Source organism: Alosa pseudoharengus, unplaced genomic scaffold (genome assembly GCF_046254945.1).
Source record: "Alosa pseudoharengus isolate Yale_2024_CS ecotype anadromous, Long Island Sound unplaced genomic scaffold, YU_APseudo_1.1 YU_APseudo_1.1_scf_3, whole genome shotgun sequence".
In the NCBI taxonomy this organism is placed as follows: domain Eukaryota; kingdom Metazoa; phylum Chordata; class Actinopteri; order Clupeiformes; family Clupeidae; genus Alosa; species Alosa pseudoharengus.
In genome coordinates, this window is record NW_027468718.1 from 28,802,520 (window position 1) to 28,874,608 (window position 72,089).

At 43.8% G+C, this 72,089-nt stretch overlaps 2 protein-coding genes across 4 annotated transcripts; both read right to left on the bottom strand.

Annotated features, from left to right (window-relative positions):
- Positions 1-5,389: 5,389 nt before the first annotated feature.
- fhip1b (FHF complex subunit HOOK interacting protein 1B) lies at positions 5,390-31,887 on the bottom strand. 2 transcript variants are annotated; one of them, XM_076263893.1, is made up of 14 exons: positions 31,627-31,887; positions 25,287-25,431; positions 21,759-22,341; positions 19,907-20,350; positions 19,280-19,510; positions 16,490-16,648; positions 15,099-15,185; positions 14,574-14,741; positions 14,320-14,399; positions 13,339-13,508; positions 11,524-13,032; positions 11,101-11,279; positions 9,953-10,115; positions 5,390-9,127 (listed from the first exon to the last, which is right to left on the bottom strand). In XM_076263893.1, the coding sequence occupies exons 3-14, from the start codon at positions 21,885-21,887 to the stop codon at positions 8,814-8,816; spliced, it is 3,633 nt and encodes a 1,210-aa protein (XP_076120008.1). In that variant the 5' UTR covers positions 21,888-22,341; positions 25,287-25,431; positions 31,627-31,887; the 3' UTR covers positions 5,390-8,813. The 2 variants fall into 2 exon arrangements, with proteins under 2 accessions (XP_076120008.1, XP_076120007.1); XM_076263892.1 differs by having other exon boundaries at positions 9,947-10,115.
- A 1,619-nt stretch (positions 31,888-33,506) lies between these two features.
- sona (SON DNA and RNA binding protein a) lies at positions 33,507-44,503 on the bottom strand. Of its 2 annotated transcripts, none has more exons than XM_076263894.1 (8): positions 44,391-44,503; positions 42,592-42,713; positions 40,895-41,087; positions 40,706-40,791; positions 36,245-38,956; positions 35,703-36,136; positions 35,489-35,570; positions 33,507-35,291 (listed from the first exon to the last, which is right to left on the bottom strand). In XM_076263894.1, the coding sequence occupies exons 2-7, from the start codon at positions 42,617-42,619 to the stop codon at positions 35,499-35,501; spliced, it is 3,525 nt and encodes a 1,174-aa protein (XP_076120009.1). In that variant the 5' UTR covers positions 42,620-42,713; positions 44,391-44,503; the 3' UTR covers positions 33,507-35,291; positions 35,489-35,498. The 2 variants fall into 2 exon arrangements, with proteins under 2 accessions (XP_076120009.1, XP_076120010.1); XM_076263895.1 differs by lacking the exon at positions 44,391-44,503 and adding an exon at positions 44,099-44,331.
- Between the last annotated feature and the right edge of the window lie 27,586 nt (positions 44,504-72,089).

The window sequence follows — 72,089 nt, forward strand, 5'->3', positions numbered from 1 at the left end:
ATCTGAATACCAGTAATCAAGGCTATGTAGAAAGTGAGATCATCACCTGATATTACCGAATGACTCATAACCGGCACTGATACTTTGACCTCATCTGAAATTGCTTAATAAACCAGTTGGTTGGTTAGACAAGAGAGCACAGAAAGGTTGTTTCTGGTGTCCTCTCTGCTATGGCAGCTCTCCAGATGAGATAGAGAACAGCCTGAACACCGGACACTCCTGGTGTAGTCTGACTGCTTTACAGCTGACACTCCTGGTGTAGTCTGACTGCTTTACTATGGAAGAGGAGCAGCCATGTGTGGCAGATAAAATAAAATAAGATACAGTGTGTGCATGGCGAACTTCTGCCAGAGATGGTATTTTTTGCTGAATAAAAATAGAATATGTGATCGTGACTCATTATAAATAAGCCTTGTGTGCGTCTATGTGTTTATTCATCCTGACAGTGGAGCATGCGTCTACTGCTTTCTCTCTCTCTCTCCTTTCTCAACTGAAACCAGCATCTCAAATTACCTTCTGCATTATCAATGAGGAGAGTGTTTCTATTGAGCATGGTGGATGTATCAAATGAACACTGGAGAGAAGTGAACTTTCATCATATCTCATATGGTATCTTTTCTTCCAAATGGCTATAAATATACAGTACACAATGTGATGGGACTAACATGTATACAAGAATGGCATGACAAAATAGTCAATTTATTTAAATGGTAATGCAGTTGCCTTTTTCTAACTCAGTAGAACATTCACAAAACAAATGAAGAGATGCACTTGCGAAAATGATCAATTTACCCTTTAAACATACTAAAAGGTCAATATGTAACACTTTAAAAGCAATGCAAAAACATCAAATCTTAATGCAAATTTGACAAACTGTCAGAGTATCTCCCAATCACATATTTCTACCCAAGTGCAAAAAAGAGATTGAATAAAAACAAGACTAAGCATTTTTAAAAGTAAATATGTTTATAGTCTTACCTGTGCTAAGGTAGGCTGCACCTGTGTCCAGTCTGTAGAATGCCCTCTAACTCATCATGATTCTCTCTCTCTCCGTATCACTCTCTCCCTGTCACTCAAACATGGGAGGGCTTTTGCTTTTCATCTGTTAGCTTGCTGGTATTCTTCCTGTTGCTAGGACACAGTCAAGCCAAGTTTGGTTTCCTTGGGACCCTGTTAAACCAAACAAATCATGAATTTGTCTCTTTAATTCGATTTGGAAGTGCAATAGGTGAAAGCTGATGTCTGAATCAATAAACTTGTGCCTGGGGTAACAAGTTGAAGTATTGTTCCAAAAGCATATCGTAAAGGGTCCTCTGGTAGAGAAATGGATCAACCCCATCAATATAATATCTGTTACTGCAATACTGCAAAGCCTATAAAATATGAAAGAAGCAGAAGAATTGAAAGGACAGACTAACTGATTTTTGGGAGAAATACAAATAAGTAGGCAGATAGACCAATTAGATTAAATTTCTTCAGACCAAAAATTTAGTTTGTTAACATTATAGGATGACACTTGACATTTATTGTGTACTTTGACAAAATACATGTGTACAGAAGGCTCTTGTCAGATGAACATTAGGAAAAGAGTTTAAGAGACATTTCTGAAAAAAAAACTGGATTTCTGAATCTTGGAATGGAATGAAATAGAATACATAGGATGTTTATGACATCATTAAAATGACAGTGGCCCTTTACCAAGAGGAGAACATCCAGTGTTCTGAGCTCTGACATGATGCTGACATTTCCCACCTCCTGCATTGATGGATAGATAGCGGGGCTTTCTACAACTGTTCCAGTATACCTCCTCAAGAGGGGCACATCATGGCCGGACCAAGCATTGCTGGCCCTGGCATGAGCCTGGAGGAGGCGAATGACATTTGGCAGTGTATAAAGCACAAGGTGAGAAAGATCCAAAATATCTAACACATCAATCAACATATATAGACACATACAGGTACATCTAAACATTGCTTTTTTGCTATCAGAAAAATTGACCCGACTGTATAGAAAATACAATCTCACTTGCTAACTCACACCCAAAAACAATTAAACAAATCAAAGGTGGAGGACTAATGCATTAGATCTATTTACGCCATAAAACTAACTTAGCATCTTGCATACTTGTAGAGATATCAGAGATGGCAAAAGTATGCTTTCCATTCTCAAGTTAAAGTTCAGATACTTGTGTAAGAAAACTCTGATTCACTTTCTTGCTTGTTGCCTTGTACAAAGCCAAGGATGAACTTGCAGAGAAACAAACATTCTGTTTGAGGTAAGCTTGCTGGCAGACTAGGCCTAGTAAACCAGCTTTCCATTATCATGTAACCATTGCTTTTAGTGCTCCACTCTCTGTGGTGCCCCTGCATAAGGCTACCCCCTTTTGGCACCTCTCTCTCCATCCAATAGGTTACAATCGGCTTTGGAGTTGGGAGGTACGCAATGATGTGAAATAAAAATAATTGATAACTCTCCTCCAATGCATAAACACAAAAGTACAAAGCCTATTTTGAAAATGTAAGGGGAGGATAATATACTACAGATATTTCTACTCAAATGAGTGAAAGCAAAACGTTGTCTGAAAAATTAGTTCTCAAGTAACATAAAGATACGTATTTGCACTTTGTTTGTCCCCACCTCTGCTTGTACTTATGATGTGTACAGGTAATGGAAACTTGTTGTACTCCATACGTAGGAGCTGGCTGATATGCCGGCCTGACCTCGTTTCAGGATAGATGTTTGGTTCTCAGGTGACTTCACACCAACTTAGCAGTCTAGCAGCAGCCTGTTCAAACCTGTTGGGCAGGACTGTGTCTGACACACTAACCCATTTTTAAGCATAAAAATAACACAAGTCAGGTACCTATCAACCTTTATTTTGTTCAGTTTTTTTGGAAAGAAGCATTTCGGTCGTTCGGTTTAATACCAGCCCATTACCTTTCCTCAGGTAATACCTGTGCTTAATATCTAGAATGTTAAATGTGTCAGCTTGTCTCTTATTTTCATACTTCAAGGGTAGTAGTTTTCATTTCTCAAGTTTTCATTTCTCAAGTTCTACTAATCTACTGATCAGCAGCTTCTATCAGAAGATGCTATTCAGTTCTGTGGAGGGATAAAAGGCATCTGCAAGTAAATGTAACTTGCATCTTGTGAGAGAAATGTTACTTAAGACATCTTCCACCAGCAGAAGAAAATCACCAGAGGTGCATGTCAAGGAAAGCAAAACTAGATTCCAATGTACCTGAAGCTCAGACGCTTCACCTGTGTAATAGTTTGTGATTGTGTGTGCAGGTGGTCACAAAGATGTGTGGCACCGGCTGGACCCCGACTCCTCACCTGCAGGACGCCCACATGTTCCACCCTCTCTCCGTCATCGGAAAGCGGGTGGAGCGCTCGCTCCGTCTGCGGAAGGTGCGCAGTCTCTTCCCCCTGGGGCCCCTCTCCGAACTCCTAGACCGTCCCGGCGACACTGACTCCGACCTGCGGCCCCTGGGCACTGTGATTCGGGAAGGCCCGGTCCACTGCGACGTGTTCCACGAAGAGTTCCTGGACGGCGTGGGCCGCGTGAGGATCCACGTGGTGGACTACTGGACGGAGTCCGGCGTGCAGCCCATTGCCCCCCACACAAAGCTGACCCTGCGGGAGAGCCTGCCCTGGCTGGACTCGGTGCATCGGCTCTACCTGGTCAGCCAGACGGTGTGCTCGTCCAGCTGCCGCGTGCGCCTGCTGGGCGGCGAGCCGGGCCACCATCTGAAGTTGGGGCCCGAGACCCCGCTGGGCTTCAACTGCCTGCGGCTCTCGGCGCTGCCTTCGGGGCTGGTGGAGGTGCGGCGTGGCTGGGAGAGCGGCTACCTCCACCCCAAGGCCCGCTGGGCCCGCTTCGACTCGCCCGAGTACGAGAGGCTCAGGGGAGGGACGGCCACCGAGCCCAGAGTGATGGGCATGCTGTCTCAGCTCGGTGAGCAATTAGATGATGCTGGAGGGTTCTGACCAGCACTCTATTACTTATTAAAAGGAATTACATCACACTAGTTTGATAGAATTGTAGTGACAGTTATATTAGTACTCTATATTATGTGATATAACTAATAATAAATAATAATACATTGTTTGACCAGATCTAGCTGTTGTATAATATAGCAAAGATCCTTTAGAACACCTTCTCAACCGTCTCTGAATATAGCTTCACAAAAGGCTCCTACTGCTCCATTCCTAGGGCCTACAGATCCACATAAAGCTCTCACATGAAGGCTCTCTTTTCCCCGCTCAGCGTTCTCCTTTGCACACCCTTCCACCATGTCCCTACCTGGGCCCATCTCACTGAGCCAGGACACCCTGAGCCCAGGACCTGAGCAGCCAGAAGAGAACCCTGAGGAGGCCCTGCTTCCTCTGGACGACGAAGATGATGAGGAGTGAGGCAGAGCTAGAGGAGATGAAGAATGGATTGTAAGAGAGAGAGAACACAAGGCCTCTTGGAGGGGTTGAATAATAGTGTGTGTGTGTGTGTGTGTGTGTGGGGGGGGTGGTTGTGGGTAGGAGGATGAAGGCAGATGACAAAACAAAAGGAATGTGCGAGAAAAGGTATGACTAGAAGTGGAAGGTTTCCTCTGTCAACTGATTAAAGCTAAATCGCAGACAAGTAGAGACAACCCTCATCTTTTTGCAGTATAACAAGTCCTCTCTAGATGAAAGGAATTGAGCTTCCATCACAAAGTACAAGTAACAGAACAGAATATGTATGTGATACTAGCTGCCTTTTAGGTGTCTAGAAAGGAGCGTGAAAAGACCTCGGATGGCTCTCAAACGTAGGCTACATTTATGCTGCCTCGGATGCTGGGTGGGAAAATGAAGGCAGATACAGAGCACTGAGCCTCTTCTCCTTTTAGTCTGTGGAGAGGGCCAGACGGGAGGCCAATGTGCCCTGTGTGGATCCTTAGTCTACCCACACGCATACACACACAAGCTTTCAGGTTTGTTGTTTCTATACCTTGTGACTCATTTACGATTGAGTCCCTAGGCAGCATGCTCTCTCACACACACACACACATTCCAAACCCGGTTTCAAATCAAGGCAATACTTGTACCCAAGGCACCTATTGTTGAAGTAGAATTTTTTTCAACTGCTCATGCATTGAGAATTGCGTAAACTACACACACTAACACTTTTGAATGGCTCTTTATTTGGAAGTCTGTAAGTTTAAACTGAAATGTAAACAAGAAGTGGAAATGATGAATCTATTCTGGATGTACTCTATTCTCATACTTTCAATGGCAGTGTACCAACCTGTTACTTGTTCTCAATTAATTAATTGCTGTTATGTCTGTAGTGATACAACATTCTGCGTGAAAATAAGCAAACAGACAGAGAAAGACCAGGACAAAACAACTATTGCCAGTTAAAACATTTATAAATTAATAAAAACATTCCCTTTGTAGTGTTTCTTACAGCTTTTCCCAAAGTTGTTGTGTCAGCTTGCTGCCTAGCTTTTCCTCTTGATTTTTTTTAATATAGAAAAATAATTCTGACAACATTCATTATTTTGCATGTGTTCCATTCAGTCCTATTGATTACTTAAGTTGTCTCTGGTTTCCGATGTTCCGCCCCAGTGTCTCTTTATACATTATTTACAGAGGACCCAGTCCTTCTCAGATCGCAGTGGTGTTGGAGAAAACCAGGAGGATGATTTGCATAGATTTTGAGAGACCGACACCCCTTATTTCCTTAAAAACACACATCCATACAGGAACAAGCAAAACAGGAAACAAAAGAACCACTGAATACTGTGAAATTAAAATATTAAAATGAACATTTCTGTTGGCATATTCCCATACATGCATACAAATTTCAAAACAATTGCTATGATCAGTCAATTGATAACACAAAAATCAATTAAAAGAATCTGGTTAAAATTAAAAGCACCCAAATAAGATTTAAAGATTGGATCCACTTTGGACTGAAATGAACATTTCTTTTTTTATTGAGAGATGTAATCCCTTTTTTTCTTTGGGACAGCTTTAGTGCACAGAAGTGTATCAAAATATTCTCATGAGTTCTGAATCAATGCATGAATCACACACACAAACACACACACAATCATTCACTCACTCTCATTCTCTCCCGCTCTCACACACACACACACACACCCACACATATACATACACTCTCACACACCTGTCCACACATTATACTTGTACCGATTCAGAGGGTTGGAGACCACAGTCTGGCAAACCCTGGGAATATGGCTTAAGACCATTATCTTCATCTATAGACTGGAAAAAAAAACCCACTTGGCACTACTGTTCCTCAATGCATAAGACACGCAATCACTCTTTCCATAAAAAAATAAGATAAACCATGCTTTGAGACATACTGCAATCATAACACTAAATAAAAATAACACTAAAACAATAGAAATATAAAAGCCCTAGTCTAGAGAGTTCTGAGTGAATCAATCAAGCCTGGTTCCCCTGAGCAGACTTCCTTTATCGTCTCAGAGACAGCCTGGACGGACCGGCTAGATGGATGGACGCCCTCTCCCCTGCTCCTTCCCTCACGAGGGCCGAGAGCGCTCAGAGGAGGAGGCGGAGGAGATCTGCCGCGAGCTAAATCTGTTAAGAACTGCGCTTCTCTCGTTCTCGCAGTGTTCCAGATCATCTGGTGACCCCCGTGAAGACATGTGAATCTTACTTGGCTTCTGGCTCCAAAAGACTAACATTCAATGACATGCAACAAACAAACAAAAGAAAAGGAAAAAATGATAAAATGGAATCGATGGCTTGAGTGGACTTGTTGGAAGGAGTTCATTGATTTTTAAAGGAAATATTCTAAAAGCTTGCCATCAGCAACAAGACAACCCAAATTACATAGGGAACATGCACCCACATACTTCAAATCTGCTGAGAGTCTCAAATTAGCACGCACGCACACACACACACCCCAAAGTGACAAGAGCGTTGGCAATCTGAATTGGTACAAAAAACACTGTGCGGTGGAAGCAGGTTAGCCACAGCTAAATCTCAGATCACAACTGGACACACATGACAGACAGACAGACAGACAGTCCCAAGGCTGCACGTTCTAGCTGGTCTCACAACACCAGCGGCCATCTCCAACAAGGCAGCCAGCAAACAAGCATTCAAGCCAAGGGCTTTGTCTTCTACACTCAAACACCTGGACAGACAATTAAAGGCCCTTTGTTCACACAGACGCACACTTAAAAAAAAAAAAATCAAACCTAAAAAAAACACAAAGAGTAGGAGAATGCTGCTGGACACCTACTCTCAAGCACGCCCAGTCCGAAGTGGTCTCTCTCGGCTGACCACAGGGCCTAAATGTAGCGCTTTGTAGCCCTATCACTTTCAAAGAAAGAGATACGTAGTGGAGAACCAGGGACGGAAGGAGAATGCGTGCATGAAATGAACGAGGACAACTGAACAAATAATGGACACAACGGAAACACTGCTTTCAAAATCATAATGCACACGTCCCAATGACACAGAAGGATGCAACAACATGGCAGCTCACGATTCTGGCTCCTTCTTCAACTGCTGGCAGTCCAACAGAGAACATGCAAACACTCTCTCCATCACTTACAAACACTTACACACACATACACACACACACAAACACTTAGCACCGACGCAGAAGCCTTCATACAAGTGTGCAGCTCCCACACATGGCTGATATGTGTTAAAATATTAAGAGACAAATCTGATCATTCACACAAGCTCATGTAGTGTTTGCTTTTGTCCAGAACTACAGATCCCACACAGATGAGAGATGGCCGCTGGACAGGAGGAGGTAGCAGGTCTGGCAGCTGATCTCCTACTCCTCATCACTGGGGTTGTATTTGGCCTCCTACCCCCTCCATTACCCCTCTCTCCATCCGACAGAGGTGATGCGTCAATTACATATCCAAAAAAATAAAAAAAAATAAACAATAATAATAATAAAAAATAAAGTGGAGGTGTGTCCTTGAGATGGTGGTCAGAGACGATTGGCCGGCGTGCTCCTGGCTCTCCACCGCAGAGCGAGAGCAGCAGCACGGGGCCAGAGGTCGAGTCTGAGATGCCGACGACGGGTTGGCCTCCTCTGATGATGTGCAGCTGTGAGGAGGGTCCCAAACAGAGGCGCAGCGTTGTTTGTCCCCATGTTGTTCCTTTTTGACAACAACAAAACAAAAACAAAAAATGTCTTCCACGAATGCATTCATTGGACGCTTGTCTAACACACGGAGACAAACAGGGTTTTAAAAATGTGTAGAAAACGAATGAGGATCTGACTTCAGGGAGCCCTCTCCTGTCCCGTATCAGACTGGACTGAGGGAGGGCGGTCAGTCACACAGAGCTGAGAGGAGATCGCCGTGCACTACAGGTGGACAACTACTTCATTCAGCTGAGCCGCTAGAATACAGTTCTACAGTGGCAGAGCTCTGCACACAGTGTGTATGTGTGTGTTTGTGTACACAGGTGTGAATACCATTTCCAGGAAATAGCAGTTCAGCGTTCACAGTCTCTGTGCATATAAAACCCATCATACACATAAATATTCTATATATCTTATATATTTATACTCTTTCTATGTATAGGTATGTACACAACTATGCACAGGCCACTTGTGCAATTTCCACAAACAATTAAAAAAACAAAAAAAAACAAATCCCAACTGGCTTCTCTCTCAGTTCGATTAAACTTATTACTGCCCTCATGTGGCAAGAAAAAGAAAAAAAAGCCAGTTTGTGGGTCATTGTGGTGTGTGTGCGCATGTGTGTGTGTGTGTGCATGTGTGTGTGCGCATGTGTGTGTGTGCGTGGTCATTCCTCGGCACCAGGGCCGCTGCGGGGGAAGGGCAAGGCGACGGCATGCTCCTGGGCGAGCGCCGCCAGCTCCTTGAGGAACTCGGCGAAGACCACAGCGCAGTAGACGGCGTTCTTGACCCGGAGCGCCTCGGCCTGCCGCTCCAGACTGGAGGCGGTGGAGGAGGTGGTGGCGCGGAACAGGGCGCTGTGTAGAGACTGGCCGCCGTCGCGCACGTGCGCCAGGGCCATCTGAGCGGCATTGCGCGCACGGGTCGGGCTGTTGGTGTGCCGCAAGATCAGGTCGCCCAGAGACGGCTTACGGCTCTTCACTGCAGGAGGGACAGAGAGAGGGGGAGAGAGAGAGAGAGAGAGAGAGAGAGAGAGAGAGAGAGAGAGGGGGGGGGAGAGAGAGAGAGAGAGAGAGAGACAGAGAGAGAAATGAAAAGAATGAATGTCTTTTTTTCAAAGAGATCTTCAAATGGAGAATCAAAAGATCGATTCACAGAGAGGTTCAAAGAAAAACTAAGCAAGATTCTTCTCTACATGCTCATGAAACACACTCACAAGAAAGAAAGAAACCAGCACAATCGAATGGCTGAATCTGGCTGGATGAAAAACCCACTAGAGCCAGAAAACCAAACCACAAACATCTAGAAGAAAAGCAGCATGGCTGCTCCACAGACCCCCAGCTGTGGCGGCCAGAGAAATGAGGCCACGCGGGAGCTGTGCTGGAGTCCTGTCCATCCATAACTCAACCATCTGTGGCTCAACCCCATGGTCAGCCCAGAGCCCTGCCAGCACTGACACACACACACACACACACACACACACACACACACACACACACACACACACACACACACACACACACACACACACACACACACACACACACACACACACACACACACACACACACACACACACACACACACACACACACACACACACACACACACACAACCATAATTACAAACAGCTGGACTGGGGCATCTCAGTAGAACAGGCTACCCTCTCACTTCTTTTCTTCTTGTCTTTTTCCCCTGTCTTTCTTTCTGCCTTTCTCTCCCTTTCTTTTTTCCCCCCCGTTTCTTTTTTGGTTCTACCATTCCGTGCCCTTAGCCCACTCCCCGCTCTGGTGCGCTCACCCTCACCCATGGAGTCGGAGCGGCGCAGGCTGGGCAAAGCGGTGGGCGAGTCGCTCCAGTCCAGCTTGCCGCGGGCCAGCAGGTAGCGCCGGGCTTTCCTCAGCATGGCCGGGAAGTCCTCGTGCATGGCGGCAAACACCTCGATTCGGTTCTTTACCGTGCCCAGCACCTGTGCAGACAGGAGGAGAAAACGTCAAGGGGAAAAAAAAAGCCCTCAAGTTATTTCTGCCGTTGGGAGTTAAAACAGCAAACAGTGAGCAACCTTGACATTTGAGACGACCTGGATTTGTATGGTATACATTTACACAGCAGAGGGCAGTAGAGAGCAACTAGAATTGTTAACCATTTCTATTACTTGCTGGTGTGGTGTCAAAACCTCAAAATATCAAGGGCATGGACAGTTCTCTACACAGTAAACGCCCATCATAAGTCATGAGTCAAGAAGACTCCCCGTTATCCGCATTCAGAAGGTCATATGTGTTGGGACAGGCTACGTTTCAATACCTATGATGACTTAGATAACTGCCGTTAGGGCTGAAAGGATGATCCTGTTCTGCATGCTAGCATGTTCACACTTGTCACCACAGGCTAATACTCTTATTCTGGGTTTAACAGTTAACGCTACCTCCCACATTCATAATATGACAGTCATATGTATGTTAATCAAATGCTAATCATATTTAACGTTGACATCACACAACAAATATGCACGTCTGCTGGCTAAAGGCTGAGCATGAAAAAGAAGCATCACAGTTGAGGAGTTGTAGCCATCTGCTCGGTTTTTGTCATACGTTCATTTACTTTGTATTGTACACACACATGAATCGCTCTGCAGTTAGCAGTAACCAAGCAACCGACTTTTGACCTTCATCTGCCAAACAAGCTCAGCTGATGGGGCTCTTGGTACTTGATCAGCTGATGTGGCACAGACTGAGTCATGAGAACGAGTGAAAATGGTTTCAACTGAATGTTTCTTTACTGGTACAGACAACTATAAGACATTCCCAGGCAGCAACTCTTGGTCCTGACCCAAAGGTGTGGTAACGTGTTTGGTGGCGTTGTGGCCGCGCTCCAGACCTGCGTTGCTGAGTGAGCTGAGCTGTGTGGAGCTGTGCTGTGCTGTGTGGATTGGTCGGAGGGTGGGTGTGCAGTACCTGGATGAGGGACTTGATACTGGGCTGGAAGACCATGTTGGTGTTGAGGAGGAAGGACCGGATGAGAGGCTGCGGGTAGCAGGCCAGCTGGAACACGATGCCCGTCAGCAGGATGTTCACGTACAGAGAGTTCTGCAGCATGTTCTCCAGCTTGGCAAACAACACCATAATAAACGGTCCTGAGAGAGAGAGAGAGAGAGAGAGAGAGAGAGAGAGAGAAAGCAGCAAGAGGGAGGGAGGAAAGAAAGAAAGAAAGAACAAGGAAAAGAAAGACAGAAAGAAAGAAAGAAAGAAAGAAAGAGTGTGAGTGCAGGACAGAACAATTTTTCATTTGGACTTGACTGGCGGAGAGCCACTGCCATAACTGGTAACCAAAGCCACATCAGTGGAGTGACGTAAGCGTTTCTGGGTTGTAGGGTTTACCAGTGTATGGAGGAGCGGCCAGCTGGCCCAGGGGCCTGGCAGGACTGAACATCCCTCCCATCGCGTTCTCCGTCTTGGCTTCGCCGGCGGCCGACTCGGCCTCGAGCGGCGTGGGCGGCGGCTGCAGCTCGTCCTCCGTGTGCTCGAGGCCGGGCGGCTCTCTGGCCAGCTCCTCCAGGGCCTGGGCCACCGCCCGGCGCTCCCTCACGCGCTCCTCCAGCTCGCGCAACTCCTGGTGGAAGGCCTCGATGCTGATGCCCTGGCCATTGGAGTCCCCAGCCTGTGGGGCCGCTGCAGTGGGTGCCCGCTCCAAGAGCTCCTCGATCAGGCTCTCCACCGACTCCAGCCCCTGGCTCATCGCGGAGGAGGAGGAGGAGGCCGATGGTGCTAAGGCCGCCTCCGGGGCTGCTGGGGCGGGAGACGGAGTGGGCTTCGGGGGGGCATCGTCAAGCGACGGGGCCGGGGCCGGGAGGGACAGTGGCGGGCCGTCAGGCTGGCAGGACACTTGCGGGAGCGTCTGCTGGAGGGCGCTGGGGCCACCGCGGTCCTCAACACGGCTCCCGCCTCCCTGCAGCGGCAGGCAGGCCTCGGGGGCGCACACGCCCACCGCACCGTTCTGGCCCGGCTCCGCGCCGGAGCCGCCCATGCTCACGCTCGCGTCCAAATCCACGTCCCGCTTCACCTTCTTCACCTCCATGCCCCCGTCTGCGAGGTCGGGGCAGCTGTCCCCCCGGCCCGTCCCGTTAAAGAGGGCCTGGTGTGGGGGAGCAGGGGTGGAAGAGGTGGATACAGTGGAGTTCGGCATTGTCGTTGCTGCTGCTGATGCTGAGGATGAGGAAGAGGAGGAAGAGGAGGAAGCGGTGGGTAGGTGCAGCGGGGCGGTGTTGAGTGGCATCTGGTCCCGCTGCAGGCTGCGCTTCTTGCTGCGCGGTGTCAGGCTGATGCAGTTCTTGCTGATGGTCACATCCCACTCGCCGCTATCGCGCTCCGAGCTGCTCCACTCGGAACGCGCCGCCGCCACCACCGCCGCCCGCTCCTTCTGGCCGGCCTCGCCTGAGCCCGAGCCCGCACTGCCCGCACCGGTCGGGCCGCCCTGGAGAGAGAAGTGCTCGGGCACCAGGCTCAGGCTGGGGTGGCTGGTGGGAGGGGGAGGGGGAGCCGGCGCCAGGTTCGGAGAGGGGTCCTCGCCGTCGTAGGGGGCTGACCAGTCGCGGCAGGCCCAGGAGCACACCTCGATGCCCCGCCGAGCGTCCCGCAGGTAGTCCAGGTAGCCCGACTCCCCGTTGGGCTCGTCTGCGGAGCCCGGGGCCTGGTGCAGGGGGCTGTCGGGGGAGAGGGGGGCGGCCGGAGCCCCACGGGGGGAGGAGGGCGTGGGGTCGGCGCTGGTGGGTGAGCTGGCCGACCCGCCGCCGCCGCCCGAACTCTGCTGGCGGATGAAGAGGGCCAGACGGGACGGCGTGCTGGGTCTGGGGTGGACTGGAGACTCGGCAGCGCTGGGGCTGCCCAGGACTGAAGAAACAAAAAGAAAGAAAAGCAAAAAGGAGAGAATGGTGAGTGGTGCACATAGACATGACTGGAACACTGTATCCCTCAATGGAACCCTTTTCTGCACACATTCTGTAAACAGTCATGAGAGGCACTGCAGAGTCACATGTGAGTTTCCCTTCTTAGCATGCTCTGAGATGAAGCTGCTACATATGCGTCATCTTCATCACCTGTAATCAAGCAGTTCTCATCAGTCAGTAGAGTATGTATAATCACTCAGTAGAGTGTGTATGTATGGGTATTGTGCATTCATTTCTCATGCGAGCTCACCTTTCCCCCAAAAGGCAGGTTCATCCTCCCGCTCACCAGATGGCGCTGTTGTGAGGCGGCAGCACTCCGGGATGAGGGAGAGGAACTTGTCTGCGGACTTGCCGTAAATGTCTGTCTCCCTAACGGCACGCCTCTGACTCAGCATCACATGTGTGCATGGCAGCAGATACCTACAGCACAACAACACACGTCACTGCAAACACACTCACAAACAGTACACACAGCCACCACTAGGTGGCACCTTGGGAAACAGATAAAGGTCATTCCAAGTGGGTTGAAACTGCTGGGGTTTTGTCCCTTTTTAAGTTTATTCGTCATAGAGGACCACTTGTTTCACACATGTACAGATGAACTGTGGATAACTTGGTTGGAATACAAATGTTTTAATTGAGCCTTTGATTTACCTTTCCAAAGCACAACATAAAAAAAGTGGCCAGTTTGTAGAGGTAAATTAATAACACACATCTGATCAATCTAATCAATACTCAATTATCAACTATATGAGTAATTGTGAGCAGTTTGAAATACTTAATTTCCCTGTTCAAAGGAACCGTATGTAAGAAAAGTATTTCAATTAATCATAAAATGGCCCTGATATGTCCCTAGACATTAAGAAATCATGTTCATTTCAAATACTTATATCATTGACAACAGTAGTCCAGCCAGGATATTGTCATTTAATTTTTTGCAGCCCTCAATAATTTGCAGCCCTCAAATGATGTTGATGTTGTCATGTTGTGTTTTGGCCTGATGCGCCACCCTCCACCTGTCTACTAATCACGAAATCAGTAGTGTTTCGGCATCCAGGTTGCCAGCTCAGGGGGGAGGGGGAGGGGATACACCGCTCTACAGTAATTTGAAAGTGATTGCAGTACCAGTTTTGGCCACAATCTTACATACTGTTCCTTTAAATGAAGCGAGACAAAAAAAACACACACACACACACACACACACACACACACACACACACACACACACTACCTGAGAACGAGCTGTAGCATGAGGTCTTCACAGTTGAGGGACAGCAGTGTCTTGAAGAGGCTGAGAGAGACCATGCACAACTGCAGACACACAAATAAGGAAAATACACATCTAAACTTCCCCTCAGTACTATAAAACCTCCCATATCTTGAATTAGAAGTCGTCAAAATATGAATGGGAGAAAGAAAAGTGTGTGTGTGTGTGTGTGTGTGTGTGTGTGTGTGTGTGTGTGTGTGTGTGTGCTCCTGACTGACCCGCGAGTTGCTGCTGATGCGTGTGAGCAGCGTGTCCAGGATGGTGTCGTTGTCGTGGCGATGCAGCAGGATGAAACGCAGGAAGGTTTTGAGGAGGGACGTTTCTGTGACGCTGCGCAGGAAGAGGTCCAGGTAGGCCGTGCTGGCGATCATCTCATCGACAGATGACTGAGGCCAGCAAGCGCAGATGTGGTACAGAAGGGGACAGAAATAAAGCATCCTCATTTTGAATGACATTTATTACAGACAAAACAACAAAACAGAACAGACCTTCGTGGAGTGAAAGAAAAAACACCTTTATCAATATTCATATTCTCCTTCACTGAGTACAAGTCATAACTATATTTAAACGATATAATATAAAATATTTTCATTTAGTTTATTTTCATTTTTTCTTTTGTGATACAATTGTCTACTCTGGCAGAGAGCACTAGTTACACCCTGCACACCACTGAGTATGCAACACAATGAGCACTAGTTACACCCTGCACACCACTGAGTATGCAACACAATGATTGGCTGTACCTTGTGAAGGGCGGGGCCCATGACTGGAATCAGGAAGCCATTGTGGACGTAATCAAGCAGCTGAGTGCGCACCAGTGGGTGAGACACCTGCAGGGACACACAGGGCAACAGAACACACTTCAGAGAAGTGCACACCAACAGGACATGCAGGACATACGCAGGAGACAGCAGAGTGTGCTTGTGATGAACAGGTTAAACTCATGACCTGGTGCCGAGACTCCTGGGGCCCTAATTACATAGTCCCACTGCAAAATGCTAGCCTGGAGATTCCAGACCCTGATAATCCAGAAAGATTAAGGGTCTGGCCACGAACAATGTAATGGCCCAACTCGAGTAGCAGCACCAAGCGTGCATTTGAAAATCTCCCTGCACGCATTGGATAACACAATACGACCAACGTTTACTGACTGATTTCAGACTTCGACGCAATTGGATAACACTACGACTGTCATCTGTTTAGCTCGCCTCTGGCCCGCCTATATCAGATACACCGATGGGATTGGCTCCCCTGCAAAAGTAACGTGCATCATTACTCATTGCCAGAGTGTCTCGCAGAGACAATTCTAATTGTGCTCTTGCGAGAACTCTGGAGTTTCCAGGGTAGCAAAATGCATCATGAACGAGCTTCCCACAGCAGTAACCTTGCAGTGAGAATAGGCAGGGATAACTATAATTGCCAACTCCATTGACACAAAGCAGGGCACAATCTGTGTACAAGTTGTGCCTTCAGTCAATATAATCAGTGCAGTGGCCATACGCATTCCTTTTCTTAAAGGATCTGCAGTAAACATGCCATATTTGTCCTCTATGGCATTTCACTGAAAGGTCCATTTTAACACAATGTGAACAGGCTTGTGCTTTCAATATCAACAGTAGGAAGACTAAATGCATTTTTTTGAGAGATGTGCGGTGATCAGGCCTTACTGAAATACAATCTGTACAGTCTCCACTCCCTGCCTTGAGATGCCCACACAGTAGGTGTGTCACTGCTCCTTGTCATACGTATGCACAAGCTACCTTGTCTTTGTCCATGCAACATGTCTCTTTGGGAGGCTGTCATTATACATGGACCTCCCATGTCCTCATGTTGCTCATGTTATTAAATTAGCTAAATGATTTTGCAGGGTAAATTGGCGAGTAAACTGGTTAAATGATTTTGCAGAGTAAATTAGCTTTAGCTCCTGTGTGGCTTGTGTGTCCAGATGCATTTCCCATCAATGACATTAGGCTTTGGAGTACCTTTTTTCATCAGACATGCTAGAGTAATACCTTTAAGGCATCAGACATGCTAGAGTAAATGTCCGCTATTCACAAACAGAGAAACAGATCCTGAGAAACATGCTAATTCTGTCCAAGTTGATGTGTATGAACGAGTGCTCTTGTTTACGTACCTGCACCACAGCGTTGCAGAACTCCAGGGAGTTCATGAAGAGGACCAGTGAGGACACGCCCATCCAGTCCTCGCGCCGCAGCGCGTGCCAGTCGTCCCCGCGCACCTCAATCTTCCGCGGCAGCGACGAGTAGAGAGCGCTCAGGCCCGTGGCCAGAACCTGAAGAGGACAGGTCACCAGTGAGACAGGGCCCCAGTAACCAGTGAGACAGGGCAGCCATCGGTGTGTGTGTGTGTGTGTGTGTGTGTCTGGCATCAGACAAGACGTACTGTGGCTAGCACTTCATCCTGCTGCTACGCCCATCCATTCATGAAATGAATCTGGCATACAGCCTGACCCTACTCCTTATTGCACTGATGAGAACCTCACACACACACACACAGACAGCTCAAAACATTTCTGCAAGCTCTCTTCCTACACGTAAATGGCGTGCCTTCAAGCAGACCGTGCAGTCCTCAGGTCTCTCTAGGCCTGTCAGCTGTCTGGCCCACATCTCTGGGACACATCAGAGCAGAGGCTGGCAGCGGAGAGAGAGCAGAGGGAGGCACCCTGGCCAGCAGCATCAGAGAAACGCCCCGCTATGAAGTTCCTTCTGATCACACTCCGCTACAGACATGACAACCGATGAGGAGGAGGAGGAAGGGGAGAAGGTGTAGAGGGTTGGGGGTTGGCGCTCCCTCCCTTGTGTGGTAGGATATGGCCACAGTAATGAGGTGATGGGAACTGGGTTTGCAGCAGCACCTCAGAGCATCCAAGGGGCAGGGGAAAGGCCTCCGTGTTCCCCATAGGAGGGCTGCACAGTCAGACACGCAGACAGGCAGGCAAGCAAGCAGGCCCTAGATTACTGAAGCTGAAGCCTAGCGCCCCTGCAGAGATATTGGTGGGGGGGGAGGACAAGCGAACGCACAAACACGCCCCCCCAACCCACCGCCTCTGCCTCCGCCTCATGAGTGGGGGCGGAGAGACGGATCAAGGAGCAATTCAAACGTGCGCAGTGATTGCAGCGAGGATGGGCAAAGATCAAAGTGGGAGACAGAGCCAGTGATAGGAGCTGCTAGTGCTACGGCTGGAAAACAAAGAACCAGGGGGACTGGAGGGGGAGGAAAGATAAGAAGAGGAAGAAAGAGTAAAAAAAAAAAATGTTCAAAACATCGGAGAGCAGGATTGGACAGAAGAGAACACAGAGAGGGAGGGAGAGAGAGAGAAGGAGGGAGGGAGGTGGAGAGAGAGAGAGAGAGAGATGAAGAGAGAAAGAGAGAAAGAAAGTGTGCGTGTGTGAGAGAGAGAGACAGAGAGAGAGAGAGAGATGGAGAATGGAGAGAGGAAGAAGGGGTGGCACACATTCATCCTAGATGGCACCTCGGCTGGTCGGCGGCCTAAGTAGGTCAGATCCGACCTTATCTAATATTTAATGGGTGAGAGAAGAGAGGGGGAGAGGAGTGTGAAAGAGACTAAAGGAGAGGCAAAGGACATGAAGAAGCTTGGGTTGGGGCAGGGAGGGAAAGAAACCGACGAAGAGAGGACGGCTTCCACGAACAACAAAATGTTTACATAAAGCCCCTCAGGCCAAGCCTCTTGCTGGTGGAAACATTCGGCCGTTGTCTCTGGACCGTGGCTGCTCGTGTGGGCATGGCAAAGGCACAGCGCCACCACAGCAGCCGTCCACCCGGAGCACAATGGCCGCCTGTGCGGCCCGACAGAGTGCCAGCTCATGCCACTTCTCTCTCCCATGCGCACCCACGCCCACACACACTGTGGCATCAGTGCTCGAGACAGGCGCTCTCTGTCCACATAGCCTCCGCAGAGACACAGCACGACCCAGACACACACTGAGCCTGTGTTTTCTATCCCGCAACACAACGGCCATGACACACACATACACACACAGAGCATATTATGCTTCTGGTGGGACAACATACAGGCAACATACAAGACAACAGTCCCAGTAACAGGTGGGGAATTCCTGCAATCTTAGCATAAAACCCTGGCCGACTCCATGGATCGATTCAAAACTCAACGATTCAGTGATCACAATCGTTCTAATTCACCCACTGAGCCTTACTCCCTGTGTTAGCCCCAAGCCAAGTCCACCAACACCAGTGACACTTCACCCTCACAACTCAAAACAGTGGTCTTTGTATGGGTACGTCCTCAGGGACATCTAGGGAAATAAGGAGATCTTCAGATTGCATGTAGACATGACTCACTCACATTTGCAGCAATCACTCTATGTGAGAGAAAAGGCTCTCAGACTTGGTCTCACAGAGAACATGTTCAGCATTTAGTGTTGCAATCTGAAGAATGCAGAAATAAATAGACCTGTGGCCAGGCTGAATCGTGTTGATGACAGTAGCGCCTGCCAAATATGATATGCTACACTTATGAATCTCCATAGTTGGCTTGCACACTGATTGAATATAAATGGCTGAAAGCATGATGACACAATACACAGCTCAGAATGATGACAAAAGTCTATTTTGCAAGATATCAATCCCCATGCCTTCTCTCATAGCTACATTACATTACAGTAATGTATTTCATTAAAGAAGATAATAGCAACCAGTAGCCTCGGTACACAACCAATCCTTGATTTCATTCAGGTAAGGCCCCCACTTCACATCCAGCTAATGCAGCAGTTCGTAGCATACATAACAAATGCTAAAGCGGACTTGAAAAACATGCAATTCGGAGGTGTCCAAAAGGTCTTCTGATCATCAGTGCAGGTGGTGTGTATGAGGGAGAGAGAGAGTAAGAGGTATAGAGGGAGACGGAGCAGGCGAGAGCTGGTACCGGGCAGAAGTAGGAGTTTTCGGTGATGTACTGGGCCACGGCCTGGTTGCTGGCGGACGTTGCCATGACGAGCAGCAGGGCGTCGCGGGCCTGCTGGCCGATGGCGCCGTGTCGGTGGATGAAGGGCACCAGCAGGGAGAAGATGAGCAGGTTGGTGGGACCCTGAGGGGCCGGCGTCGCTTGGAACAAGAGCTCCAGCACCTTGGGCTCCCGCGCTGTGCACACACACACCTGAGGAGGAGGAGGAAGAGGAGGAAGAGGAGAAGTGTCAGAAATGAAGAGAAGGGGAAGACGAAGACGAAGTTGAAAAGAACAGACAGAGTAACAGAAATATGCTTTGAAAGCAGGAGATACACAGTCTGCAAATATTCAGAGCCCTCATTCAGAACGACAGCACAGTCATATCATATTTCCTAAAACCATAGTTGCTAACTAAGCTAGCACCTTTGTTGGTTGTAATGCAATTTCCCATTGCCAACCAACTAAGTTGCTAACAGGTTAGCAACTATGGTATTGGGAAACGCAACCCTGCTCGTCAGCACAGTCAGCAACACCAACAGCATAACATAGCCATAGAACTAGATGAAATAAAAGCCCTTTCCCCTCGAGTGGAGGCTCTTGGCTCACCTGGTTGAGCAGGAGCACGAGGCTGGCCTCGAGGGCGGGCGGGCAGCCCAGCTGGGGGTCGGCGCAGGTGGCCAGCAGGCAGAGCAGCGGCTGCAGCACGGCCATGTGCTGGAGCAGGGGCTGCTGGGACTGGCCGATCAGCATCTCAAACAGCTTGAGCAGCGCCCCCTGGCTGTCGGGGTCCAGGCCGCGGCGCACGTGCCACTCCACCAGCCGCTCCAGGACCCGCTCGGACACCACAAACTCCAAGATGGGCCCCATGGAGACGGCCGCAGAGGAAGAGGAGGAGGTGGAGGAGGAAGAGGAAGAGAGAACCTCGGGGTCGAGGTCCTGGGGCCGCTCCTCGGCCAGCAGGCACAGCATCTGGTCAGTGTGGTTCCTCACGGCAGTCAAGTCGTCAGCGCCACTGGACATGGAGTCCTTCTGCTCCAGCACCCACGACACCTGAGAGAGAGAGAGAGAGAGAGAGAGAGACAGAGAGAGAGAGACAGAGAGAGAGAGAGAGACATAGAGAGAGAGAGAGAGAGACATAGAGAGAGAGAGAGAGAGACATAGAGAGAGAGAGAGACATAGAGAGAGAGACAGAGAGAGACAGAGAGAGAGAGAGAGAGAGAGAGAGAGAGAGAGAGAGAGAGAGAGAGAGACATAGAGAGAGAGAGAGAGAGACATAGAGAGAGAGAGAGAGACAGAGAGAGAGAGAGAGACATAGAGAGAGAGACATAGAGAGAGAGACAGAGAGAGAGAGAGAGAGAGAGAGAGAGACATAGAGAGAGAGAGAGAGAGAGAGAGAGAGAGAGACAGAGAGAGACAGAGAGAGAGAGAGACAGAGACAGAGACAGAGACAGAGAGAGAGAGAGAGAGAGAGAGAGAGAGAGAGAGAGAGAGAGAGAGAGAGAGAGAGAGAGAGAGAGAGAGAGAGAGAGAAGGAGAGAATATTTCAGTTCAATCTATACTTCAACTTCATGTTTGATGTTCCTTTATCTGCTCATTTGTAAAGCATGAAGTGCAAGCAATGTGTATGAACAAAATTGCCTTTCCATTCTTTGCAACTATGAACCAAAACATTGATCCTTTCCCTTTGCAACATGTATTTCCCTTTTCAACTATGTATTACATAGTCAGGTTTAAAGATTTATACTTATTTTAGTGTTCCACTAGTGACACGGACTGTGAAGAGCAGTGCACTAGACAAAGCTCTGCTTTCATCACTGGAAAACCCATTCACACACTACTTGGAACCTGTCCCTGTTTGGAGTGTGTGAAAACTAGCTGCATAATGATCACCCAGAAGGGTGTAGATCTCACGTGTCCTACAACTCTGGGGACCACACACAGAGATGCGGTTTCACACACACACACACACAGATCAATAATATCTGACAGTGGCTCAATCTGTGTGTACAGATAAACAAGCGAAATAGCAAGTTGGCACAAGCGTTTCTACATCAAGACAACACCCAAAAAAACTGTAAGCATCCACTGCAATGTTAAATGGCCAACAAGGTGGTGCAACTGGTTTGCATAAGAAAAGGATGAAATAGAAAGATTATGTTCACGTGACTATGGGGAAGAGAGACTGAGACTGAGATAAAGAGAACTTTATCTCAGTCTCTAACTTTATCTCAGTTCTCTATATTTCTGTATTGTATGTGTTATGCTTTAGCAACAGTTTCCTTTTAAATGGTCATGCCAATAAAGCGTATTATATTGAAATCGAAAGTGAATAGGACTGAGCTAGTGAGAGTTGAGAAAATACACCTAGGCAAAAACATGTGCAAACAACGTGTGCCAAGCAGAGAAGGAGAAACCACAGAACCAAACACAAGGGCTGATTTGAGTTGTCCATCCTCACCTGTCTCCAGTGGTTCTGGAAGACCATGAGGCAGGTCTCCGGGTCAGCGGTGCAGGGGCTGGAGGGGGCAGCGTTTCGGCCCGACCTAGAGCCGGCGGCCCGCGGGTTCAGCCGACTTAACCAGCTCATTCTGCCCTCACACGCTCACCGAGGGGGGAGAGAGAGAGAGGGAGAGAGGAGAGGAACAGAGAAGAGGGGAAATGAGGAAGAGAGGGAAGGAGAGAACAGGGGGAGAAAAGGAGGGGAGGAAGGGAGGGGAGGGGGGGCTCGGGAAAGGTGGAGAGGGAAACCCCCAAAATAAGAGGGGTGGAGTGTCCTCCTACACAGGCGGAGGGGTGAGAGAAGAGGAAGGGGAAGGAACGGTTGCCCTGGAGTGTGCAATGCTGTGGCTCGAGGGGAGGCAGGGGGGGGAGGAGGAAGGTGTGTGTGTGGCCGTCTCTCCGGATCCCCGTCAGCACAGAGACGGGGCGGCGCGCAGGCGATCAGGTGGTGTGGAGGGGGGGGTGAGGGCGGTCAGAGATCCCTGCAGACCCTGTCATCCAGCCTGCAGCCTGCACCACTCCATTCTCAGACAGACACACTCCTGCAGGGAAGAGAGAGGGGGGGAGAGAGGGAGAGAGATAGAGAGAGAGAGAAGACATTAATTCAGTCCGCATTGAGAGTAAATTAACAGCTCTCACCAAAGACAGTAGATAAGTCTTTTAAAATCACTGATTTAAGTGCTTAGGAGTCAATATTTTATTCATATCATATAAACTAAGATTATAAAGCACTACAGCAGGATATAGCAGTCATCAGTCATGTAATCTATACATGTGTCCACATACCAACAGCTCACACATAAACACTGACCCTATTCATGTCCAGCAAAAAACCAGAAACCATGACTTTCCATCAACAGAATAATCAATATCCCCACACATTAGAGGACAGCTTCAGCGAAAACATACAGTTTAGATCGACACCCACGGTGAGATTACACTGATCCCATCACAGGAAGAGCTCAAGACTTTCACCTCAAACTTCCTGTGATGTCAGAACACTTCCTGAGAGTGAAAACACTCAAAAGCCTCCCACCCAGCAATAATATGTAACAGAGATCCTTAAGCAGCCCTCCAAACCCTGCTACCCCCCAGAGCCGAGCAAGAGAGAGAGAAATAAAGAGAGAGAAATAAAGAGAGAGGGAGGGAGGGAGAGAGAGACAGAGAAAGACAGAGAAAGAGAGTTTGTTTGTTTAATTTAAGGCCATTTCAGCAACTAAGGCTATTTAATGGCCAGAGCATTGTGTGTTAGAGAAGCTTAAATATGTTTTTTTTTAAAACTATGCTAGTAAGATATTCTAAAACCTTCAAAAGGTGGGACCTTACTAAAAACATCAGTTATGGAATTTTGGTGATACAATTGTTGTCTTTTGGTTATCAAGGCAGGGCAACAGATCAAAATATGTCGAGAGAGAGAGAGAGAGAGAGCGAGAGAGAGAGAGAGAGAGAGAGAGAGAAAGAGAGAGAGAGAGAGAGAGAGAAAGAGAGAGAGAGAGAGAGAGAGAGGCCACATGTGAGAGAGAGCGAGAGAGAGAGAACGCAGAGACCAGGCTCAAGGAACATGAGACAATCTCTCCACTACACACCATGGACAGGCAATCAAAAGCAGATGACGGGCACCAAACTACTGGGCCCAAACTCACATTTTACTTCTTACAACTGTTTATAAATATAGAAAAACCTAGCTTTATGCTGAACTGTTTGTTGAAATTAAAAAGTTGTGCCGGTAAAATGTGCCGGTAAAATTGGCTGAAGAGAAAAACACAGACCAAATTTACGTCGGAGTTTAAATGTGGACTAAGGGGGAAAAAGCCTGAACTCTGCCACCTCTGAGAACTACTTTTGAGAAGGAACAGGCGTGTTTTGATTTCCCGGGAAGCCTGGAACAACAGACATGGAATCTAAACGGCAGAATGGCATGTGGACGACTCCACCCTGCCATCCCCAAAAACTTCCTGGAATCTCACATGACTGTAGGCTTCCTTCCCTAGGAGAGGCCGAACTGACATCATCTCTAAGGAGCTCAAGCAGACCCGAGCGGGTGGAGTCCAGTCTGCTAAAACAGACGAGGAAAACGATCACAATCCCAAGACCCTCCTAATCATTTACAGAGAAACAGAGCAACACTAAGACTTGGTACTAACGCAGATACGAGTGCAGAAAAAAAAAATATGAAAAGCTGACCCAAACAGACAAACCGCAACCAATTTGTCTCTGTGAGTGGCATGACCCATGTTTGAACTGAGAAACACTGCCCACTTAGTGCAAGCAAACAAACAAATCGACGAAGCCAAGGGCTTGGAAAATGTGTGTAAACAGAGCTGGCGAGTCAATTTCTTTCCTAGCCGCGGCATGGTCAAGTTTCCCATATCACATGGGTGTGTGTGTGTGTACATACAGTATTTATAGCAAAGGCTCTTGAGGTCAGACAGTATGACACATAATGGTCCTGGGAACCCCAAGAGCGGTGGGCACACACACACACACACACACACACACACACACACACACACACACACACACACACACACACACACACACACACACACACACACACACACACACACACACACACACACACACACACACACACACACACACACACACACACACACACACACACACACACACAATATTGTGTGTTCAACCTTCACCTGACTTCTGAGCTAATCAGCCGTGTCAGGTCATAACCAGCTGACCTCTTACACTTACACTCACACTCACACACAATATAGCCTATTAGTTGTATGAGTGTTTCTGTCTTAAAAAGAAGAACATATTAAGTAACTTCCACACCAAGTACTGAGGCACATGAAAAAAAGCGCCTTCATCATGCTGTTTCACTCATCCTGACTGCTCTGACACAACAGGGGAAGAGGTTAAACCGTCAGCAACAATGGCTGGCAAACAGACACAATCATGACTAACAAAATGGACCCATATCAGCGCCTAGTTTACTCTAAAGGTCACCCTAAACCCATTTCTCTTAATCTTTTCTTGAAAGAGATAGACTGATGACTCAAAAAGTGGGGATATAGCCGAGATTAGGAGTTGACAACCTACCAGTAGTATTATGGTTTCAGCAGTATATTTGACAGCAGTCAACAACGGGATTTACAAGGTAATTCCCAGCGGAAAGCTTGTCGTTCAAATCACTAACATGCTTAGTGTGCGTGAAGCACTGGCCTGTGATCCAGATCTCTTCCTTATGACCACTATGGGAGCTGGACTGAGAACACACACATGCACACATAGGCTGATCTCACGGACAAAACAACCTTCACTATCACCCCCAGTCTCAGGAGAAGAGGACAGATTTTAGTGCCGAGTAGGGCACCTTCAGCGTCCTTACTGCTTTGAGTGTTTGAGTGTGTTTGTGTGCGGGACAAAGAAAGAAAAAGGTTATGTCTATGTGCCAGTGCCAGTGCCAGTGCGTGTGTGTGAGTGAGTGACTGAGTGAGTGAGAGAGAAACAAACATGCTCTTACTTGAACTGAGGTTTGGTGTGGCGGGCTAAAGCTCCATGGCGTCTCAGGGGCTCTGAGTCATAACTCCAGTCCCTCCAGGACTTTCAGTAACGTGCTGCACGCCGCTGCTCTCGCCTGTGCTCAGGCGCTTGCTGTCGTCAGCGTCCTGCAGGGGGAGAATCAATAGAGTCTGATTTGAATGGAATGTAGGATAATAGCCGGTGTCTTTACGTAAACAGAAACATGCTTGCTCGTTTCTGTTCTGATGGCAACAGATAAATGTTCCAAAATGCAAACCCACACAAACACAGGTTGATGCTTGGTGTTTATGTTGACAGAAGCTTTCAGTACATTGTGTTGATAAATGATATAGACCTGGGAGTATTCCATCAACCTCGACCTGGGAGTATTTCATCAACCTTATTTCGATAAGCCTCGCTAATTTTAGTGAGAGTTCTGTTCCATTAGTGTAGTTTACGTGAAATCCAGCTTGGTAACTATGTAGTCCAGGCAAAGTAAGGTCTGACCCAAAACTGATTGCAACAGAATTTATTTTCACATTTTTATATTTCAATCTGTGATCTAAACACCATAGTAAAAATCCACGAAAATCCAGTTGATGGAAATACATGTATGTTAAAATGAGGGTTGTTTTTATGTATTATCCTTCAGCAAATACTGACAGAACTGTAATTAGAATGTTGTAGAATAAGGTGGTGTTTAGACGCAAACCCTGTCATTTAGACGCAAACAGAGGTTTTAGAGTTTTTAAAAACTCCGGCCAGAGTGGAGATTTTGGAAAACTGTAATTAGAATGTTGTAGAATAAGCATTCTAAATAATATCTGATCCCATTTAAGTAAGGGATAATGTATAGAACGCCGGTCATTATCGGGAAATAGGTCCCGACAGGGCGAACTGGACCCCGACGCGCAGCATTTTAGAATCTTGCGTTGTTGAGGAACATTCTTTTATTCTGGTTTGTTGCAAATTTGGTGTCTATTCTTTTTCATTTTGGCCCTTTGAATCAATGGAAATGGTTGTTGAATCTTTAAATAGAGCCAGTGTGTTTTGGAATGTAAGTGTTCCACAATGTTAAAGCTGTACAAACACTTTATGTATAACCTTGGTTTGCTGAAGAACAGGAGACGTTAATTAATGGAAAGTCCATCTTTGATGATGTCATCAATCTGAACAACTCTCCAATCACCCATCTAGGGGAATATTTTTTCCCTATATAAGGCAGTGTCTGAGAAATATTCTCTCTTTCAACATTCTAAAGTGACCAGCTGGCCAGATTCAGGAGTCAATGAGGCAGAAAGGGTTAATGACTTATGTTCTCCTTCAGAAAACCGCTGCAGCCGAGAAGCCAAGCAGATACAGTACTACACCCTGGGGGGCATGATTTAAAAGATGAAAATTTGAATAAATAATTTTGTAAATGAATTGAAGAGTGTAGCACTGTAGCTGCCTGGCAGGGATGGACAAAAATATGTAATAAAAATGTATTTTAAAATGGAACATCAAATACCCTAATTTTAAGTCAAAATAAACTACAAAATACATTAGCCACACCATGTATCAAAATAAAATACTCTATTTTTATATTTTGAAAGTACTAAAAATACTCCTTAACTCGAGCATGGTATCACTTTGCAAACATTCCATATCTGTCTATTTAATCTATTCCTTCATCAGTACACTGACTCTGTTGATTACTGTAAGTGGACAGTGTTTGAGAGCAACAGCTCGTCTCTGCCTACGAGACATGCCATAAACCTACAGTCAACAGATCAACTATGCCGACCTGCCTGTTACATCTCATCGCCTAAATACTGTATCAGAGATGCACTCAAAAAGTCACAACTGAACTTGTCAAGGAGTACAAAGTGGAGACAAGTCTCTGACATCGTCAATGCATGTCCAGATTGAGCAATGCTGCAGGGGAAACCCAACCACTTAACCGGTTCCATGTGTTTCGATTGGATAACTAAAGTTCTCAAGAAACTTGAGGTTACTCCTTGCACTGGATCATCTTCCTGAATCTCAATATTCTGATCACAACAAGTCTTGGCAAATTACTAAGTCAGCACCAGTCAGAGGCTCTATTGATTGTTTTGCACTTTTATGATGTCATCACATCACCAAAATATAAATGTAATAAATATTAAGCCACAAATTGAAGCCATTGCATTTCAGATAATTATTTCACAAAAACGTTGACAGAACTACGAGACTTTATGGCAGATAGTAGCCTATTATAAACAGAGACAGACATCCCGGGTTCAGAAAGTAAAAGAGAAATAATCTAGTTTACGACATGCATCCTCTTTTCGTTTGAATATACGAGGGCAAGATGCAGTTAACTTGAGTTAATGGAACGGTTTCAGCCCCAAGTGAAAGTCTATGCTGGTTCAAGCCAGGCTATTTCTGTTAAGAGAGGTTGATGGAAAACTCCTCTGCTCTAGTTCCTTATCTTCAAACCCAACAAGTAACTCCATGTGGCTTTTTCATTCCATTTTGTAATTTCATAATAATATTCTCCTAAATTATTTCTGCGTAACGCTAAGGACAGATTTGAACGCCACAACCCAGTGTTTGTGTGACTAACTTTTAAAAAAAAGATAACCACCTTCACCCAAAACACCGGTGCAACGCTCTGGCATCAAGACTAAGCCCCACCAATGATACTCTGCTTAGCCAAAAGAACAGTCCATCAACTTGTCCCAAGTTTCCATTCACTTAAATCTTCTTGTGACAGCCATTCCCTTTCTAAGAGAAGAAGGGCCTTTTTTCACCATTGTGAGATCCCTGAAGCAGTGGAACACATTTGTTTTTCCAGCTCAGTGACTAGAGGCCATGAAGGCACAGGCGCTTCCTTGTGTTGTGTTACGCCACTACGAGGCACCAGCACTTGAGGATGGAGAATTCACTTGCACTCACATACTACTAGAAAGCAAGACATGGATATGGATGGAAATAGCAACAAGGTTGTGGGTTACAGTCTTGCAAAGATGCACTAGGCCTAAATGACCCTGACATTATACCAAAAGGGAGTCAAAGTTCATTTAAATAAGTAAATGCTCTGGAGTTGCTTCAGGTCTAGCCAAAGCAATGTTTTAAAAATAAAAAGTCAGCGAACTACCTGAATAGACTGAATGATTAGGCTGTTCCATCAATGACAGCATATTCCAGGGGCATATTCCAGGATGACAATGCAGGATTTCATCAGGATGAATGTGAAAATGCTCAAATGTTCAAATATGTGAAATTTAGGTTCAGGGAGCATGATAATTTTCATGCGAATTGGCCACCACAGCATCATGATCTGAAAAACAATGGATGTCTGGAGAAGACTTTTTGAAGTTCAACTTTCACTTTTATCTTTTTGTTGGCCAGGCAGTAAGACTACTGCGTTACCAGGACAGAGAAGTACACAGTCTATTTACCATGCCACCTGAACACCAGCCAGAAAGAATCCATGAAAGCACATGACTAAAGCCCAAAGGGAGAAAAATAAGCAATTCAAAGCTGTCTCAATAGTAACGGTCCCAGGAAGCTTAGTAGTTTGAATTCAGAGAAAGCAAAACTTCACATCACCACCACCACCACCACCACCACTCTGTGCTAGGGAAACTATGACTAACACAAAGCTAATAATAAAACAGACATGAAAGTAATGTCAATTCAATTCTGACAGCAGCACTGACCTTTAAATTAGTGTAAACCAGTGAGTCATGGAATGATGACCAAGTTGGACCGCTTTACTAAAGCCAACTTCCTGATTTTACACTGTATGCATAGTAGTAAGAGTGAGGGAAAGGCAAGCTTAGAAAGAGGCAAGCTTGCTGGAACAGAGACAGTCACTTCCGCCCCCCAGCTATAATGAATCATTAGCCAGATGTCCAGCTCACCTGGTCAATGACGCAAAAGTAGAGTGAATTTTATACTACTGCAACAGACCAACTAAAAGACAAATACGCATCTTCAAAGGCATTCTCAGACAACACTGATATTGCTGATATACTGACAGTTTGATTTGTCTTTCTCTTCTACAGTAGTAACATGTGATTAAACAACAGACCTGCCTGCAATTGAAGGAAGACATCACAACACAATCTTCTGTAGAGCACTGCCAAATGTTTAAGCACCCACTATAGCCCTGAATAAAGCAGTTGATGGACTTTCAGGACAAAAAATATCCCTTTCTACATTGGTTTCAAACCTTCTACTGATGTTACTGCTCTGCAGAGGTTGTGTCTGACAGGATATTTGGCCTTTGCTTTGTGCAAGTTGCCAGAAATAAAAGCAGTCTAATGCATGGGCTAGGCTAATGCCATACGCACGGGCATTCATTGATTTGACAGTTATGAATTTTTATTTATGTTCAAATAATTGTGCAAAGATTGCTCCTTCCCTTTACTCTTATCAGAGTATAGCTTAAATTGTCTAGTTTTCTTGTCATCAGGGCTCTTGCGAGGCATTGTTGTAGGGAGGTAAGAATAACTGGGCAATTTTGATATGAAATGTCAACCAATCACCTGACTATATGCTTAATGATTGATGATGAAAGACAAGATGATTTCTCTGTGAACTGTTGCATCTGTCTCTGTGTTAAAATAATTCTTCCAAGGAGGAATTTCTGTTACAATAATGCATGTGTTCAGCAAGAAAATACATAGTCATGCTTGCAAGTTAAATTATTCCCCACAATGATGACAACTGGACACTGTAGCAAAACTCTAGGTGAATATATTACAGGTTTAGATAGACATAGGTTTCTGTTTACAGGTCACATTCTTTCCACTCCCTTATGCTGTTGTACAGGTGCAAAGTTCAGTTGGGCAAGCACTAAATTGCAGTGTCTCGTGATAGCAAACAAAGATGTGACAAGAGAAATGCAATAAAAACACTGCTATCATTAAGGTCTCACAAATCCCTATATCCTTCTTCTCGGGATCAGGAAACAGAACTTAACATTAACAATTGGTAAATACATCACAATATATATCATATTATTCTCATTAGAAGTTGGTCAATACATCGCTATATATTATTCTAACGCCCTCGCGTTCAGTCTGCATAACTTACACGTTACCGGTAGTAGCAAGCTAACTAATTGTTATCTTCCTTCTTGGCAGTGACTGGTTTCCAGTAGACAAAACTACCGAAATGAATCTAACGTTGCTCCTGTATGGTTACTTCACGCAAGTTTTAACTTGACAGTTGCAGAAGAATGTAGCCTATGTATTTAAGAGGTGTGTGTCTTGAAGGTGAGAATATAAAAAGCGTTGGCTATCCATAGCTGGACATGGCACCAAGACCAAGACGTTGCAAAGCTAGGTAGCAGTGATTTATTTCGGACCATTACATGACCATTTACACAAGATTAGTCGACGAACCATTAAACTCATATAAAGTATAGTTATAATCAACGAGCCAACTTACACCCTTTTACTGAGGAGTATTATCCAATATTTGGGAGAATTTCAAGCTATTCATCATGCAAGGCTTGTGTGCAAAAATTCAACCCTAGAAGCTAATTAACTCGCTAGCTAAAGAGCTAACGTAATCCATTAGACATTATTCACTTTAGGCCAGAAGAAGCAACACATCGATGCAATAAATAGTTACTTCACACACTGCAATTAGCCAGTAGCTAGCTGATAGCTAACTACTAGGTAGCCAACTAGCCATATATCTATGGAGATAACGTTAACATTAATAGAATGCATTTGATGTAACGTTATGCTCCCAGGTAATTTAAATTAAGGTAACTTAAATTCACCACCACATCTGCCTGACAATGTCTATGTACTTAGTAAACATTATTCGACCTAATCTAATCTATTTCACCCAATAACATTGATGTTGCAACGGCTAAAAGTTATCCGGACGGTGGTGTTATTTAGCCTACCACAACCATACACCGGCTAGCTCTAACTCAGAGATAAAACATGCTATCGCTAGGTGGCTAATGTTAACCTAATCAAATGGAAGTAACATTGATGATTTATGGGGAGATTATTATGATCAAGTATGTAATGTTATCTATAACTAGGTAAACAACGTGTCATTAGCTACTGTTGTTTATGTCCCTGTAGCAAACTAAAAAGACAGCTGGTCCAACGAAATGACATTTATCACGCCACGCAATACATCCCAGTGCCGAGTGCAAGGCTGTTCAAAACCATCCACTGCTATTAGAATTCTAGATTGAACAGGCATCATAACCGTCAACGTTACTTCTGTCGCAGTGGAGCATACATATTACTAATGTTAGATGTTTAAAGCGCTAATGTTACTGTCAACTACTTACAATGCTACAAATCTCAGCGTTGGTTACAAATGAAGCCACCCACCTGCTTTATTTCCAGTATTTTCAACGTTTAGCGTTCGGTTGCCGAGCAGTGATTTCTACGGAATAAACAGCCTGAGAAGGGCTGCTAGCAAATCAATTCTCATCACGTCAGACAAGGTGCCTTTTCCTGAAAAAAGGTAAACATAAACCAATGGCAGCAGAGGACACTCATTCACATCATTAATCTTCCGGACCAGTTGTCCACCGCAGTATTGTGCCAGTCATAAACAAACGTTGGTCAGATTTCTCAATCACTCTCCCTTTTCGCAGCCATCTTACTAGAATCGCTCAGTCACACCCACACGCAAGGGACGTTATGACGTCTTGTAAGAGCGGTACTAGCCCGTGCAGTCACTACTCAATGCACAGTGCACGATCGCAGTAACTAAAACTTTTTCTCTCTAAAATTCTGCATCTACAAGCATATAATGTCAATGCACTCTAATGGCCTTGTGTGTGTGTGTGTGTGGGGTGGGGGGTGGGGAGGAGGTCCTCAGAGATGTGGACAGTGACACCCAGTGACTTTGAGCCTTGTCAGTGCACCACATTATTAGATGCTGGACCTCCTCCCTGTAGGGTGTAGACCGTCTCATCGTCATGCTGACCAATCGCCGTAGTGTCGTCTGCAAACTGGACAATGGTGTTAGAGCCATGCAGGTGTGCAGTCGTAGGTGAAGAAAGAGTAAAGGAAGGAGCTCAGCACGCAGCCCTGTGGTAGTACACCGGTGTTCAGGGTGACGGTTGAGGAGGTGTTTATTTAACCTGACTGCCATCTGTTTGTTAGGAAGTCCACAATCCAGTTACAGAGGGAGGTATTGATACCCAGTGTACTGAGTTTGGTGATCAGTTTGGAGGGGATGATGGTGTTGAAAGCTGAACTGAATTCAATGAACAGCATTTTCAGGTGGAACAGGGCAGAGTGAAGTGCTGTTGAGATGGCATCCTCCGTATACTCCTGTTTGAATTGGAAGGGGTCCACTGAGGGTGGTAAGCAGGTCTTGAGTAGGGATGTACAGTAGTAGTAAAATAAGAGGCGGATAAACTATGAATTCTGTGATCACGGTGAGGTGGACTGCGCCATAAAATGGTTCCTAGAGTGTTGATGAGTGTACATATATTGTGAATGTGGATAATATAGTGTGATTTTTGAATGTTAAAAGTTGCAATTGGTGAATAAACTCTTTTGAGAGGTGTATAAACTCTATTTCTGAAATTTCAGAGGTGGGTAAACTGCGTTTACTTGCGTTTATCCTCCACTACATCCCTGGTCTTGAGGTGAGCTAGGACCAGCCTCTCGAAGCACTTCATGATGGGGATGAGTGCAACTGGGCGGAGGTCAGTGGAGTGTTTTGGCACCGGCAAAGTGGAAGTGGTACGCAGGGACATCTACATGTTTACTTGTATTACAAGTTGTGACAACCAAAAAATTCAGATTGTGTCAGGTCAGTCAAGAATGCCATATCAATATCTGCACCAGCTCGCTGGGCTGTTCAGAACAACCTGTACTGTACGGAACTATTTCATAACTAGGGGTTTTACCATGTGTAATGAGAAAAAGGTTGTTTTAACTTCAAATGGTCTGACCTACCATTTGAAGTGTGGTATGGAAACGAGGTACAAAATGTTCAGATCATCGCATTATCAGACCAGAAATCAGTATTTATTTAGGTAGCCAATGGCTCCATCTAATGGATGAATGTTTAAAATGTGCAGATGGTGCGTCTTCAGTACTTATAAAATCTTTGGTAATACCCCTTGGAAACATAAACCTGATTTGACTACAAAACAAAGCAACACAATAATCACATCACAAGCTATTTTTTTACTCAACACAATTCTATTTAAAATAAATAAACAAAACGTTGGAGACCAATGTTTTAGTAGCTTCATTTAATAATCAACATGGCATTATGTACAAAGCAAGCAAATGAGGGTACTAACTTTCGGGCAAAAACTGAAATCTGTTTTTAAAACAAGAAAAGCTATGGGTTTTCAGAGCAGGATTCTTAATTCTACAATGTAAATATAGATTTACTCACAGTCCCATACTCTCATTAACAGTGTGTTCTCTTTCCTTGTCCCTAGGGACAAGCCACTGATGTGATTTACTAACTATAAAAATGACTAAGTAAAACTCCCTGCTCTGGTATCAAAACATACCTAGTTGATTAATTTGCTTTAATGGTGCACATGGCAACTTCTGCTAGCAGTTAATAACTCAGTGTCTGCAGGTGTATAGGGGAAACAGCTGGCTGCTTTTCTCTATTCTGTACAAATATCATAGACCAAACTGTAATAAAGTAACCTCAGAAGATGGTGTAGGGTGCAGATGTGCAGATAAACGGTGAGTGAAAATGGTAACTACATTCTGAAGATTTCACTCATTCTTGGGGACTGCACTCATTTACAAAGGGGGAAAAAAACTAAATAATAATTGTCCCTTTAAAATGGACACTGTTCGTGAGCCTTTGCCAATTGTTCTTTTTCTACACAGCAAGACGGCAAAATACAAAACGCACAGAAATGAACATCAACACAGCACAAATTACGGTCCAGGGGTCAATACATCTATGTTTCTTTCTTCTTAGTTTCTGCCCTCTGGCCATATTTACAACATGGCAGTCTGATTGTCATTTCTCTCCAAAAATGTTAAATCAGCTCTCTCATACTTGGATGATACTACCTTGGCGTATAGTTCAGTCATGTCAATCACCTGAAAATTGAACCTGAAACTATACTTTTGCCAACCACAGAAGGGAAAAAAAGCAGAATCTGAATTTAAAAGGTCCCACTGCACGTCCAGGATAAAATCAAGTGAAATATCCTCAAATCACTTCAAGTAACCACTAGTGAAACATTATAATTAACCTGCCTGCATTAAAAGGATTCAAACAATGTTCCTAGTAGAGCAAGCACAGTTCCCCAATAACACAATAGCAAGTTTTGCAACCAAGCAAATTCAATTAAATACTGGGTTTCTGAAAATTAGAAGAGAAAAACAAGGCTTGCTCTTCTGCCTCCATTCTACATGTATTTAAACCAGTACAACCAAACATTACAGAGCATTACAGTAGAGGTGGATTAATGAGCTACAGGCCATATAATCTAGGACCACAATTTACTATCCATCCATGGAAAGTGAACACAAAAAATTAAAAAAGGTTAAAAGCTTACAGGTTTACAACATTTGTATAATTTATCCCAAGTCTTAGACAATTTTGCACTACAATCAAATGGGCAGTTAACATATGAGTAAAATGTCATGGAGGAATATTTGTTAAGTTCCTTCAAGTAGACACTTGTAATTATACAAAATTGTAGTTCCTGAAAGAGCAACTTCTTGCATCACATCGTCCACCATGTGTGTCCTGACAAAGCATGACTGGACATTTTCAAACACTTTTCCTATTCCTATTAAGATGTACTCTTGCGTTTATAATCCTGTCAATTCAGTCAATATTCTCCAGAAGCGTAATGAAAACCTGCCATTTAAGATCTGTTGATGACTGCTGGCCCCCAAAACTGTGGTCAGTCAGGTTCCACTTTCTGAAGATCCATTGAAATGATTCCATCTGAGTATTGTCTACAAAGGCAATCACCAAATCCAGCAAGTCCACATCAAGGGCAGAAAAGTGGTCAGGAGGTATGACCAGAAGTTGATTGGGACTGGAGGGGAAAAGGAAAACATTATGGCAGGCACCTGCAGCAACGGTGTATAACCAATACAGTCCAATATACATAATACAGTCCAATATACATAATATCTATAGGTTTGGAATACTTACTGTGAATAGAATAAAACTAACATTGATTAGTATAACTACACATTAATATGTTCCATCAACTTCCATCCATCAATTTACCTGGTTCCCATCACTCATCGTCAGACATGTGGGGTTTGGCTATGGCCATCTCCTCCTTGCATGCTGCTATTTGCTTGCATTTCTAAAATGACATAAAAACACTTAACTTCACACTCAAACGGCAATGGAAGACTTCACATTCAAATGCAATGGAAGTATTTGTGCTAAAAGGAAAGAGAACTGGGATTATTTTGTTAAACAAAAATATACAAACCTCTGTGAGTTCCTTGATGCTGAAGCTATTGGCCTGTTGAGTCACCTTTCTCTTCACCTCTTCAATATTAGCAAGGTTTGGTGTGGGCACAGGAGGTGGCTTGTTGGTAATGGTGGGAAGTGGTGGCATTGGGGACATAGCAGCTAACGCACCCATGTTGGAAAGAGCTGCTGTCATTGTAGCTGCAGTCATACTTGCCATGGCAGCATTCATCGGCATGTTGGGCATCCCTGGCATACCTGGCATTCCTATGGGCAGATTCATTGGCAAACTCATGGGCAGTGGCAATGGTAATGACAGAGGCTGAGGAGCTGGTGTTGGAAGAGGCAATTGGAGAATGGCTTTAGGTTTCAAACTCTCCGGGATAGGCACTCCAGCCTTAGCACACATAGCAGCAGCATTAGCTTTTGCTATCTCCAGTAACTGGTCTTTGTCTGTCGAATGAACAAATGCAAATTCATTAATAATCCGCAAATGCCATAAACAAAATTTAAATTTAAATAAACAAATACATATATTTATAGTGAATAATGCGATCATACCAAGATCAGTGAGGCGTGGTGGTGTTTTGCTGGTGCTCCGGCGAGTTCGAGAGGTGGATCTCCTTTTACGAAGAATAAGGATTGGAGAGTGGCTTGGTTCACGTTTCCATCGATCTCGTCGATCAAAGGATCGACTACGGAATGCTGGCCTCCGGTGACGAGAACCGGAGCGAGATCTCCTTGAGCGCGATCGGCGGTTCCGTGTTGTGGATCGGGAACGAGACCTGCGCTTCCTGCCAGGAGAACGAGACTTGGAGCGCTTGCTGTCATCTCTGGATTTTGAGCTCTTCCTTCTAGCTGGTGATCTTGTCTTTGAACGTCTTTTCCTTCCTTGAGATCGGGATTTTGATCGTCTTCTTTTTGGTGATCTTGACTTGGAACGCTTTACACGAGTACGGGACTTGGACCTTGATTTTCTCCTTCTTGCAGTTGATCTTGAACGTGACCTTCTCCTTCTTGCAGGTGACTTTGTTTTAGATCTTTTTCTTCTTCCACGAGATGGAGACCTAGACTTGCGTTTCCTTCCTGGGGACCTAGACCTTGACCTTTTTCGTCTTGGTGGAGATTTAGACTTCAAACGTCTTCTTCGGCTGGATGATCTAGATTTGGAGCGTTTTTTCCGAACAGGGGATTTTGATTTTGAGATTCTTCTTCTGGAGGAAGACCTAGATTCCGAATGCTTTTTCCTTGCAGGTGATAGGGATGTTGACAACTGTCTCAATTTTAGCAAGCTTGTTCTTATTTTACTAGATGACTTTCTTCCTGTTTCTTCATGTTTAGCACTACCTGGTGAAGATGCTCTTGAATGGTCTGATCCATCACGGTCAAGGGAATCCTCCCTTCTGTTTGATTCAGACACATGATGGCCCTGGGAAACTGCCAGAGATGATATCTTTTCAGATGAAGATAAATGTGAGGTAGATTGTTTGTCTCCATCATGTGGTGCAGTAGTTGAGTTTTTAGAGTCATCTCTCTCAACCTCAGATGATGCCATATCTTGCTCATCTGATGAGCCTGAGACGCTTTTTTCAGCTAATGGAACTTTTTTCAATGGTCCTGCAGGTGGAGGTGATGCTGCAATGTCCTCATCAGAGCTACTGCCTGTACTCCCATGTGAGGGAGATTCATCACCTTTCTTTATTTTAAGTTTCAGCTTTTGAGTTTCTTTTGATTTTTCATCTTTAGAAAGGGAGTGTGATTTAGAACGCTGTTCAGCCGGAGAAAGACTCCGTTCTGTAGACCTCCTGCCATCTGAGACAGATCTAGATAATGATTTATCTCTGATGGGAGAATTTGATCTTGAGTGCTCTCTTCTTTTGGTTGTTTTAAGCCGCCTGCTGCTCGTCACAGGTGATCTGGACCTTGAATGTTCATGCCGTGACATGGATCTGGATTTTGATCGTTTGGTGCGTTTAGCTGACTTAGAGCGAGCCTTTTGAGGGGACCTAGATTTTGATCTTCTTCGTCTTGCTGGGGACCTGGAGCGAGATTTACTTAGCCGTCTTGGTGTTCTGGATCTTGACCTGTTTTTACGAATGGACCGTGACCTAGATCTCCTGACTTTCCTTGCATGAGACCTAGACCGTCGTAGAACAACAAGAGATCTTGATCGAGTTCGCCTGTTTCTCCGGACAGACCGAGAACGTGACCTCCTAGACCGGGTTACTGGCGACCTCCTTCGTGTGCGTGACGGGGATCTTGAGAGTCTGCCTCTCCTTGCAGAGCGTGACCTCGTTCTGGACCTACGAGTCCTTCTGCGTGACAAAGACTGCCTGGATCTTGAGCGACGCATGCGCACAATGGACTTAGATCTTGATCGTCTGCCATGCCGTGGTGACCGGGTTCTAGACTTTCTGTTTCTGTTGCGCGATCTGGAGACAGAGCGGCGGGTTCTTTTAGGAGAAAGGGACCTAGACCTTCGCCCTGACCTCCTGACTGATCTGGACCTCGACCTACGTTTTAATGATGGTGACCTTGAGGGTTTCCTCTTAGGACTACCCCTTCTCCTGGGTCCTGATGTAGACCTAGCCCTAGAAGAAGAACGTTCCTTTCGAGAAGCTGACTTATCAAGGGAACGACGAGGGCTTGGTGAGCAACTTGGGCTTGATTTTACTCTTTTGGTGTCAGAGACAGATCTTGACCGGGATCGTGAGGGAGGGGGACTCTCCACTCTACGTTGGCCAACCTTTTCCCTCTGATCTCCATTTGTTTCCTTTGAACATTCTGTAGAAAGGCTTGCATCGTCCTTCTGGAGATTCTCTTGTTTGGGAATTATATCTGGCAAGTCCTGTACTTTGCTAAAGTTCCCATTTTCTCCATGGCATTGCACAGTCTTCATAGTGGTTTCACAGTGGTCATCACCTTTTGCCAAATTCTCAAGCAACTCCTCAGCATTGCATTGGGTGTCTTTAGTTTTTTCAACAGAAGGCTCTGACTTAATAGTTCTGGTATCAACGGATTCTTCAAGGTGAGGCTTAATCCGGCCTTTCGATGCCTCCAAAGAATCCAGGGCAGTCTTTTGGTCCAAATCTGTGTTGTCAGAAGCCAATAACTGCTTACATTCTGATTCCGGCTCGGACCCTGAAACAGCACTGCTTTCTGATTTGTTTTCTCCTTTTTTTTCGGCATCTTTTTTCGTACCCCTCCTCTTTCTTCTCCCGGTGTGTCGTTTGGTTTTTTTTGCCTTCACAATGCCATCGTCCCCTTGCAAGTCTGTGAAAATAGGAATATATCAGTACACAATTACTTGTTTTACAACCTGTTTTAAAAAGCCACATTTTGGAATTTAATAATAGGAGAAATCCTAAGATATGAATGTTATTCGTGGTGCACAACAATAGCACTCCTTTCAAATAGGGCTGCAACAACTAATATACACTACTGTTCAAAAGATTGGGGTCACATAGAAATGTTTGTTTTCAAAGGAAAAACTACATTTTTGGCTATTAAAACAACTCCAACTCAGACATGAATTTGCACCAAAATGATGAGGATAACTTTAATGGCTGTTTCCACTGCAATGTGTTTGTCACTGACTTGACTATGTTGGTGTATTTTGCCTAAATTACAGATCTTACTCCGTAAATAAACTTGCACCATTTTTCAATGAAAATCCACAAGCTGCTGCCTACTATTTTTTCCCACCTCCACCAGTTGCCCGGTCACACCTGTTCCTTATGAGAGGCTGGAGTTGTAAAGCCCCCCCCCCATCTCACAAATCCTGACAGAAAATGTTTTTCTTGTATGGTATGGAACATGCATCGGCACACTACTCACAACTATCGATACATTTTGCAGCATATGTGATACTTGGCTTTTAAGAAGGTGACGGCTGTGTCATTGGTTTCAGACTCAATTCAGGATGAATTGGTACTCGATTTTTCTTTAATGACTTGGACTTGACTCAGACTCCAACACTCAAGGTTTAGTGCCTCAACACTACAACACTGCATCTGGGTGTTGCCAGACAACCTTTGTAGCTAAAGAACTATATTACTTAAAGGAAGAATAATGATTTGTCTTTGATATTTTTTTACCATGGTTATTTTATGAACCCTTGCCAGGTTAAGCTAACTATTTCATGACGAATAGTACAATGGTTAAAAAAATGCTACACCCACAGCTAAAACAATCAAAGCCAATACAGGGTTCCCACTCTAAATCAAATGTGAAAACTCCATGACTTTTCCCTGACAAAAAACATGAATTTCCATGACTTTACTATATAATGAATGGTACAATATACCGACAAATAATTTCAGAGCAGCCGCATAGCGTTCAAAAATCTTACTTTTTTTAGAGCGGGAGATGAATAAACAAAGTTGGCCTACGCAAGCAAGCAGTAAAGCTAATAACCAGATATACACCAATTTTCCATGGAAATATATTTGTATTAATATATTTTGGCAAGGAAGTTTTAAATTGCTACAACAAAATTCCCTGATATGCCATGACTTTGCTAGCCTGGCGAGCCAGACCCACATTATAATGGTCTGGGCACTCACCGTTCGCAGTGCTCAGTCCGAGGGTCGGGATAATCAGTTGTCTTTCAAATTCCCTCTGCCCGCAATAGGACGCAATAGGATATTTGTTTTCAAGTAGCAGGGAATTCAAGCCAAACCGTTGCAACTCTGCTATCAATCATTATGTTAAGCCCAACAAACGACTCTATACACGATTTCAATGCCAGATTTAGTTTCGATTTCTAGAGCTCACAAGTCAACGGAGAGTTGCTAGACTAGCCCTGGCAGCAAATGTAATTTGCTGCCGCTAGGGGCGCGTCTAGATTTCTAGGCTATGACTTTGCACCAAAAATGATACAATTCCCTGACTTTCCATGTCTGGAATAGACTTTCCAAAATTCCATGATATTCCAGAAATGCCATGACCCCGTGGGAAGCCTGCCAATAGTAGTAAATAACATTATGGGAACATTTAAGGTTTTAACTGGTATACACTTGCCTGGTATGGGGATTCCTGAGGTTTCATCTTTTATTTTAATTTGCTCTCCTCCCTTTGATGTCAAATGACCTTCAGTCTTCTTTGCTCTGTATGAAGGTAAATGAAAACAGGAATTGATGATACATTTCTGATAAAACAACAACAACAATAATAATAAAGGGGGATATCTTCTAAATCAGGTCACCTCACCTGGCTCTTGTCTGCATTCCACAGTCAGATTCCTCAGATTCAGAACTGCTCTCTTTCTCACACTTGCGCTTCTTCCTCTTCTTCTTACTTTTGTGCTTTTTTTGCTTTTTTGTTTTCTTCCGAGGAGTTTCACTCCCTTCCTTGGTCACAGACACCTCTACAGCGGCACTATTATCAGAGGCTTCTTCATCATCTGGGAGAGACAAATGCATTGCCATCATCTCTTATAATAAATATTCAATTAAAGGAGAATTCCGGCAATTTTTCATTTGTTGGTAAGAAGTAAAAAAACAGAAAATGATCTGTTCTACCTAGCTCAAGTTCCTCCAGCCAACAGCTAGAGTGCTACACTCTGGGGGCATGAACATGAAGGAGGCTCATGAACATGAGAAATCACCAGAATTCTCCTTTACGTCATTAGCACATGTAGGCCTGTCGCGATATTCAATAAATCAATTAATCGCATGATAATTAAAATTAGCTCGATAATTTTTCTGGCCACGATAAATGCCATTTGCATGCTTGTTTGTTTTCCTCGTCTCTCTCTCCCTCTCTCTCTCTCGGGTCCTTAGAGTAACCATGAGTGAACCCTCATGTCAGTCACTTGTCAGTCGCATGGTGTGTGGGGAGGCGGAACTACTGGCGTAGCCTACCACAGAGTGCAGCTAAAGAGCCGCGTGAGAAGTATACCGGTAGGCACTAGGCAGAGAGAAAGCTAGTTGCAAGTTCGAATAGGCTATGCCTATTCGAGACAAAAAAGATGGAATTGGTTTCTAAGCGAAACGCGACAGCTGCAGTGTGGGAGCATTTCGGATTTAAACCGAATGCCCGTGGTGAACCACTGAACGTGTGCGAGTCGGTGTGTCGCATTTGTTGGAAAACAGTCGCAATTAAAAGCGGCAACACAACAAACATGCATATGCATCTAAAACACAATCATCCGCTGCAGTTTTCCCAGTTGGGGAAAAAAAAACAACAAGTGGGCCGTCTTCCTCTTCCCGAGGAAAATTCTCAGAACGACAATATTATCGCTTATCGCAATAATTTCTGAGACAATTTATCGTCAAGCAAAATTTGTTATCGTGACAGGCCTAAGCACATGAAAGCAAGAGGTTGCCTGGTTAACACCACACAGCTTCTCAAATCTCAATTAAGATTGAGAGTGGGTCTGGAAAGACTTCATGCAGGTTTTAATTGCAGTTTGTAACACAATTCCAAAGAAAACACATCCATATCTGTTTTACCCTGTTGCTATTAGCATAGCCATTGGTTGTGTTTAATGTACTGCTCTATCTGTAATCATATAAAGCCCACCCCACACTGGATAAGCGATTGCTATCGATGCCTGGGTTTTTGGAACATTGGAAATGGGTGTCAATGACCTCCTTGCCAGACTGACCAGCACAGCAGAGCAAATTCAAATTTGCTAACAGCTTCGTCTGGTTTTCTCCCAGGCTAGCAAGAGCACTGCACAGACAGAAGAATAAATAGGCTACTGGTTTTAATTGATATGAGATGTAGTGTAGCAAAAGCCATTGACCTTAATTTGAAATGTGCGTTGCATAATGGCAAAGAAAATAGTAGTTACATCATACATAAAATCTGTGTAGACGCATAATATCAGCAACCTACAGACTGAGTGACATTTGAGTGACATTTTCTTTATGGAATTTCACAAACACTGTTCTGGAACTTACCCAGTGCAGTATTCACAGCACATTCCATTGCTTCAGTTGACACAGGGTCCTTTTCAATCTCTGACCACAGAATTGGCTGGACCCTCTCCACCACAGAAGGGGAGGTCACAGTTCACTGGATTCTGCAGAAGATGCAGTGCACATGTTACACAGAAACTGGGACCATATGCACAGCACAACCATTTTTGATCAACATCAGTTATTAAGACACTGGTCTGCACTGATTGCATTGTCGTCAATCTACTTTGTTCCCAATAAAATCCATGTTCAATCGAAGTGTAGCCATATCCCTCGGTCAAACCATACATAAACTTCTCACAGATAATACATTAGCCTTAGTGACAATCATTTTGCCAGGTGGACTGCAGTAACTTTACAGCATAAAATGCAGGAACTCAATACTTGAATGTTACGCACAATCTCAAATGTGTACTCCTTGTCCGAGATTAGAGTGACATGTATACAGGCAACACAACCCCTGATGTATAAAAACAACATCCGTAGCATCTAGGCTATGTATACTCAAGTAACACTCAAAACCGAGGTTCCTTGGTGATTGAAAGAAACGGTTGATCACAGAAGGGAATCATCCGGCCATTCAAGAAAGTAGTCGAGCGGGAAAAGGGTAACGTTAGCCCCTTGAATACAGCAGTGTGGCTAAGGAGACGAGTTGTACTGCATTCTTATTAAAAGTACATCTTTAAAATCCTAAACAATGCACATATGAAACGCAAGGTGGGACGGCTGTGAAAGTCAAAAACTGCACTGTGTTTCAACATTTTGTTACCTACATGCGTTTGGTGAAACGCCACACCAACACGCTAGCGAACTAACGTTGGTCCATTTAACGTTAGCGATATCAGCCTTAGGTTGTCAACGTTAGACAAACTGATTGCTGCACATTTTGCAGAGCTACTCCACCAAAGCATTTAACGGGCTAACGGTTTATTACCTTTAGCATTACACAATTTAAAGTTGCATTGATGGTAATTTTGACCAAATGTGAACGTTTCTGGTCATTGTGACGAAGAGCATGTAAACAGCTGGCTCCAGGAACTAGCTATAGCTACCTCAAGTTACTAACAAACACTGCAACTGACCGCTGATTCGGAACACAAAAGTAACCAAATAAATTAGTTAGAAACTGCCAATGTCCGCGAATATAAAAAAGGATTACAGTTATACCATCATCGGACCTTCAGCCAACAAATGTTGAATGTTTGAAATTCGCGCGGCTAGTTTACACAATTGTTGAGTAACGTTAGCAGCTAAGTATCATTAGCGTTGTCGAGCGAGGAAGCCTCTAGCTAACACCAGAGCCCTTTGCTAACACTCTTCAGGCCTACTAGCTGCTAGCGAGGGCAGGTTAGCACATGAGCTAACCAAAGCTTTGAACGTACACATTAACCTTAACATTACGATCTCACTTTAGATAGAAAATATAACATATCACGATACTACATGATGTTGCTCACAGCTTACTGATTTGACAGTGTTATGAAATTACCAGTTAACGATTCTCAAAGGACCAATTCAGTCGAGATGGCCTAATCAGTGCTAACAAAGAAGCTATGGCTAATCTTGTTGCACATTCCCAAACGGACGCATCATATACACACCGGCCTCCTCGCACCAACGTTAGTGTCGAGTGGCGAACATTAACATTAGCTATCCTAGCATCACAAGCCGATCAAGGTTTGCCTAACATTAGCAACGAACCTTTCGCGACATATATTACTAATGCTAAAATATTACTCTGGTGAATATCTAAATGCATATACAAAGCTTATGTTTCTCACCTAGTTCTCGGATTTATTTAATTTTATTGATTACGAAATTCTGGAAACTTGCTGAAAATTGGTCGCCATGACAGTCAGGTCGAACAGTAGTCCACCAGTATCCCAGCATCCCGCGAGTGAAGAAAGTTTCCCAGAAGTCTGTCTTGAAACCATGGAGACGTAGATTCTACTAGTAGGCCTAACTGGTTTTGTGCTCTCAGAGTCCACCCCACCCCTACATATCAATAGTATAGGCCTAAACAAGTCTGCTGTGGTCCAGATTGCAGAGGTCACTTAAGCCTGTAAATTGTTAACTTTTCAAAAATGATGATGATTCTTTCATGGCAGGAAGTTGATGGTAAGTGGAAAGATATGGAACAGAACATTAAAGGAACCATATATAAGAAATGTATTTTAATTAATCATAAAATTAATCATTTAAAAAGTGAAGTTGCAGCCCTCAACTGATGTTGATGTTGTCATGTTGTGTTTTTTCCTGATGCGCCACCCTCCACTTGTCTACTAATCATGAAGTCAGTATAGTGCGCCAATCGTTCACTTTGTGATACAAGCACCAAAATTGGCATGAATAATCACTAGAACCTACTTTTTGAGGAAAGCACATTAGCCACCTGAAAATCCAACATGGCGGCCATTTTTCAAGATGGCCGCCACATCAAATGTAAGAAAAACGTTTTTTGCTGTAGAACTTTAATGGCTGGGCGTATTAACATGATCTACACATCAATTTGTATATTTTTTAACATGGCAAAATAAATGGTGCAAAGAAAGAAATCTATTTCAAGGCTAGTTTCCAAGATGGCGGCCAGAAATAGTTGGACTGCACTCGAAAATCGTTTATCGAAGCTCACTCTCGAATATCGTTGATCCTTTTTCTCACTCGAATATCATTTATTCTCTCTCTCGAATATCGATCAAGGCCATACTTCTTGTTGGGATCATACTTAAGTTGGGAAGACTGGTGTGAGAAAAGACAGATGAAGAGTCCACAGTTTCAATTCTGGGAGCTTGTAATGTCAATGCAATTGGTGATGTTCTCTTTGATCAGGTCTTTCAGAGAAGCAAACTTCAATTTGTATTGTCAATCATTGTCTGCACTCATCCCCTTCTTCTTTGCAAACAATAATGTCAACTATGCTAGATGGCTTTCCATACACCTTAGAGACCTGGGGGGTATTCCAAGTACATGGTTTAGTGAAAAACCTGGGTAAGTTAACTCAGAGTAAGTGGTAAACCTCCTACAACAGAGCCCTATGGCATTGGTTAGTCAGGAGAATGAAGCCATACAGCTCTTCTATTAGGAGGTTTACCACTTACTCTGAGTTAACTTACTCAGGTTTGTCACTAAACCATGTACTTGGAATACCCCCCTGGTCTCTTAACAAACACATCCTCAGTTGGCCAATGAATTTCAGCAAGGGAACTTTGTGGTCCACAAGACCCACAGAGTTTTCCGGATTGGCTTTTGATCAAGCCCATGAACAGGCCAATGCAATTGTCAAAGGTGATGGTGGTGCCATTGGAATAACTGATAACCCATCAGCCCTAATGTGTGTCTGACAAAACTAAAGTACCACCTAACTGGAAAAGCTTCCTGCGAGACAATGACAACAAGACTGAACGTTTTGGGTTTCTAGCTTACCTAATTGTGACTTGGTGTCCAGACAATGTGGTGATTGTGACCAAAGAAGAAAATGTTCTTTGCATAAACCTGACAGCCTGGAAGGCCTAAGTCCTTGCAACCATGAAGAGGCTGACACTAGAATCTTTCTCATGCCCTTCATGCAGTTGTGTGTAACCTGCATTGTGTTGAACCTGTGCGATTCAGCCCTGCACACGCCTGGACTCGAACCCGCGAACAGCAGCACCTTGGATTGGGAGTCGAGCGTGCTGACAATCGAGCTAAAAGCCCAGGCTACTAGCTTGCATGCCAGCAGCACTCTTGAGGCGTCGGGGAGTGAGGTTTACCAACGTTCCACACACACAGCTAAGCTACATGCGCAACAGAAGAAATCTGTGTTGATTAAGGCCTGTGACACGGATATTCTTGCTATTGCACTCAGTGTTTTTGGGACTCTATGGGATGCAGGCTTAGAGGAGCTGTGGATTGAACTTGGTCATGGTAAGTCTGTCAGATGGCATGCTTTTTTGTCCATGCCCTCACTGGTTGTGATGTGTTAGCCTTTTGTGGTAGAGGGAAGTGGACTGCCTGGCAATCCTGAGAAGTGTGCCCTGAAGTGTCTAATGTCTTTGAGAAGCTCAGTCAATACCCACCAGTAATGGATGATGTGGATCTTAGCACACTTGAAGTTTGTCATAGCAATGTACAACAAGAACAGCACTGCTGATGGAGTTGATGAAACAAGACTTGACCTGTTTGCACGGAAGCAGAGGTCCTATGATGCCATTCCACCAACAAGGGCATCTCTTGCTAAGCATGTGAAGTGTGCAACCTATCAAGCTGTCTGTATCTGGGGCCAGGCAAGTATATATCAAATGAATATGTCCTGGGTTGGAGGAAAGAAGGTGACATTTGGCAAGTAGTGTGGATGACACTCCCACCAATTGCTGAGAGCTGTCAACAATTGACTAAATGTGTCAAGACTGAATGTCTGGGAAGATGTAAATGCTACAGCATTAGTCTTGAGTGTACTCCTTTGTGTGCCTGCAAATGCAATGATTACATTCATTTGTAATGCAGACATTCTGATATGGCTAGCTACAGAGCAGAGGTGTCACTAGATGTTGGGGCCCTGTCTCTTTCCCACACATAATTAAAGAGGCCCTATGCAACAATTTTATCAAAAATAACCTTAATTATGCAGGTTGAGAGTCGTTCTGATGGTTCTAAAACACTTTTTGGGTCGTTTGGTGGGTGCTTCGTCTCCCCCTAGTGCTTCTCCGCGGAAAAACCGAATATGCCACTTTCTGGTCGCGGTCCGAACACATCCGGATGTAACTCGGCGGAAATACTCGAAAATGTAGTCAGATTGTAGTTTCTAAGAAGACTGCAAAACGGACTCCGACTTGGCTGTGTTGCTGTTGAAATTGTAAGTAGCCTACCCTTGGGTGAACTTCGTTTTCGTAATGTGATTTGATAGTCTCTTGAACAAATGTGTTTGCTCGACCGTTTTATTGTGAGCCCTATGTGTTTAGCTTGGTTTATTGATGGCTAGTTCGCTAGCTAGTGGGGGTTTAGCGTAGCAGTCACTTGCTACCGAAGCTGCAGGGGGAGCTATGTCATGAAAAATGCGAGCCCAAATCAGGCTATAAACAGCGAAGGAATAACCAGACCGGCATAGGGCTTCTTTAAGGTAATTTTTGCTAAAATTGATGCATAGGGCTTCTTTAAGGCAAAACATTAATTAGCTGGCCATATCAGCTGAGCTGAGCATTAACATCTGACCAATTTTCAATTTCAATTAAATTTCACGTATAGAGCGCCAAAACATTACACATATCTCATGGCGCTTTACAGAATGTTAGACAATCAAAGAAAAGAAAAGAAGAGAAGGCTCATGGGTAACAGGGGCAAGAAAAAACTCCCTAGAATTGGGGATACATAGGCCTATAGGAAGAAACCTTGAGCAGATCCACGACTCAATGGCTTGACCCATCTGCCTAGGTCAGTCACAGAACAGTAAAGTCTGTAGGCCTACATGATAAATGCATAAGTTAGTTAGATGTAGAGAATAGAACATGGTGTTTAAAGCCACCTGAGGTGTATGTTACAAGAGGTGGGATGGTTACATCCAGTACGATAATGCATGAATCCTATTTATTAGTGTCAGAAAGTTCAAATAGTCCAGTGTAGGAAATGGAATTGTCCAGGGGGATTAGGAGTTGTCATAGGGCAAGTAGTGGGTCGCTAGGCTGCACGGGCCAGGAATCCGGGCAGGGGGACAGCAATAGGCGATGATAGGGCAGTCGTAGGGATAGGTCTGCTGGTGAGATGAGGGCCAAACACAAGGATGGCTGATGACTGGTAATGGTAGGCCTATACCAACCTCACAAGTGAGGTAAGGGGGGCGGGATATAGAGTGGGCAGCAGACCAGCAGCAATATAGGCTAGGCTTACAGTAGATGCTGAGACACAGCAGGCATAGCCAAAAGCCTAGCAGTAGGTCAACAGGACTTAAAAAAAAAAAAAAAAAATGGTACTAAAGTCTACTAATTGGTACAAAAGCATCTGCTAGAACAAACATGAACAGCTTATTAACACAGCAGACCAGCAGCAACATAGTCTAAAGTCCAGTCTAGAACATAGCTGAGACTCAGCAGGTATAGCACATGTGGTGTCAAGTGCAGGTGTAAAAAAAATAATAATAATAATAATGAAAATAGTTCACGTTATAGGCTAACCATCAGTATGCAGATGTTAAATTAACTTATTTCACGATAAATAGGCCAAATTGTTGTTGGCTGTTAACAATTGGATAATGGGGGAAGAAACTTTAGTGCAATAGCATGGAGTGTCCTGTAGAGAGTAATGTTGGGCCATAAATGCTCCTGGATTACACTAAATCCTTTTCTCATACTAAACCAATTGGGTGTTAAACAGTTTCAGTAGCAATGAGAAACCTCAATCAGTTAGTCTGTATGTGATCCCACCTACATGGGGATTCCTGCGGCCAGGCCTACAATGCAGTATTGTAGGACGCTGACCCTGGCCATGCGGACAGTCAAACTGGTGAAAAATAGAGGGACGTACACTTGTACAAGTAGAAGTATATAGTATATTATATATAATCTTTTGATCCCGTGAGGGAAATTTGGTCTCTGCATTTATCCCAATCCGTGAATTAGTGAAACACACACAGCACACAGTGTACACACAGTGAAGTGAAGCACACACTAATCCCCCTGCATCAACAGCAGCGCTCGGGGAGCAGTGAGGGGTTAGGTGCCTTGCTCAAGGGCACTTCAGCTGTGCCTACTGGTCGGGGTTCGAAGCGGCAACCCTCCGGTTACAGGTCCGAAGTGCTAACCAGTAGGCCACGGCTGCTCCCAAAGGTATTTGGGCAGGCCTATGTGTCCAAATGTTTGACCTGTATAATTGATTTTGTTGATTGTATGATGTGTTTAGTCAGGAAAGAACCAGATAGCCCTAGCAACATGTACACAGTGCACATATACCCACATGTGCTTCCATATAAAGCAGGGGTCTCAAACACCCGGCCCGCGGGCCAAATCCGGCCCAATTCCGGCCCGCGACGCATGTCAAAATAATAATGTAATCCGGCCCTTGAGACTTTTTATTGTGACAAACAACGATACTGATTAAAATAGACGATAGTTCCAAGTACAGTGACAAATCTCATTTGTACTCTGCTCCACTATGTGCTAGACATCCAGAGCTTCATTCAAACCCAAAATCGCTGCGCAAAGTTTTCAGGAAATACTTGTATTACACGCGAGAAACACAAAGACGTGCATTTGTAATGACGCGGAAGCGATGCAGGCCATAGTGTTGCATAAGTTGAAGCAGAAATTAAGCAGAAATAGGCCTACACCAAATGTTGAAAAACGTTTACGTGTGATAGATAGGCTATGTTATTCACCTATTCTAAATCTGAAGGAGAATATCCTTTTGGAGATTATGATCGATCGTCTAGGCTATTGAATGGAGGTGCGTCTGCGTGTATACGACGGTGTCCACTAAGCATACCATGCTTATTTCGACCCTCTGCCCAACATAACTTGGAGGTTGCAGTGGTAATCGTGATGATAGTGTCCGTAATGGACGTGGTACAGACAGCAGGGCTAGTAGAAATAGGGCTCTAAACTACAAAGTCACCCGCAATATGATTACCCGCGATAGGAACTCATTTAACCAGAATACTTTATTGTAGGCCTTGTGGTTTAGAAACCATATACATCTTAGGTGTTGGTATACATCTTAGGTGTTTTCCTGTTAATTTGTTATGTGGGTAATATGAAAAAAGTAAAGTAAACCTGCTCAAATATGTTCATCCAGTATTTATTGAAAGGTGCATAATTTGAGGTGCTTGCCATCCAGTGGCAAATTAGATGGGTAAATTTACCCCCTTCATAAACTTTTGTTTTACTCAAAGATTTTTACATTTACAGTAGGACTTTATCTCTGACCACTTTCAAGCCATGGCCTTTTGAAATTTTGATATAAAAATCCAATAGTGTTGCTTTCTTAACCCTGACGCCTATAGTTTGCCAGGTTTAAAAAAGTTATTTGAGGAAAATATTTTTATTTGGTGTGAAACACACACATACCTGTTTTTATGCTTTTCATTTGTTTTATAATTTGTATTAATATTTATTTTATCATTATTTTATTTATAAGCTAAGGTTGCTAGCACAGGTGTCTAAAACTAGATAAAAACACGTGCACTTTCTGTTTGCAGTTTTGTGTGGTATTTGAAAAAAAGAACATTGCATTTTCAGAAATAGCCGGCCCTCCAATCAGATGACGTTGGCAGAATTGGCCCCCAGCTCATTTGAGTTTGAGACCCCTGATATAAAGACTTACTTACTTAGGCCAACAATGACCTACATATGCAAATATGACAGTGCAGTGCAGGGGGAAAGAGACAGACAAGCCATCATTCATCCCCTCACCTCAACAGGCCATGTAAACTGAACTTGACCTCTGATCTTTCCCTCAGCCAACCAATGGAACAGCGCCTGACAAGGAGAACGAACAGACTCTGTTCTTCCAGGTAATCTATGCAAGCACACATGGTGAATATGGATTACTCTCAAATGACCACACCAGAGACGTCTCAGTTGCCAATATCACCTGGCTCTGTGACTGTTAACAAGTGGGACCCTTGCATTGACTATGAACATCTTAATAGTTAGCTAATCATTGTATTAAAATTACAGACTGAGCATAGCTTTCATCTCAGTAATTTTCCCTCCAATATTTTGAAATTGCTGTAATGGTTCTGCATAACCCAAGTAGTCAACAATATATAAAAAAAGAAAAAACATCTGGATGATGTATCATTTGTACAGTATGAAACATGCTACAATGTTTTTATAACTTTATGCTCATGACTAGCCTACTCTTCTGTAATTTTATTACTAGTAACTTTTAGTACTCTTATTTTAGCAGCTATTCAGTAATTGATTTTTATTAAAATAAATAAATAAGTAAATAAATAAATGAAAAAGAATCCAATCTGTCGTTTTCAAAAGTGTTGCCTGATATTTGAAGAGAAAAGGAAGCAAAGGGATTTACAGAGCTACTCAGCAGGTACCCATTCTCCCAAATGGCTTACAGAGGATATTCGTTTGTGTTGCGGAGTATGTCAGGTCAGCAGTCTCCTTTTGGCTTGCCCTCTATGCCCCTGCCCTCTCCTTTATGGTGTTAACCGATGGCCTGACAAACGACAAAATGACCTCACTGTCACTAGAGATTACAGATCCTGGCCATTAGATGCGTTTCCCTGTTCTCATGACACCAAGCTACTGCCCAAGTGCGTGAGACTCATTTTGTTGTCTATGAAGGTAGCAACTAAAGGCTAACTTGAACATGACTGGAATGAACTCTTGGCTGCTAGATGATGGCAGGCCCTTCCAAGTTGTCAGTTATTAGGTAGGGAAATTGTGGAGGCTATAGAAATAAAAAAAAAAATGACTTCCAGTGCAGTTCAGTATGTACAATTGGAGTATAAATATTTAATGTTTCCAGTGATAAATGATACAGTATAAAACTAGACATTTCAAAGTGCTTTACCACTACACACAATCTTCATTATGATGTTGATAAATGCACACATATAAAAACTTTCTGACTCCAGAAACTATTTTCATGAACATTTTACATTCTGCATAAAATCGGATTTTTATTATACCCTTCCTCAGTATATTTGCCCATTCTAAAAATGTACATGGAGAATGGCTCAATTTTTATGGATTCTGATTGGCCCTCAGCTTTTTATAGTTCTCAAAATCGCTCTGAAAGTGATCCCCAGCGATATCATTCTTCATGTCGTTATCGTTTTAGCTAGAGCGATACTTTTTTGTTGTTATCATTATCGTTACCGTTCTTGGTGTGAACGGCCCTTTAGCCTATGGCACAGACTATTTGGACTGCTTCAGTTGTACAAAATCGTGGAATAATAAGTACAATATTTGTGCGTTTTTGATGGTACCCATCCCTTGGAAAAACTTGGAATTATTTCAAAGCTCTTGTATCAGGATAATGTAATCCCACTTAAGTGTAACCAGTATGATTTTCTTCTTTCAGTGAGTATATTATTACCCCATGTAGATAAAAATGTAAACAGTTACATATTACAAAAAGTCTTTGGCTGAAAGAAACTCTTTTCAAAACTTTTTTTTTGGTAAAGGAAGTTTGTACAGCTGAAACTTCAAGTCAAACATTTATGATAATAGAGGTCAGAACGTAAAATTAACAGGTAATGTGGCAAAAAGTGTTGTTACATGGAATGCATGAATAAATATTTGAGGGCCTGAGTGACACAGTATGAGAAGTGTTTTGGTTTGATAATATGACTTTGACACAGCCCAAGTTTAGAGTGAGACAACATTTGCTAAACATATTGTCGAGATGTGGAGGAGAAGCAAGCAGATTGTCTATTAGGCTTCAGTACAGTGAAGGAGGTGGTGCCAAAATCAACTTACTGAAATGGCAATCTGTTTACAGAGAAATGCCATGCAGATCAAACTATTCCTTGAAATGGTGATCACTGATAGCATTTTCTTCGTATACCAAGACTACTCAACAGGGATTACAAAGAAGCAGTCCAGAAGTGAGAGCTATTAGCACTTCTGGTTGGCGGCTGTGACTGGAACTCTTAGTCTCTTTTACTAGAGAGGTCTCTACAATGCTGCACTTCCAACTGTTCTTTATTACAATCTGTGGTATCTGCTAGCCTCTTTTCTCCAAGAAGGGCCATAAAGCTGTCAGTTGGAAACTGCAGAATACATTTTAATTTTAATGTAATACAGAGTCTGGCCTGTGAACTCAGATTGAGTTGACTGACAGATAAATCTGACCTTAATTTCAACAGGACACACACAGTCACCCAAACAATGACACTCATGCTCCTCTGCTGTTCTTCATTAGCCACAAAAGTTCAAGCTGCCATTGGCCCAGTAACGCCTTTGCAACATGTACGACCCTTACTCTTCCAATAATAACCCAGTAACATGAACACAATTCCAACCACGGGTAAGACAGCAACTTTCCAGGCCTCAGAGGGCACTGCAAGGAAATAGGAAGAGAAAATGTCAACATAACATAATTTAATATTATTTTAAGATTTAATGAAGGAACATTTATTGATTTTTATTAGTGTATTAGTTTGAAGTGTTTTAGTACATGACGTACCACCAAAATATGCAATTTCATACTAATTTGCTGCTACATTAAATCCAAATGACTCATAATTTAAGGCAAAGACAACAAAATGATGTGGGAAAAAATAGAACTCACATAAGATCTCCACCTCAACAGTGGTAGCCAAGTTTCCTTGGGGGTCGTGTACATGGTAAGATCCAACATCAGCAATCTGGAATTTCTCTAAGACGATCTGATAGTTGGACATCTTCAGCCTCCCCTCATAGCTCTGCTTCTCCTCTAAAACCAGCACCCCGTCCCGTATCAGGACCCTCGGCCTGACGTAGTTGTTTATATTACACTTAGCAATTTCAGGATGGAAGAGGAGGGTCACTTTGGAGAGACTGAAGGGCAGGTCAATGACCAAATCTTCATTCATTTCCAAATAATCATAAGTTTTGGTCTCTGGGGAATGGTCAGAGAGGAAAAGAGAGTTAGGAAATATATGAGGAAAATGACTTCAAAGACAGGAAGGAAGAGACCTTAATAAAGTGAATGGACTGTCCCTTCAAACTTCTGTCTTTCAAATCTTGACTTACCAGTGACAATGAGGACTGTAGTGGACACGGCTTTGCCCTTGACATCTCGGAGGGTGAAATTCCCCTGGTCGGACTGGGTGATGTTCTTCGCCAGCCAGTGTCCAGCTACTATTCGACCTCTGCCCCGCTCACTGACTGTAGGGTCACTTCGGTTCCACAAAAGTGCTGGCTCCAAGTACGAGCCCCTTCGGGTGAACTCCAAAATGTCTCCATCGAGAAGAATGGAGAAATTACTTCCGTAATCCAAACGTTCTAGATGGGCGCACTCTGAAAATATCAATCAGTAATGTAAAATATTAAAGAGATATACTGTACGCAGCAGTCATACAAATCCATGCATTTGTGAGACTTTTCATATTATGCATGGACATGTGCAAAGTTTGCTTTTGTATTGCATCTTTTGTATGTTTTAGTGACCACGTGTTGAAAGCAAATTCAAAACAATGACATCTCAAAGACAACAGACAGCTCAGAAGACAGCTCACCTGTCACTGTGAGGGAGAATGTCTCATTATCCATATCGATATCATTTAATATCACAGAGAATATTCCCTGATCCTCTGCGTTTAGCTGGGCCACCTCAAAATAGAGCCCTGACTTGTTGGACACAAGATTGTATCTGTTGTCCTTTAACTACAAAACAGAAATGCATTCACGTGATAAACTGCATGAATTATTGAACTGCATGTATTAGTATTATGCATATAGTATTATGCATATATATTACAATATTGCAGTAATAATAATAATACTAAACAGTTATGGTTTGTACCTTATAAATGCACATCCAAGTATTGACAGGCCAAAACGCAAACACATACTTACTTGTCCATTCTCCAACACTAGTCTCTGAGGACCAGCTGGGATGCTGGGAGTAAAATAGACTGAGGCTTTTGCAGGGTCAGGGATATCAGATGGGGAAGGCTCGATGAGTAGGATGCTGAAGTTCTTGTTGTAACATCCACTAACATGCTCTGGTTCCTCTGGTTCCTCTGGCTTATCTGAAAACAACTCACAATCTCATCATCATTGTCCTTTAACAACTCATATCTGTGTGTGATTGAAATACTGAGATATAATGTGGAAATTAACTACATGTTCACATAACACCTGGTAGCTAATTGTTTCCCCATCTCTTTCACTCTGCTCAGTCACACACCTGCCAAAGAAGTATCTAGAAGAACAGAAGGTATGAATTCAGTAACACAGTTTTATAGCATAATATCATTAAATAGAATTAGGTTTCATATTACATAAAACTCACCGACGAAAAGGAGGACAAACAACAGCAACCAGGGCATCATGGCCACTACAGTATAAAGAAAACAAGTAAATTCCCCATGTAATACAAATTGTGTCAGAAAGTCGGATGAGCCTTCTATTCACTCATAAAGGAGATGTGTGTTTAAATGTTAAATTCTCCTGAATAGTGTGTTTTCCCTTTGAGTTTTTTTTTTTTAATTATTATTCCAGCCAATCCATGAACATCCTATTTTTCAGTCTGGGAAATCTCAGTGTTGATAATTCTAAACTTCTGAAATCTTTGTCTTTAGTTCTTTGTCTCTTTTACATTGTCAATTTGCTTTCAAAGATTAGAGAATGGTGAAAAACCAAAGCGTAGTGAATGAAAACAGACAGAACATTGCTAATAATGTAGTTTACAAAATATATTTAAAAGTACAGCCCAATTAAACATATTATAAATTGTTGTTCATGGGGTCTATTCTTCAAATTATAGCCACCAAAATGCTTTTACATACTGTGTACCAGACTACAGACAAACGTCACCCAGAAAGCAGCATGTCAACAAGTCAACTAGAAAATGTCACTTACACGTAGTGCTTAACCTTAAAAGCCCATTTATCCCATGAAAGTCTGTGAGCAGAAGATACTTAATTAACTATTTAGTTCTCCAAGTGAAATAGTAAATTCATACTTGTCAGTCATTGCCCGATATTAGAGAAGAGAAACTAGTGCGCTCCTATGCAACAGAGTTTACAGTCCACAGTGGCTGATTACTCCTGGGAGGTGGAGCTAGGATTTATCCACCTTGGCTTCTTAAACCTAGAGACTTGAAAAGCCTGTAGGTAAGTATGTGTGGATAACCGCTTGTCCTGGTTGGCAGGATCATATGTTTACGTTTGACGTCCGTGGCATTAAGAATAGCTTAAACCGTGAACTACACAACTATCTGCAAGCCAAGTCAAATCTTTGTCCACTATCCAGTATGCTAATGGGACCTACTATTGTTATTGAAATGTCTGCAGACTTTTGAAAGCTTTATAAATGGAAGTAGTAGTCAGCTTATAGCAAGTCTGGTCTGAGATTGTGAAACAAACCAGGAAGATAAGAGTCAAGTGATACTTGGGTATATAAGGGTTAGTGATGGAGAGATTGTGTAATTGAATTCAATCACTTGGCAAATTCCCAGATTCATCAGCAGTTTCTGGAGCACACTGAACTTCACACAATCATGTCTACAATCCAGCTCAAAATCAGCCTAACTTAGCCTAACAGCAATTACCTAATGGCGAGTAGTTAATAGCTATAGGCTGAAAATAGGCAAATGTTGATGGGTAAAGAGTCAGAGATTACTAGAATCCAATCAACCCAGGCAGTGTAAAGGGCAAGGCGACAGCCAAGTCAAGAGAGATTGTGTAGCTTAGAGTATTACCAGCAGGTGGCAGTAAAAGCCCATGGTAAGTTTAATGGACACACAAATTTACTATTGAATGAGGCTGGTGAAATTCCTGATGTGTTTTGCAGTCACTTTGCTGGTGTCAGGTCATCTGCAGGGGTGTACATGTGTTATTGCTATGTTAGGGGAGTATGAAATGTGTACAGTTACGTTGCCACACTGTCTGCTATTTGGTAAGATTCAGACAATGTTTTTTGTGTGTTTTTTAAAGAAACATGTTGGAGTTTATTCTAAAACTATAAAACAAGCCACCTAGAAAGCTAAAAAAAAAACCCCGATATGTCATCAACAGAGTTGGCACTGATAAACTTGCTGACACGCCGGCCTGTGTCTTTTTGGTGATTTACTTTGCCATGCCATGCTATGAGAGCTTCTCATGCATTATCCATCCTGGACCACACTGCACAGTGCAGCCTCAATTCCTGGTGGGAAGAGCAGGTGTGTTTACCTGTCCATCACATAACATTGTACCATCATGATGTTACCAAAAGTAGTTGCCCATGCAAACATACCTCAAACAAAAGTTTAATGGCTCAGTTGTGAGACTCCTGCGAAATTTGATGATTGAACAATGTGATGTAAAAGGAGGTTCTTCCATATGACAACAGATTATGTGTTTGATGCCTTAAGTCATCATAAATATAGCAGAGACTTTATACACTATCCATCTTCTCCAGTGTAGGCTACACAGCAGGGAGATAACTATCACTTCAATTTTGTAAGTGTCAAATATAAATCAAGTTTCAAATGTTTAACTGAAATGTTGGACTATAGTCTACAAACAGTGTTGGGAGAGTGCACTCAAATAAAGCTGACACTAACATTTCTATTGGTTTCTCAAGACCTACCCACCTTTCATGTAGGCTGCTCTCTCTCTCTCTCTCACACACACACACACAAGCACGCACGTACACACGCACGCACGCTCACACACTTTTATAGACCTTTATAGACCACTGCACATTTTTCTGATGTCATCATACGATTGCTGACTGACACACTGAATGAGTTGATGGTCATATTCAAATTGCAAAATGCAACCGTAGGATGACATCAGAAAAATGTGCAGTGGTCTCTTGATTTTTTCCAGAGTTGTATATATATATATGGCCATGGGAATCACGTCAGTGACATTACTGGGACCAGTGATCGGCCCTGAAACCTTAAACGCTACTGATATAAAGACAGAAGAGGAAATTGCTTGGGGCAGAAGGGGAAGTGGAAGGCTACATCCTCTGTTGCCAAGGGGACAAGAACACAGAGCAGCCAATTAAAGTTAGAATGGAAAACCTCACTCCATACCACACAGAGCCTCTTTCAAAGTTCCCATTCACTTTCATGATTAATGCTCACTTTGTGGTATTGAAGTAACGATTCGTCTTGTGTTCATGGAAGCACCTGTTATCTTTGTTATCGTTTTTTGCCTTTTGAGAAAAAACATCCTTTGCCTCTTCTGTGAGACAGCTTTGTTGTTAAAGGACAGGACGCTGTGCGGTTGTGTGACAGGCTGTGTTGATCAAGAACCACAGCGCTTCATGGTTCATGGTTTCTAATGAACACCTCTCCAGTGTGCTTTAACCTACTCAATATGGGACACGTGTGGTGACAAATTAACAAGCATTATCTCTCACTGCTCAAGATATTAATTGAAGATGCAGTCAGTGCTTAGTGAGACATGAGGATAAAATAATCACAGCTAAAAGATGCTGGAATGCATTACTAATGGTAAAGTCAGTGGCATGAGAAATAAAGACAGAAATATCTCAGATTATCATTTCTAGTCATCTCGGACCAATAGTTATGTAGGGATATCTTCACATAACATCACCAGTGAACCTCAAAAATGAACTTTCATACATGCATGGGTACTATGGTATATGTAGAGTTCACTCAATGTTAGCCAATGGGCGTCCAGATGACATCATCGATCAGAACCAATCTCTAATCTCTAACCTCTATCACCTGCCTCAGGGATTTTTTCAGCCATTTATAGGCCGCTGCCTATAAATGGCTGCACCATGATAATCTAGTCCTCTGTTAGCATCCTTCAGCAATCACAAGGACCTTGAACCACGCTTGTAGAAAGCCTCCAACCCGCCAGCACACCGGATGGACACGGACACACAGGTGGCTCTCTTCGCCAACTTTCTAACCCCACTGTGCTGAGATGGAGCCCAGGACGCCCCTCAAAGTATGACCATCCACTTCCATTCACTTAACTCAAAAAATCCAGTGCTCTTGGCATCACCCTTTCTTGGCACAGGCATTGGTTTAGGGTTACTCGGTCTTTGCCCCTCTCGGTAAGGTGGATCAGCTCAGGCACACCTCCCTGCCCCATGTTGAGGAGGCAGTGGCTGCCAACCTCACCCCACAGGGCCCGTCGAGCAGTGGCGAGTGGCCACGTTACGGAGCGGCACAGCCTCTGGACCAGCCCTCCATAAATGCTACACACAATACTCGCCCCCACATTGACGCTCGGCCACTAAGATCTCCTCCTCAACGGTCCCGCCGTGCTTGGAGCCTCAGCCACTGCCTCCCTGCGATTTTGAGGCAGGGGATCAGTGAACTAGTCGTAAAGCACCAGGTATGGATGTCAGCTGCCCATGTACAAAGACCTCCTGATGCAGGCACAGGGGTCGATATGGCACCCAGAGCCTGCGAGCGGGCGGGCGAAACAGCTGAGAAAAGGGTTACCTCCCTTAGTCGTTAAAAACTATTCATTATAGAGCCATCTGCACTATACTCCCACTACTCTTTGACGTAGATGTTTCCCGACTTTGCTAACAATTATCACCCTTTGACGTGTCCCATTGAATTGGTATTCATGATCTTACAGCATTTGTTTGAGCAGGGACACTCCACCTGGCGTTGGTCTGCATGACTTCAGGGGCTTATCCCCTCGCATCCCGCTTTTTAAAGGTGTCCCTGTGGGACCTCACTGTGGTGCTAAAGGCTCTCAGTAGTGCTCTCTTCGAGCCCTAGAAGATATTGAGCTCATTTCAACAGCACTGTTGCTTGCTCTGACACCGGTTAAACGGATGAGTGACCTAACAGCCCTATCAGTGAACTCTGTTTGTATGCAATTCCTTGCGGGTGATTGAAAGGTCGTATTACATCTGAACCCTTTCTACCGACCTAAAGTGCTGAACTCTGCCCTCAGGAGTAAAAGCTATACTTGTTTGAAAGAATGCGCCAAATATCCTTGATTACTCCGCTCCACTTTAACCCTCTATGGATGCGCTTTCCCAGTCTTTGTTTGTGGTGCTAAACATAACTTACATAACATTCCAAATTAAATTGGGAAGCACACAAATCTTCATAGAACTGGACTCATCTCTATTTCACCAATTCTTTTGGCCAACCTAACATGCCAAGGTTTTGGCCGCATGGCCTTCATCTGCTCCGATGTTCAGCAGAAGGAGTTGAGGTTAGTCAGACTGCCTGGAGAGAGTGCTGTGCGCCTACACTGAACGAATGCACCCCTTGCGCAAGACCAAATAGCTGTTCATGTGCCATTGAAGCAGAAGCTCTCCCACTGTTTTGTTGAGGCCATTGTTCTAGCATACAAAGCCTCAGGTGTGGCTCCCCCTGAACTCACCATAGACTGTGGCCCACTCCACGAGGAGCGCGAGTGCCTCTCAGAGTGCCTGGAAAGGCATAGAACAGATCTGCTTGAGTGCACGCTGTGGCAGCCTAAACAGGAACACTTTCTCTGTGTGAATGCTTTTTTGTGCTTTAATTTAGTGTAATAGCATCACAATAGCATGTACAGTGAACATATAATGTTGTTGAAATTGTCTGGCTTTTGTGTGCTGTCATCAGACAGACGGTGTGCACACAACATGTTCGTGAAGAATGAGGTTTGGCTGCACTTCTAAATCTGTCAGCTCATCTCTTTGCCTGTGATGAATTCCTCAGTTAAGTGCTTCAAGTTTGGATTTATTAGACATAGGCTGAGACATATGCAAAGCTCAGGAGAAAACAAATAGCTATGAGAGTACTTTAAAGATACTTGCCACTAATTAAGTAACACTATCTTTAAACAATTTTCTATTGATTAAAATATGTCAGCATTTGCAGTTGACTTTATTTGCTGTGTTTTTACTGTCAGAAAGTAGGGCTGTGGTTTTGTTTGTAGCACTTAGTGTAGGGTTTGAGACACAGCAGTTTAAGCTGTTACAATTCATGCATAGGACGGAGGATCCTATTGTCGTTGCTATCGAACCACACTCTGAGACCTAAAAAAAACATGGCCAATGATAAAGTGCAGCAGCTTGACTGGCATTTAATCCAGACGGGTGCGGTGTGAGGTACGGTGTTAGATTCACTTGCTCGCCTTCCCACCGGACAAACTGCAATTAGTCTCTGAAAAGGGACACCTTGCGTGTGGTGGACAGAGGAAGGTCATAGGGGTTAGAGGGGTCACGTTGCTAATCAGCGCAATAGTGAGACCACTTCAGACAATCACAGGCCCAATTAAGGCTGACACGCCGGCTATTGTATCATATTAAGAGCCATTAGCGCCAGGCTTTTTTCCATGCCACAGAGGAAGCTTGTGTTGCATGTGAGTTGATGGACGGTGTCAAGTAGCACTCTTATCAAAAATAGCACTGGTGCATTGTTAACCTTCTCCTTGGCTCAGGTAAAGCTGTTATGATTAGTTTTGTCCTGTATCCAAAGCGTCCACTTCCACCACCATCCAGCCCACAGTCAGTGACCACATGTTTACTTTACACAGCAATGGGGGTTAGAGGCTAGAGTTTGGTGGTGTGGTTTGTGTCATACTTTGTGGGAAAGGCCTCCAGTAAGCAGAGGAACACAAATGTGGAGGTTCTTTGCAGGAAGCAAACACAGTTGAAAATCAGCATTGACTACAAAAATCAATTTTATATCAATCAATGATGCAGTCTGTCCCCAAATCACACATCAGGATGTGTTTTTGGCATGGTTACTTATGACTGTGGCCTTAGCATGTTTCAGCCACCACTGATCTGGTGTTGTGTTTATGGCTCTTGCCCGGGATCGTACCTGTGAGCAACCCTCATCAACCGACAGATCTCTAGTGTTATGTTTCTTTCCCCCGGTTGCCACATGCACAGGCAGCTAGCAGTCATAAAAACACAGAATCACCTCCACCACAAATGACATCATTTCAGTGGCAGATGGGCAGCTTTTTTATGACTTCATAAAAGGCCCATTCTCAGCCTGCACCGACTTCTCCGGCTCTCATCATCACGCAGGACAACTCTGTGTCCTCAGGTAACACCACCATACTCATTAACAAGACAGACAGACAAAGAGAGAGAGAGAGAGAGAGAGAGAGAGAGAGGCAGAGACAGGGACAGGGACAGAGAGAGTGGTGGGGTTGACTGGAGGTACAGTACGTGTGGGGACTCAACCAAACAATAAAGGCCAGATGCTCAGAGCCTAGGAAATAAAAGCAGGTAGGCTCTGAAACTCACAGAGGCGGATCTAATATGGCTGATCAGGGTGGACAGCTGTTTGACACTGATAGGGTGCTTTTTGTTATGGGCTCTTTGAAGCCCTGCAGGCCAGACACCCACAACAGCTCTGAGTTTCCATCTCCCACCACCATGTAATGTGATTGGGTAATTACAGTATTTTCCCCCCTATTGCCACACTATTTTGATTTGACATTTCTGGTCCAGCCAAATGTTATGTAAATGGGTCAATTATTTATTCATGCTGGGAAAATAACACTACTGTCACCTTTGACCCTTGTGGGTATGTGGAACATGTGGATATGTTTCTGGTTTGGGAGGTAGTGAAAATTATGAGCGCTGATAAGTCCGGGAATGAATATGTTACAAAAATAAACACGGTGGCCAGACTAAAAAAAAAACCCACAGGCAATTAAATCCCAGCCCGGGAGAGAGTAAATGATTCAGTTTATCAGAGGGGCAAAAAACGACACCACAGGCTCCATATCACAATGAACTGCTGTGATGGGCCCCGCATCTGATGCACAACGCTTCTAGGCTTCCTTTTCTCACAGAACATGTGTGTCTGTGTGTGTGTGTGTGTGTGCATCTCTGTGTGTATGTGTGTGTGTGTGTACGTGCGTCTCTGTGTGATTCTGATCTGTTATTTCAACCGGAATGTACTATTGCAGCCCTCAGAGTGCAGAGTAAACAGCACTGAGGCCCTGCAGCATTCTGACATTCACTGGTGTAGTTTGGGGATTTGGGAGGGCCATAAAATACCTCAGTGGCCCAGTCGCCCGAGACGCTCGGCTCGTGTATGGATCTCAGGCTCACTTCAGCACTTACCTGCCTGACAACAGGCAGTGAGTCAACTGAATCTTGCCTGCTATTGTTGAGTGGGTGTCAGAGCAGATAATCCAACTCAATTCAATAACTGAGACGGAGACCCATCATGGTCTCCATCAAGTCAAGAGTGTTTAGCAACACTGTCTGACACTGATTACAGTTTGCACCTCCTTCAGCACATTTGTCTCTGCTCTGCAGCTTCATTTATGCAGAATGCTGAGAATGAGGACCTGAGACTTGGTCCTTGTTACCATGATTGCCATGAACACAAAGGCAGGCTGTGATACAGCACCCCCTATAGGATAAAAAGAGAACCTGGTGGATGTTAAATAAAGGGGGAGATGCATTTAGGCTCAATTTGCATTTACATATCCAAGATTTAGTGCCTTCGTCATGATGGCTTTTTTCATGATTTGATGTGAACCATGCTTTGACGCAACCCATGATGTGCCTCAGCTATTCTCTCTTAGATTATTCCTTTTCACCTCTGGAAGCCTGTGCACAGATTTGGTGGAGGGGAGAGCGAGACTGGTCTTCACACCAAAGTCTGATTACATGTCAGTCATGCTCAAGGCTCCTTGGATTGACACGATCCGGTTTCATTGATTTCTGTCACATACTGATCAAAAGCTGTATCGATTTGAGCCCAGTGAAACAAATACTGAGGCAAGAATGAAATAGAATCACATCAAATCTCCCTCCCCCTGTCTCCCTCCCGCCCTCACAGTTATATTTGTGAGTGTTATGTGAAGGTCAGATTTAATGAGGGAATGGTCACAGACTGAACATACTGTACCTTTATTGCACAAGCTTTCTCAGACCTTGAGTTTGTAGGATTTATCTCCTTAACTCGGCCCACCCTATGATAAGACATTAATCCCCACATCAGAGGAGATCAGTCTCAGTTTTTGAGGTGCTTGATCTCTAATTTCTAGAAAGGCTCCACTGAATGAGGTAGAACAATTTACCACCATGATGAGTGGATTATCATAAATCTTGAAACATTATAGCATTAATTACTTGTGCTATCAAAGCCAAACTAATGATGCTATTGATACATGGCAGTCCAGGCCAATGTGTACAATTCAGAATGTGTTTGTAGGCTAGTGTGCACATGAAAACATAAAAATGCTTAATAAATGTTTTAATACCGGTAGCTCAGGGAGGAATTTCTTCTGTCTTCACCCTAACACAATTTTCACTTTTTAAAAAGTAAGCTTGGCTCTGAGGGTTATTGAGCAGCATATATTTTTTTAATCAAGATTGCATTTTTTCCAAATAAGCATCATTATCTTATAGTGAACTTTCTTGAAAATGTTTTAAGCTCATAATTAAGCTCATAATTAATGATAAATAAATAATTACAATCTTCCTTTGCAATCCTACAGCAACTGCAAAAATATGTACTTAATGAGAACAATCTCTCAATTCTCGGAAGCTCTGTGAAGATGTGCAACCAATGTTTAATTTTCAACCATGTATTTTATGATTCATTTACGCTAATCAAGTGATATAGCGATATACCAATTTTATTAACTGATATTTATCAGATTTGTTTGTTCTTTCTTGGTCTGATAGATTTATGGTAGTGGATCTCATACTGTTACGGGTGTCTCACCTACAATGCATTATTTAGTGTAGTCAATATACGTAACCATGCGCGATCTGATACAATTGTTATGCACTGATTCAAATACAGATCTTCTAGCATTCAGATCTTCTAGCATAAAAGATCTTCCTTTATTCTTTGTTACTGCACTTTCATGAAAAATCTTATGCAATGTGGACATCACACATATGAAGTTACTCTGAAAGAACTTCTTTAAAGAATCCACAAACATTCCACATGAGGAGAAGCAGCTAACACTGCTGTTGTTGTTAAATTGCCCTTTGTAGGTTGCATGAAGCTCCAGACTCGTCTTCAATGCCCCAGTGAGCACACCTGCAGGCTCAATAAGAGATGCTGTGGCTCTAACGGAGAGTCCAGTCTGATTGATGAACAGTCAGCTGCAGATGGTGGTCAGCTGGTAGATACAACGATAATGAATGACTCCGAACAAGTGGTGTTGATTGGAATGAAAAGTGAGGAACCCAAATCCTGAACTGAGGCATAAGAGATGATGTTGGAAAGAAAGTGCCGTATTGAACCCGTCTCCGATTTGGGGCTCTTAGCTAATGAGTTCCTCTCCATGTAATTGTCCAGAGTAACGGAGTCTGATATATGGGACAGCCCAACCAGGCACAAAAAGGAGACCGTAATCATAAATGATGAGGTCAATTTACTGTATAAAAACCACACTCTTCTATATTTCACAGAGAGCGCACCCCAACAAGAAAACCATTTGTCTCTGTATAGGGTCGAGGCATGAGGAGTTTAGATAATGATGAAATATGACGTCAAAACTTTATGAATCTTTTGCATTTTGGACAACAGCGATTGAGCGGCAGATTAATTCATATTAGCCATTGATTGGGAGTTATTCTAACTTTGATGTCTCCATGAGTCATTGTCCTGTGTGTGTGTGTGGTGCCTCAAAGTATTGATCCAATTTGTGTAGTGTGACTCCACACATTGATTCTGATGCCACAGATGACTGGACACAGAGATCCTATAGCGACAAAGAAAGGATGGGGAAGAGGAGAACAAGGGATGAGGAGATCAGCAACTCAAAGCCTGAAAATTACCTCTACCATCAGCTATAAGCTCACTGACATTCTCTGTATCCTTTTGATAATCAATTGTGGTCCCTGCACTCTATTTCTTGACACAGATATGAGGTCAGTATAGTATAGCCTACCTAATAATGGCACCCAAACATCACTGTAGTTTTTCACAGTAGGCAGAGGAGAGGCTTGTCTCTTTCAATCTTAAATTCTTGTTCCATTACTTGGATCCTGTCTTTTCAGCCCATGTGTTCAGGTGGGACTGTACTTTCCTGGACTCCCACGGGGGCTGCCTTTTGAAGCGGCGTCTACTGGGAGCGATGGGCTCCTGTCCCACCAGTACCTACCTGACACCACTCACTGTGACTCACCTGTGTCATCCTTCTGCTTCTATTATTCCAGTCATGTCAAAAAAAAAAAAAATCTTTGTCTCTTCTTTGGACCATATCATGAAAGTGCATCCATTAGAAAACTCTCACTGTGCTTGGAGCTCTTGCCCATTCTTCCCTTTCTCTCTATCGATCTCTCCTTTGCTTGTATGGGGACTTGCAGGAAGCTCTTAGATCTGTCAGATGTGTGAAGCTTCCACCCTCTTTGACTAGATGAGGGTGCCCATTGGAGCAGTGGGCTGATCCTGAAGACATCAAGTTAACACTAAAATCATTAAAGTTGTTCTAAGTTAATTAGAAATGTCTTTATCTGGTGGCACTTGTATAATGTATGGCTACTTTGGTAATCTGGTAATGGAGCAGTACTCCCAGTTGTAAGGCTGGATTGGCTATGCATTCATTGAACTAACATCGGGTGTGGTATGCATGGTTGGCATCTTGCAGCTTCGTTGCACAGGCTTTGCATTGGTGAATGCACACAAGGGAGCTTGGTGGTCGCAATATGGGAGGAGCAGCAGTAGCTTGTTGGCTCTGGAGTGTAGCTTTAAGGCGTGAAACTGGGAGAGAAGGGTAACTTAACGTACTTGGCGCACCACTGGGGCATAACGGGTGGCTACCAGTTGTGGGCTGGCAATGTTCTGGGAGCAGGTATTGGTCAGCGCACAATTACAGAAGCGGCCGAAGGTGTCAGCTGGAGCCCAGTTTGCGCCTGAGCAAATTTGTGCTATGGATGGACCTTTCTAAGCCGCCCAGGAAGCAGCCACACTCCTCGATGAGTAAGCTCTTGATTTTTCAAGGAGGGGCACACACGAAGCTTCGAACACCAGAGTCAAGGCCTCAATCAATCAGTGGGAGAGCCTGTGCTTCAATAGCGCACGGCTGAATACCTGAATTCCATAGCAGACAAACAGCTGTTCTGTCTTACACAGAGGGCGTATTCATTCGACGTAGGCACGCAGTGCTCCCACTGCACAGGTATCGTGTAACCACATATCTTGCCACTGAATGTTAGGACGGAAGCAAATAGCTCAATTACTCAGCTGAGGCTGAGGTCAGAACTTTAGGCTGCTGGGGGGGTTCAGGTGTAGCATGATGAGGAATCGCTCACATGTAGCGAAGTACGCACTGAGCTCACTGATAGGGCCGTCAGGTCACTTACACGTTTGAATCGAGTCAGAGTGAGCATCAACGCTGTTTTAAGTGACAACATTTTCAGCTTGGGGCTCGAAGGGCGCGCTAGCAAGAGCTCTTAGCCCCACTGTGAGGTCCCAAGGGGACAACACTGTGGTTGGAGGCCATAGGCGCTGGGCAGCTTACAGGAAGCAGGACGCGAGGGGGTGGGCCGCAGGAGTCGTGCCCGACCAGCCAGAGTGGCAGGCGGAATTAGCTGCCAAATACACGTAAAGAGTGGAGGCGGAGCAGCCCTGCTCAATAGATGCTGTAAGAACATAAACACCAATTTGGTTGACCATGACAGTGGGTCGTAATCGTTATTGGTGCACCAGTTCGTGAGTACCTGCCACTTCAGTGAGTAGACAGACTGGGAAGATGGCACATAGCACTCTGCATGTTTCATTAATCTTTGTGAATAAAAAATGTGACATCAAAATGTATAAAATCACACCTTGGAGTCAGGTGTGACTGTAAGTCAGAGTTTTTGTATTTCTCTGACTTTTCTTATACATTGATGAGCTAAATCTAGTCCAGCACACTTGCAATCAAGTTTCTTTCGGCATGAGTTTAGGGCCAACTTTCAGAAGTTATTAATAGGCTACGACCACAAAACTGTGAAAAAAGTTACTTTATGAATGAACTTGTATGCCAGCTGCATCCTCATTTCAGGACAAAAGAATATCATACATTTTCTTAACTACTTGTTTTTTCAGCACATTAAGCGCAAAATGTAATTGCCTCATGTGCAAGAATAAACAACATATTTTGGAGTATAATAATATTCAGAAAGCAATTCATCTTATGACTCACCATAGAAAATGAAAGCAGAGAAAAACAAAATCATTTGAAATGCACCATCATTTGTATGACTGATATTGGGAATTATGGAAATGCTATTTTTCCTGCGTACACCTATCATCCATACACCCCGCAAAGAACAACAAACAAAGAGTATACTGTATAATCAATCAGCAGATGATAATTACATTGAATGTTTCATACAAGCTATGAGATATTATGCTTTTTAATGGGTCCTCCAGACAGATCTCTTAGATTATGCAAATAATCAATGGAGAAAAAAACATAATGGAAGGACTGAAAGAGCTGAGGCCATTTTTTGCAGCCATTCTCTCAGTGGGTCGGTCAGTGAACTTGCTTTGATCCATGAGTGAGCTTGCATTGTATTTTCACATGAACCATCATAGTTAACATGTCATTGATGCACTTTGAAATAGATTGCAGTGGAAAAATGGCTTCTGTAACAGACTTGTGCTTGGGGTGCTTGTGTTTATCATCTCATTCATAAAAAAAAATCCAATGAATCTAACAATAATGCAACCAAAATAAGCATTCTTCATTATTTCTATAGGACATGCTGAGATATAAAGCAATAAGTTATCTATCTATGGTGAATAACTTTCACCTGTTGCTCCATTTGTGATTCAAGACTTCTTTGTCATCCTCCTGTATTTCTGTTTGGATCAGCAGTCTCCTCTTCTCATTTCTGCTGTTTTTTCATGCTATCTATCTGCCAGTGTGTTCTTTCTACTCTGCCCTCTCTCCCCTCATCTCCTCTGGTCCTCCCTTGGCCATTGATATTCTGAAAAATAGCCCCTTGAGGAAGTATAAAATGTATTTTCTGTAATGCAATCTGGAATTATAGGGATACAATTTTCAATCTTATTTGTGCACAAACTAATAACAGGAGGTTTGCAGGAATCCAATCTCTCTCTTGCAAAGCGGAAAATACTGCTTTTGAGAAAAGTCATCTCTCCGTCTGTGTGTGTGTGTGTGTGTTTGTGTTCCTGTGTGTTCATAAATAAGCCTGTTTGGCTTAGGCTTCTGTGTGTGGATGTAAGTCTGTGTGTCCGTATACAGCTGTATGAGAATCTTTTGATTACCTTACAAGTGTGTTGCCCATCTGGCTTTGTTCAACCTAGCCTGGCGAGTGAGAAAACACACACATGTCACAGCATGTTGTTTGTTGTATATCATAAGACCAGCATGTTGTGGATAAGGTGGTATCCAGTGTTGTAGTGGGGATTTTTAAAGTGGGGGGACGCTATTTTAATGACATCATTGCAAAAACTGTCATGCACCTCCACATACATCGGTGCGTAAGGCCAAGGCCAAAATTACCAGCTTTCGTGAACATGAAATCGAATTAAAAAAAAACAATAAAATTATATGGATTAGCTTCAAAATGTAGCATAATGTCTTCACCCAAACTACACTTTTCCACCAAAGTCTATGAATATGGTCTGTAGCTTTTACTTTTGTTGTATCATACAAAAAACAGACAAACCATAATGTAGAGTAGCCTATGTAATCTAGCGTAGTCTAATCTCCTTGATGCATAACATGCCGCGGCATGGGTTCATTCATTGCCACACGTAAACCATAGCAACAACAATAGCACAAGCAGGATTCACGCATTCAACACGCTGTGTGGTCAGCGTAGCTCAATTTGAGGGGGAGTCATACTGTATGAATGTCATTGCGAATGAATAAAATGCAGAGGTGCAGTCAATAAAACAAAACAAAAATAACAGAAAGAACATTGGGCAGCAAAGTCCAAGCAAAGGTTTCCAAAAAGGTTCAGGCAAAATCACAAAGTCCAAAAACAATCCTTGGTCAAAAAACAGTAAATCCAGCAAGAACTAGGGGTGTGACTTTCGAAACCGACGTCTCGAATCAGTGTCGAGGCTTCGAAGCACAAGTGTTTCGAAACACTGCTTCGAAACGTGGTTCAAAACAGCCATGTCATGTGACCACTGCTTCGAAACATCGTTCAAAATCCCCATGTCATGTGACCAAAGTTAAGTGAACCTTCGGTGCATTTAACCGGTGTCGGCAGGCGTGCCCGCGCGTTCAATTAACAGTGTAGCTTTCTCTTAAGCAATAACCATGATGGTGTAGTGGTTAGTGAGGGTGTTTTTTTGCACGGTAGCCCAGGCTGCTCAAATGTGGTTCGATCTCTGTTTGATTTGTAAGGTATTGTTTCAGATCGTATCTGTGTATGTTTTCTTACTTCACCATTAACCACACAGTTTCAACTAAACTCTCAGAATGGTCAAAAATTGAGAGTTTTTATAAGAAGAAAGTGATTTAGAGAACACATAGTGGCAGCAATAAGATTCTCTTTATTGTGACTTCATGTGGTCTCCCATCCAGTTATTGACCAAGGGCATGCTGCTTAGCTTTTGACAAAGACTGAACACAGGTAACACAGCGAGCCACAAACTTTAAAGACTACATCTCCAATACGAAGCATTTGACAGATTTGTTTCACCCTAAACAGCTCTGAGGTGTCGGAATTGTTTCAAAGCTTCGGAACAATTCGGCATCATGCTTCGAACGTTTCAGTGTTTTCAGTGCCCATCCCTAGCAAGAACATGAGACAACGCAAGAATCCACACTGAAAGACGTGACGATCTGGCAAAGAGTGTTCCACATGGCATGGCTTAAAAGCCATGGCTGACGAGGAGAGTGGCAGCAGGTGTAGCAGAGCAAACACAGGTGATTGGATGCCTCCCTTGTCAGTCAACCAAAAGCCAAGGCAGAAGGAGAACCCAGACCGGAGCAGCAAAGGCATCTCAAGTCACAGGCTAGGAAACGAGGCTTCTGGACCGGGTTGTGACATATCACTTATATTGGAGCTCCCTCGTTAAAAATCACTCGTATTACTCACACATGCTTCGTGTCATTTTGACCACTGGATTAGCCTACCTGCTTTCTGCAAAACACAAACGAAGGAATTGCAATAGTGGGCCATGAAGATGCTTGCTAGATTCGGATACAGGCAGTTGTATAATCTATGGTTTTCTAGCCATTTTCTAGCTACTTACGTGTAACGCGGAATGACGAGCTGCGCAGTTTTTAATGTCTTTACGCATGGTGGAGTGCTACAGCATGACGGTCATTCTTGAATTTTATGACAAAGAGGCCTAATTGGAGACGTTTGCGTGATGTGTTGTTATCACTGGTAATAACAGTTGTTATATTAATAAATGCTTATTAAAATGCTCAAAACAATGCTCCAAGAAGTGGGGGGACGGTGTTCCCCCGCGTCCAACGCCCACTACACTCCTGGTGGTATCCCGTGTGAAGCCAAAAAGCATGTTGATGGGAAAGCTTTTCATTGTACCTATGGATACCTATTTTGGGCACATATGCAATGTGTGGATGTACTCTTTACACAAGTTTATTATACGGCTCTTCAAAGAACTGCAGAAGATTCCATTAATGGGCCTTCCCAACGTTTGGAGGTCCGTTAAATCTATATAACCGTATAATCCGTATGACTGCTGCAAATACTGTAATGCTGTCAATTGCAATGTGTTTTGTGCTTCTGATCCATGTCTTTCACATCATTCGCGAGTAGTTGGCTCGCATATTGCAATGGAACTTCATTGACAGTGAAAGTCAGCAAGTAATACTTTTCCATGCAACATCTGAAACTTTCAAGTTCTATTGGCCGTCATTCGTTTTTTCGTCAGCAGAAAGTGAAGAATTCTGAACGGTTTCAGCACTAATATCTGTTCAAATTAAAGTTGAGATGGAAAAATGTTGTGTGAACACATACAACCGTCAGAAATTT

What these genes read in the sequence shown, in the direction of transcription:
- sona (XM_076263894.1), bottom strand. Translation starts at nt 42,619, where the DNA reads ATGGAATGTGCTGTGAATACTGCACTGG. An exon ending in TGCTGTGAATACTGCACTGG is followed by an intron (nt 41,088 to 42,591) that starts GTAAGTTCCAGA and finishes TGTCTCTCCCAG; the next exon opens with ATGATGAAGAAGCCTCTGAT. An exon ending in ACCACGCCTCACTGATCTTG is followed by an intron (nt 36,137 to 36,244) that starts GTATGATCGCAT and finishes TTCATTCGACAG; the next exon opens with ACAAAGACCAGTTACTGGAG.
- fhip1b (XM_076263892.1), bottom strand. Translation starts at nt 21,887, where the DNA reads ATGAGCTGGTTAAGTCGGCTGAACCCGCGGGCCGCCGGCTCTAGGTCG. An exon ending in TCCAGAACCACTGGAGACAG is followed by an intron (nt 20,351 to 21,758) that starts GTGAGGATGGAC and finishes TCTCTCTCTCAG; the next exon opens with GTGTCGTGGGTGCTGGAGCA. An exon ending in TCGTGCTCCTGCTCAACCAG is followed by an intron (nt 19,511 to 19,906) that starts GTGAGCCAAGAG and finishes CCTCCTCCTCAG; the next exon opens with GTGTGTGTGTGCACAGCGCG.